We start from the raw sequence: 72,089 nt of genomic DNA on the forward strand, positions 1-72,089 counted from the left end.
TGCTCCAATGACCAGTTGGGAGGAAAACAATGAGAGAATTGATGGAGCCACGCTTGTGGATGAATGTCGTTGGCAGAATTCTTAAACGTTTTGAATTTACATGTAGTAATGAACAGCTTATAGTCAAAATCATCATGTCGACGAGTCGCATATCGGTCATTGTTAGGTCGTGTCGGCCGTTCCATCTCAAAATTCGGTGCACATTGCCAATTTCTTTCATAACTTCCGAAATGCCCTGTGTTATTATTTTGCGGCTTTTCCGTATTTCTAAGTCCCTCATCCCGTATTGGGGCGCGAGTGTCCTCTGAAATACGTAATTCTTGTATTACCTGTGTCAGCTGATCTTGTACTTCCCGGATTTCTCTTTGGTGTTGATTCAGATTTTGTTTCAGTTTCCTAATTTGTTCGCTCTCTTCTGTGTCATTAAAGACTACCGGTTTTGTGTCATTCAGATTATCATCTACCTTCGTAGATAAATTAGTGAACTGATCCGAAAGTTCGGCTACTTTCTCCGATAGTGTACTTATTTCCTCAGTGTGTTTTTCTGAACCAAGTTTCAGAGTATCTACTGTGTCCTTTAAGTATTCCTGAGATTTTGCAAGTTGCGTAACCGAATCGGTAGATGCAACTGAGTCAAATTTAGCTTGCAAGGTCTTATGATTTTCGTGAACAATAATTTGCAGTTCTTTTATGGCTGCTTCGTGATTCTGTAATGCATTTTCATGCCGCGAAAAAATAGGTTGAAAATGCTCACAAATTTGTGGTTTTACGTCGTTACAGACTTTTTGACATTTCGATTCGATTTTATGTAACTCAGTAGTTAAATCTTCACGTGTTTGTTCAAGTGTGGTGTGAAGATTTTGTTCCATTGCGTCTAACTGTTGCTGTATTTGTTTCTGGTGTTGTTCCATTGTGTCTAACTTTTGAAGATTTTGTTCCACTGTGTCTAACTTTTGTAGCTTTTGCTGTGTTTGACTCTGATTTTGTTCCATTTGTTTCTGATTTTGTTCAAGCGTTGTGTCTAACTTTTGTAGCCTTTGTCCCATTTGTTGCATTAACTGTAATAACAATGCACTGGTGTCTGAAACACGTTCCTCAGTGCTTTTCGGCAGTGAAGTTGCACCGGCAACATTCACATATTGACAAGCAGAAAATGTGTCTTGACTTATTTGAGAAAACGGCGAGTACGCAAAACATGAATCTACAGTATTTGCAAGATTATGTCCTGTCATTTCGGAATCCTGAGGCGAGCTGTTGCCGACCGATCGATCGATAATGCTTCCCTCTTCACTAATTGTTTCACTGTCCACGCCATTGTTCGCCGCCCGCTCCATTTCCCTATGCACAGTTACCAAATTACTACTTTGAACATCAGTTAATTCATTACTCGGTGGCGCTAACAGACTGCTTTCATTTTCACTGTCATTTCTCAGTTTACTTTGGAGCCTAGTATTACGTTTTTCACACGCCATTATTGTCACAGTATTTCACGCGACAACACAGAAAAACACAATTTGAACATCAAAAAATAAGAGAACACATTAACATAACACTGAAAATAATAGCTAGTTAATTGCAGCTGCGAAATACTTGGTGCAAATCTACATGCATGCCACAACTGTTTTACTGTACAACAATGAAAAACTACAACTACAAAGGAAATTCTCTCTATAATTACGCGCTAGCAATAAACAAAAACTACACTAATTACACAAACTACAAGAAAAAATCAGAAGATTCCAGTGAGGTATCCTAGGCTAAGGGTCGACATATGAAACGTCCCCTTTGAACAATTTATACAAGACTGTGCTTAACCTGATACACAATATTTTTTAGCGCAACGCAATCTGATTTTCAAAATACCCTACAAAAGAATGGCCCTGACTAACATTAAACTATACCTTTCACAAATCACTTACCTCACAAAAATCTTCGCTACTCAAGCTACTGCAATACAGCGAGCGCCACTACTGCCAGCTAAATAAAAGATTCAAACTACTGAAGGCACTAACTACTGATAGGGATGGTTAGCAAATGAAAGATATTAATAGAGAACAAACAAGGTATTTACCTTGATATCATCATATATAAATATAGCAGTTCATGACAAATTTCAAAACTCCGCCATCTCTCTCCCCACATCCACCACTGCTGGCGGCTCACCTCCAACTGCGCAACACTACGCGCTGTTCACTGCCAGCTGCCTAACACTACAATGGCGAGTATTACAACAATGCAAAGCAGCCACAGACTGCACACAGCACAGCCAGTGATTTTCATACAGAGGTGGCGTTACCAATAAAAAAACCTAAACAGCCTACTTACACCTGGCTTCAACGCCATTATCAACCCGGGGCATGGAACGGAAATGGGCACAACTCTGCTCACAAAGGAGGGCATAGTAGTCCAAGATGTGGTAAAACTACCAAACAGTAAAGGCATAGCGGCCACAATAAACAAAATACTTAACGTATATGCCACTTCAGTATCCAGCAACAGGCATCGCAGAGCGGAGTTCTTTAAAGAAGAAGTTGTCCCAATATTTGGAACTCGATATGAACACCTTATCCTGGGAGGAGATTTTAACTGTGTTTTGCGCGCCAAAGACCAAACTCCCAATTTCAACAAGTGTACTCAACTGGAACGTATAGTTAATGACTTAAGACTAATAGACTCATGGGAGCATATGCACGGTGCAGCCCCTGGCTTCACCCACACCACAAGTTACTCGGCCAGCCGTCTAGACAGGATATATGTAACTCACAATTTGAAACACCACATTTTGCAGTCCGATGTATGGCCTACCGTTTTCTCGGAACATGCTGCGTACATATGCACAATCAATCTGATAAAACAAGGGACCTACCGGGGTAGAGGCACATGGAAGCTCAACGTGTCACACCTGGAAGACCAAGCTTGACAGGAGGCATTTTACAAGGTATGGAGAGAGTGTGAAAGCAAATTTAGCTCGTACAACTCTGGCACTGGCTGGTGCCTGGAACATGCCAAACCTCAAATACGGAGGCTTTTCGTAAATTACTCAAAAGACAAAAACTTTTGGTACAAATCAACTATAGAATTCTACTTTCAGTGTCTAAGGGATTTGTACAAGTCCGGTGCAACAGTTGTGGACAACTACGAAAAAAGTAACAAAATTAAAGCAAAAATTTTGGCACTTCGGCCCAGAATATAGCAGAACACGAGGTCACTTCCATTTGTCATGTCATTCGTGAAAGCAAAAGGGCGTCTCGCAAGATATTCTCTGAAATAACAACTGATAATGGAAGGAAGCTGACGAAGGAAAGAGTGATTAAAGAGGCAATCGTACAGCATTTTGAATCCTTAATGTCTAGTCAACCAGTTGACGAACAGCTTCAAGACGAGTTAATGATCAACCTCCAGGGCAAAGTATGCCACGCGGAAGCACAAACTCTCATCTCGCAAGTGACTGAAGAAGACGTCGAAGAAGCTATATATGGAAGCACGAAAAATGAGGCTCCAGGGGCAGATAGAATTCCGGCGGAATTTTATCGCAGATTTAGTGGCCTCGTAAAGGGCAAGTTTACTCTCGTCTGCAACGAACTACTAAACCCTGAAAATGACATCCCGAAAGAATTTCGTGGGGGACTCGTATTGTTAGTGCCAAAAACTACCAATACGAAATCTGTAAGCGCTCTGAGGCCAATTACGCTTTTAAACAGCGATTACAAAATCTTTGGCCGCATCCTCGCTCGCAGGCTGAAAACCACAATGACCAGTGTCACTGGCCCTTATCAAACAAGTGTGGGCAAAGACAGAAGAATTCTCCAGACCCCCTGTGATTACAGGGACCTAATCTCAACGGTCGACGTCTGCAAAATAAAATGTGCACTCATCTCACTCGACTTTGATAAAGCCTTCGACAGGGTTAATCATAGTTTTCTCCTTCGGACCATGTGCGCAATGGGCTTCCCACCTAGATTCATTGCAGTAGTAAGAAATACATTAACAAACAACTCAGCCAGATTTGTCGTCAGTGGACACATTAGCCGCCCGATTGACGTCACCAGCTCCATTAGGCAAGGATGTCCAATGCCAATGGCACTCTTCGCCATCGCCATCGAACCCCTGCTTGCCTCCCTTATGAAACATCTACAAGGACTACAAATACATGGAGAAAAGATCGTGTGCAAGGCGTAGGCTGATGATGTTGGCTTCCTAGTCATGAATGGCACTGAAGTAGAGTCCGTCTCTAATGACCTCGTTGTCGACGGGACGTTAAACACTAATATATCCCCCCCCCTCCTGAAGTAGAGAGCGCCCTACAAACAATAACAAAATGTGAACAGGCATCTGGTGCAAAACTTAATAGAACAAAGTCGGGGATTTTCAACATCGGCCGTGGAATTGGGACGCAAACGTAGGGTCTGTTACGCGAGCTTGTAACCATGAAACGTCGCGGCATAGATTTTAAAAGAAGTATCAAGCACAATATTGCTGCGAATTATCGAAAATTACTTAATAGCATATGCGCCTCTGTACAAGCACATAGTATTAGGAAACTCGATGAACTTCAGAAAGTAATAATGGCAAATGTATGTATCACATCCATAGTTAATTACGTAGCAAAAGTTCTGCCACCACCTGCGACTTTGTCGAAAAGTATCGCATCTGCACTAGGACATTTTGTCAGCTGCGGACGTATTTTCAAAGCCAAATGTGACGTTCTGATGCTCCCTACGAAATGTGGTCGGTTAAATCTCACCGATATCAGCAAAGAAGCGCAAGCCTTATACCTTTCTACTACATACAAACAATGGAAAGAACCAAGTGGCACCCTTGCTGCAAATTTGTTAAATGAAATAGCTCCTGCTGACATCAGTGCACCTATAAATGTCCAACACATACCCAACGGACTAAACCACTTGAAATACTTTTTAGTGGAATACAGCTGCATACAGGCAAGGATCCCTGGAAAAGACATCATGAAAGTGAAAGAACTTTACAATAATTTGATGAAAGACAAACCCAGAAATGACAAGGAACAAAAGTATCCTTGTTATAACTGGGAAACATTGTGACAAAATATTCACTGCTGGATCCTGCCAACGTATGTCAGATCGACCTGGTACTTTGCTGTAAACAGGAAAATTACGACGAACTGTAAACTTCACTGTATTCGATTGTCCGACTCACCGCTGTGTACTACATTAGTAATACACCAGATACCACAGAGCATAGATTGCTGTGTGACGGGGTAAAAGACATATGGCTCTACGAAAGACAAAAGATAGCGAGCGTCAGCAGAACTACGCCCAACGCCGTTACGCCTGCTGAATTTTTAAACCCTGACGGTATACCTTACCCTAAAACAAAACGAAACGCAATCAACTGGTTGAAAGGCCAAACGATGCATTACATCCTAACAAACGAATCAAGCATTAGGGAGGACTTCTGGGCATACCTTACAACTAGCACCACAAGTTGTGTACTAAAAAATACAAAGAAAACTATGCAAATCTTTTTAACTAAAACAATACTGTAACCAATAGAAGTAAGTGATTTACATTATCCATCCAAGCATTTCGTATATTAGACGAATGTTTTGTGGTACAAGGTTGTACTTCATGCAGCAGGAGGAGGATTTTCAACAGCAAGTAATCAGAGAAGATCATCTATAAAGACCAGTTAAGCCTATATGTATATATTACTTTCTTTTGAGGGAAGCATACGACACAGTGATGAAACTGGTATCTGCCCTTTATTTAGTTTCTTTCTTTCCTTCCTTCTTTTCACAGGAAGACATATTTATGTTATTTATGTGTAAAATCAAGCAGCAGAAGCCTACTTTAATTCATTACCTCTCTGAAGAAGCGAATTTTACCTATCAGCAATAATGAGTTTGCTTCTTTCCGTGTTTCCACACACTGAGAAAGAAAGTTATAGATGCAGTTACGTTTCCATAACAATTATGTGAATGCCTTCTCAACGGAATTTACATTTATTTTTATTCAAGCCATGTTGCAAAGGCAACAGAAGGGGCATACTTAGTTTGTCGGTCAGAAGAAGCGCGTTTCCACATCATCAAGTTACATTCTCTCTTTAAAGGCGGAGAAGCCGGGCCGAGAAGGCAAAAATTGGCGAGCGCAAAGGACGGATTGTAGGGGAGGAAGGAGACCCAAAAAAAAGAAAAAAAAAGAAAAATGGTCAGCGTGGCGACTGCCGTCTTAAGGGGCCCGGGTTCGATTCCCGGGTGCGTCGGGGATTTTCTCCGTTGAGGGGCTGGGTGCTGTGTTGGCATCATCATTATTTCATCCCCATCCGGCACGCAGGTCGCCGGCGAATGTAATAAGACCTGCACCAAGGCGGCCGGACCTGCCCCGTAGGGGCCTCCGGGCCAATGACGGCAAACGCTCATTTCCATTTACCTGTCGCTTACACCTGTTTCTGTCAAAATATCATACATCTTGCACCATTTTACGTTACCGAACGCTTTTCTAGGCCGGCATCCTATGAAAGTGTCTTCATTTTTCCTTTGTCTTGACACAATGTCCAATGGCCATATCAGAACTGCCCCTCCGAGGCTTTTACCCTCCCTAAAGACAAAATGATCTTCATCTAACAGATCATAAATTTTCTTCTCCATTCTTTCGTGCAACGTTCTGGTCAGCAACTGGGATTCAGGAACTGTTAAGCTGACTGTCCTCACACCTGTCCGTCCTTCCTGTGTTCGGGATTCAGTGGATGTCATGTACTCTACATACGCGTCAGTCGTTTTGTTGGCACTTGCTGCAATGGTTTTGGAAATTCATAAGAAATAGTGCTAGTTGATCACAAGTCTTCCAAGGCTCTGCGAAGCTTTGTCTCTAATAACGGATCTCCTCTATCTTCCAGACGGATATCCATATCTATATCTATCACGTTCGTTGTAACCCTCCCTTCCCCCCTCTCGCACAAACCCTCTAAGCACTGATTCCTCCTATACGCTCTCTCTTCTGCGTTGCACAAAAAATATTCACGTTTTGTTTTTAATCATCCTGAACGTTATTTTCATTAGTTGTCTATTTGGCGAATCTGTCGTTTCGACGACCGTGACTTTCTCTTTTTCATTACATTTTTTTTCCGCTGGCCATTTGCTTGAGCTTCCCCTCAATTCTAATTGATTTCATTCGTAAGTGGTTTGTAGTGTCGTACTTCTTTTGTTAAAATTTTTGCAATTCTCTTTTTCGTTTCCATTTGTGTTAAATTTCAGTTGTGACAGTATTCATGTATTTTGTGCAACGTTTATTGCAACATTCTTTATTCTCAGATTTTTCTGATACAAACACCAACCTCTCTTCAGAATCCTTTCTATATTGTGCATGAGTTATGTGAATTTGCGACCTTCTGCACTCCATCTACTTCTTATTTAAGTCCTAACAATTTACGATTCGCTTAGAAACCTTTTAGGTAATGTATATGTTGAGAAATCTGTGTGCAACTGTGTGTTTCCTTTCGACTACGACCAGTGTTAATTATGTGAAAACTCATACTGCTGAATCTTGCTCGGAGGTGCTTCAGCAGAAAGAGAATTATTCGTACACTCTCTCAGGCACCGAGTCAATATTTTTCTACAAGTCTGCAGATTATTTAATGTGTTGTTTCTGTGTGATAGTTTAAGGTGCTACACCGAAGCCTGAGACCTGCCACTGGCGTTCACTGCGCTTCCAATAACGCCAGTCGATTTGCAGTTCTGCCTCCTCACACACGATGACCACAGTACATACGGCGCAATGACGCAGAACATTTCCTCCCCAGAAACAACTATGACGCTGTAGAGGACAGATCGCCGAGGGCACTTATCCCACGGATTGGTTCATGCGTTACATAATACACTGCTGGCCACCGTAAATGCAACACCCTGAAGGAAGCATCCGAATCAAGTGAAATTTACACCATGAGTTTGCAGCGATGAGATATGCAACTGATTAGAATTTCAGCGCAGACGCACATCACGCTCGCCTGTGGCGCCACCTCATAGCGCCATTTAAGGCTTGGCGATTTCGACGAGTGTACGTTCGGCACGAGTGTTTACCTTGTGGTTGTTTCACAAGGCGATCAGTAATGCCTCGTAGACAACAGCGAACATCGTTTGATCAAGTATCCGAGTTCGACAGAGGAAGGATAGTGGCTTACCGAGATTGTGGATTATCATACAGAGAAATCGCTAGTCGTGTTGGACGAAACCAAACAACTGTAATGCGGATATGTGACCTTTGGATGCAGGAGGGTACGACGGACCGACGTGGTCGATCGCATTCACCTCGGTGCACCACTGCACGTGCTGATAGGCAAATTGTGCGCATGGCAGTGACGGATCGCTCAGTGACATCCCGAACCATAGCACAGCACATTGCGTCTGTAACGCATCATCCAGTGTCTGCGCGTACCATTCGACGCCGTTTACAGCAGAGTGGTCTGTCGGCAAGACGTCCATTGCTTCGTCTACCATTGACGCAGAACCACAGACGTCTCCGTCGCCAACGGTGTGATGATAGACGGATGTGGACGGCAGAATGGAATGACGTTGTCTTTACTGACGAGGACCGCTTCTGTCTGCAGCACCACGATGGTCGGATTCGAGTGTGGAGACACTGTGGAGAGAGGATGCTGGACAGCTGCATTATGCACCGCCACACTGGTCTTGCACCAGGTATTATGGTATGGGGCGGTATTGGATATTACTCTCGCACGCCTCTAGTACGCATTGCCGGTACTTTAAATAGCCGGCGCTACATATCCGAGGTGCTGGAGCCAGTTGTCCTTCCTTACCTTCAGGGCTCGGCCACAGCCATATTTGGTTCAAATGGTTCAAATGGCTCTGAGCACTATGGGACTCAACTGCTGAGGTCATTAGTCCCCTAGAACTTAGAACTAGTTAAACCTAACTAACCTAAGGACATCACAAACATCCATGCCCGAGGCAGGATTCGAACCTGCGACCGTAGCGGTCTTGCGGTTCCAGACTGCAGCGCCTTTAACCGCACGGCCACTTCGGCCGGCCAGCCATATTTCAACAGGATAATGCGCGACCACACGTGGCACGCATTGTCCAAAGGTTCTTCGTCAATAACCAAATTGAATTGCTTCCCTGGCCGGCTCGCTCTCCGGATCTTTCGCCGATAGAAAACATGTGGTCCATGGTTGCTCAACGAGTGACCCAGATTACATCCCCAGCTGCCACACCAGATGATCTTTGGCAACGTGTGGAAGCTGCTTGGGCTGCTGTACCCCAGGAACACATCCAACGTCTCTTTGACTCAATGCCGAGACGTGTGGCAGCGGTGATCTCCAACAATGGCGGCTACTCTGGCTACTGATTCTGGCAGGAACCACATGTCACAGACGTCTGTAAACGTAATCATTTGATACTTGGTCAACAAGTTATCTACAAAATAAATTTTTTGTGCTACCTCTTGTCTTTCTTGGTGTTGCATTTACGGTGGCCAGCAGTGTATGTAACTTTTCTTATACTTTCCGACAGTTGTGCATGCAAATTCGCTCGTTAAGCATCAAAGCTACCGAAGGAAGTTGGTACTTTCAAGTTTCTCGTCATTCATATTCTTTTGGAACAAAGTTTTTCCTCCAGATGGAAGACACATTTTTTTTAAAATCGAGCCGGCCGTTGTGACCGAACGGTTCTAGGCGCTTCAGTGCGGCAACGCGCTGCTGCTACGGTCGCAGGTTCGAATGCGGCCTCGAGCATGGATATGTGTGATGGCCTTAGGTTAGTTAGGTTTAAGTAGTTCTAAGTCTAGGGCACTGATGACCTCAGTTGTTAAGCCCCCTAGCGCTTAGAGCCATTTGAACCATTTTTAAAATCTTTAACAGGTGTTACGATACAGTTTCTAAATAAATACATTTTTGTTAAGGACAGAAGCTGACCTATTGAATTAAAATTTGTGCCAATGCTGGAACTTGTACCAGGGTTTCTGCTTACTGAGCAGATGCGCCATCTACAGCACCTCATTTGAATAAGAAAATCACGATGGGCTGACACGAGAACTGAAGTGCGTGTAAGGGAGGGCTTTTGAATAGCGTATTCTGTGCAGCTGTGTAAGCCACAATGCCGTGATGGTGTACTGGACAGAACATCTGAAGCGTCAAAAAGAGGCCTGTGTTCAAGTCTCAGCTTCCGCACAATTTTTAATCCATTACTTTAGCTTCTATCCTTATCGAAGATCCAGTTTCTAAGTATTTACTGAAATTCAGAATGAACCTACGACACCTACCGCGATAAAATACTTTTTCAATCCAATCTATTTGTCGAAAGAGAAGTTTAGCAAGTACAAAAATATTTTAACCTTATGTTTGTAACAAATTATACGACGTATTTTCGGAAGTCGTAGCCGCGAACATACATAATTCCTGAGAAAATAAAAAAAATCCTGGTAACGACCAGCCAGATGAATCTGATTACATAATTAAAATAATTCACCGTGATTGCTGCTGGTAGCTAAACACCGTTTTCAATAATTTCCTTGTGATTAATTCATTGTGGTAGTGGAGAATGAAACGTAGACGCATGAAAGAGCTATCACGTGGGCTCGAAGTATGAGGCTCAAAGGATGTGTCCGTTTATAAGCTCTCAGGTAAATGATATTACGTCCATGAAGTGTTCTTTTTGAGGTCTTCCGTCCAGAGACTGGTTTGATGCAGCTTTCCATGTTAATCTATCCTGTGCAAGCTTCTTTATCTCACAGTACCTACTGCAGCCTACATCCTTCTGAATCTGCTTCGTGTATTCGTCTCTTGGTCTCTCTCTACGACTTTCACCCCCCACGCTGCCCTCCACTATTAAATTGGTGATCCCTTGATGCCTCAGAACATGTCCTACCAACCGATCCCTTCTTCTAGTCAAGTTGTGCCACAAATTCCTCTTCTCCCCTATTCTGTTCATTACCTCCTCATTAGTTATGTGATCTATCCATCTAATCTTCAGCATTGTTCTGTAGCACCACATTTCGAAAGCCTCTGTTCTCTTCTTGTCCAAAATATTTATTGTCAATGTTTCACTTACATACATGGCTACACTCCATACAAACACTTTCAGAAATGCCTTCCTGACACATAAATCTATACTCGATGTTAACAAATTTCTCTTCTTCAAAAACGCTTTCCTTGCCATAGGCAGTCTACATTTTATATCCTCTCTGCTTCGACCATCATCAGTTTATTGCTCCCCAAATAGCAAAACTCCTTTACTACTTTAAGTGCCTCATTTCCTAATCTAATTCCCTCAGCATCACCTGATTTAATTTTACTACATTCTATTATCCTCGTTTTGCTTTTGTTAATGATCATCTTATATCCTCCTTTCAAGACCCTGTCCATTCCGTTCAACTGCTCTTCCAGGTCCTTTACTGTCTCTGGCAGAATTACAATGTCATTGGCAAACCGCAAAGTTTTTATTTCTACTCCATGGATTTTAATTCCTACTGCACATTTGTCTTCTGTAACGTCGGGGATAGGCTACAACCCTGTCTCACTCCCGTCCCAACCACTGCTTACCTTTCATGACCCTCGACTCTCATAACTGCCGTACGGTTTGTTTACAAATTGTAAATAGCCTTTTGTTCCTGAGTTTGAAAGAGAGTATTCCAGTCAACATTGTTAAATGCCTTCTCTTGTAAGGTAAGTCGTAGGGGCAGTAATGCCTCACGTGTTCGAACATTTCTACGGAATCCAAACTGATCCTCCCCCAGGTCGGCTTCTGTCAGTTTTTCCATTCGCCGGTAAAGAATTCGTGTTAGTATTTTGCAGCCGTGACTTATTTCGCTGATAGTTCGATAATTTTCACACCTGTCAACACCTGCTACCACATCTTCTTTCATGTTTTTTAAACCAAGTGTTAGCTATGATTAAGTTATGCTGTGTGCAAAATTCTACCAGGCGGCTTCCTCTTACATTCCTTACCCCCACTCCATGTTCACCTACAACTTTTCCTTCCCTTCCTTTTCCTACTATCGAATTTCAGTCCCTCATGACAATTTAATTTTCGTCTCCCTTCACTATCTGAATAATTTTTTATTTCATCATATGTTTCTTCAATCGTCTGCGGAGATAGTTAGCATTTAAACTTGTACTACTGTGGTAGATGTGGGCTTCATGTCTATCTTGGCTACAATAATGCGTTCACTATGCTGTTCGTAGTAGTTTACCCGCGCTCCTATTTTTTTATTTATTACTAAACCTACTCCTGGATTACACCTGTTTCATTTTGTGTTTATAAACCTGAGTTGAGCTGACGAGAAGTCTTCTTCCTCCTCCCACCGAACTTCACTAACTTCCACTATATCTAACTTCAACCTATCCATTTCCCTTTTTTAAATTTTCTAGCCTACCTACCCGATTAAGGAATCTGACATTCCATGCTCCTATCCGTAGAACGCCAGAATTTTTCTCCTTATAACGACGTCCTCCTGAGTAGCCCCCGCCCGGAGATCTGAATGGGGAGTATTTTAACTCCGGAATATTTTACCCAAGAGGACGTTATCATCATTTAACCATACAGTAAAGCTGCATGCCCTCGTGAAAAATTACGGCTGTAGTCTCCCCTTGCTTTCAGCCGTTCGCAGTACCAGCACAGAAAGGCCATTTTGGTTAGTGTTACAAGGCCAGATCAGTCAATCATCCAGAACGTTGCCCCTGCAGCTATTGAAAAGGATGCTGCCCCTCTTCAGGAACCACACGTTTGTCTGGTCTTTCAACAGATACTGCTCCGTTGTGGTTGCACATAGGTACAGCTATCTGTATCGCCGAGGCAGCGGCAAGGTCCATGGTTCCAGGAGGGGGAGGGGGGGGGGGGATAGATGAAGTAACAGTTGCAAATCTGATTAATCCACCGTAGGCTGTTTCACTTAGTGGAACAAGTTGATACAATCTTTTAATATTTATTGTACATAATTTGTCATCTCCAGGAAAATAAATGTTGAAACGAAAGTTATACCTGATTTAATGAATTAATCATTATGTGGTGAAAAGAGACTTTCTGACTTTCTCAAAATACACTAATGTTATTGATCCAGTATGAGCAAAATAATTGAAGATTATAATAAATTAGTAGACGGATACCGAATAATTGAACCCCTTCGACCATTCTTTGTTAGTTGACTGCATAAGCGGGGAGACACCAGTTAATAGCTTGGACATAGAGAGATGCAAGCACCAATTTGTTACGAAAGAAGGATATTAAGTGAGCACAGGAATGAATTGCTGCTTCGTGATGAACACAACTAGCATCGCTCGCAAAAAGATAAAAAGAATGTGTCTAATAATTCCATTGTCAAAGGAATAGAGAGTCGTTCTTTTTTTCCGAACCGCTCTTATTTCTTTCCGAGGAATTGTTTCAAGCCTGAAAAAAATTGAAATAAAGAAAAGTAACGACATAGACATTCCGCGTGCTTCGGCCTGCCACTCTGTCGCCTCATCATTTCGACGCCTCTTCGGTGGTGAAAATTGTGTTTGGGGGGAGCGGCTCCGGCTCTGCGCGACGCGAACGAAATAACGAAAAAGGAAAAGGTAAGGACGCCACCGGCAACGACGACGTGACAAATGACGTCAAAAATAAGAGAAAAGCGGAGAGATGAGGGGCAGGGACGGGAGGGGGGAGTCGTTGAGGAGATCGCGGCGTTCGCACCGGCTGCGCTTATTGAGCCACTAGTGCACAGTAGTTTGTCAGCGTAGGGCGGGGGCGGCTGCAGGCCCCACGAATCACGGACGCCGGCAGGAGGCTTTAAGCCGGCACGGTTCTTTATATTACTCCGGCGGAAGCTGTTGTCACTGGCGAGCGCGGGGGTTGGCAGCCCTGCGCTCCGCCGTTCCCGACGGTTTTATTCCCGGCAGTAATTTTTGCTCCGGTGGCATCGTGGCAGTTTGTTATCTCTGGAGCTGCCCGGCCAGTGGCGCAGGGTACAGCCAGTGTGGGGGGGGGGGGGGGGGGGGGAAGGGTTGGGGGAGATCTGCTGCTGTAAGGGGATTAACGACGGCATGCTTCGGAATAACCTTGTTTCTTGGCTTGTTACTGGCATCGTAAACAACTTCCAGCTCCCGTGATGAATAATGTCGTTTATGTTGCGAATTAATATTTCCACACTGTTAGACATGTTGTCAGTACTCGTAATGCCGGAGGAAGACTAGCGGAACCGAGCACTAATACACAGTCTACAAGGACGACAATGTACTGTGGCGCAGTACTGTCTAGTCTTAGCGTTAAAGTGGGTCCTGAAACTCTTGGTGGACAGTCTAGCTAATAGTGTATTTTGTGACGGAACATTCTGACGATTATTTACAAGAAAAATTGGTTCAAATGGTTCAAATGGCTCTGAGCACTATGGGACTCAACTGCTGTGGTTATCAGTCCCCTAGAACTTAGAACTACTTAAACCTAACTAACCTAATGACATCACACACATCCATGCCCGAGGCATGATTCGAACCTGCGACCGTAGCAGTCGCACGGTTCCGGACTGCGCGCCTAGAACCGCGAGACCACCGCGGCCGGCAGAAAAAATTGGAGTGTAATGTGTTATGGGACTAGTCTCAAATATTAAATTTTATGTTTTCTTCGTGGAAAATTTTCACCACAATAGGCAAGTTGCCTATCTTACAGCATTACCACTAACTCCTTGAAAACGAATTGTAGAAAACCAAGGCGAAAGACAGGGATGGCAGTTACACAAAAACAGCCTTATAACAGTATCAAACACAATACGAAAATAATAAATGAGGATTCATGGCTCTACTTGTATTCAAATTTCTTAATTATATTAGAGAAACTAGGGCAAGAAGCAAGGAATGTCAAGTAAGAGAGTGTATTGAAAAGTGTTACTAAAAATCAATGGAATGGAAGTCTTACCAAGTATACATTTGTTACCGAGTAAATATAAGTTAGCTACTTCTTTCTAAAATAATATCTCGTACAACATTGAGGAACGTTTTTTCGTGAGTAACATGTGCACTTCGTCTGTATCCCACGTTATTTGGCAAGAAAGACTAAAATAGAAGAATAAACGTTTGTTTTTACCAAACTGTTGAATCTCTGGTCTCACAATAGAATATTGTTCCACCTTGACGATGACAGTACACTTAACGGACATTTTGGATGCTATATGGGTTGTGCAACTGGGAATACAGTTAACACGTTCATCTGTTCGATTTAAAAGGTGTTAGATGACAAAATAACTTCCTTTGCTATATCAATAACCTCAGTAATGCATTGAACTACGTAATCTGTAGTTTGACCTAGCGAAAGCTGAGCTTTATTCCGCGTATGGTTCAGAAAATGACAGGTTGACATCACGTTTAATCAGAATATAGTCGAAACTTGTGCTAAATACTGGCTAGGGAAACGTCATTAATAGTTTTCTACAAAGTTCAGTACTGGATCAATAACTGATATTCATATATGTGAATAATACACTGCTGGCCACCGTAAATGCAACACCAAGAAAGACAAGAGGTAGCACAACAAAATTTTTTTTGTAGATAACGTGTTGACCAAGTATCAACTGATTACGTTTACAGACGTCTGTGACATGTGGTTCCTGCCAGAATCAGTAGCCAGAGTAGCCGCCATTGTTGGAGATCACCACTGCCACACGTCTCGGCATTGAGCCAAAGAGACGTTGGATGTGTTCCTGGGGTACAGCAGCCCAAGCAGCTTCCACACGTTGCCAAAGATCATCTGGTGTGGCAGCTGGGGATGTAATCTGGGTCACTCGTTGAGCAACCATGGACCACATGTTTTCTATCGGCGAAAGATCCGGAGAGCGAGCCGGCCAGGGAAGCAATTCAATCTGGTTATTGACGAAGAACCTTTGGACAACGCGTGCCACGTGTGGTCGCGCATTATCCTGTTGAAATATGGCTGTGGCCGAGCCCTGAAGGTAAGGAAGGACAACTGGCTCCAGCACCTCGGATATGTAGCGCCGGCTATTTAAAGTACCGGCAATGCGTACTAGAGGCGTGCGAGAGTAATATCCAATACCGCGCCATACCATAATACCCGGTGCAAGACCAGTGTGGCGGTGCATAATGCAGCTGTCCAGCATGCTCTCTCCACGGTGTCTCCACACTCGAATCCGACCATCGTGGTGCTGCAGACAGAAGCGGTCCTCGTCAGTAAAGACAACGTCATTCCATTCTGCCGTCCACATCCGTCTGTCATCACACCATTGGCGACGGAGACGTCTGTGGTTCTGCGTCAATGGTAGAAGAAGCAATGGACGTCTTGCGGACAGACCACTCTGCTGTAAACGGCGTCGAATGGTACGCGCAGACACTGGATGATGCGTTACAGACGCAATGTGCTGTGCTATGGTTCGGGATGTCACTGAGCGATCTGTCACTGCCATGCGCACAATTTGCCTATCAGCACGTGCGGTGGTGCACCGAGGTGAATGCGATCGACCACGTCGGTCCGTCGTACCCTCCTGCATCCAACGGTCACATATCCGCATTACAGATGTTTGGTTTCGTCCAACACGACTAGCGATTTCTCTGTATGATAATCCACAATCTCGGTAAGTCACTATCCTTCCTCTGTCGAACTCGGATACTTGATCAAACGATGTTCGCTGTTATCTACGAGGCATAACTGATCGTCTTGTGAAACAACCACAAGGTAAACACACGTGCCGAACGTACACTCGTCGAAATCGCCAAGCCTTAAATGGCGTTATGAGGTAGCGCCACAGGCGCGCGTGATGTGCGTCTGCGCTGAAATTCTAATCAGTTGCATATCTCATCGCTGCAAACCCATGGTGTAAATTTCACTTGATTCCGATGCATCCTTCAGGGTGTTGCATTTACGGTGGCCAGCAGTGTACTTCATTTAATAGAAGGACAATGTTTTTTTGCAGAAATCTCAGATATCAGAACCATAAAGAATCAACACACAGCAACAGTGGGAATATCAAATACAAAAGGATTGTCAACCCGAGCTTGTTAAACTGCTACATTCAGAAAAAAATTGTATTTCGAGACAACTGTCTCTTGGAGACAAACAAATCAACAGTTACGTTGTTAACTTTTATTTGCTAATACCTTATAGACGAACATTTGGCGTAACTTACTTCTTAGAGGAATAAGGCTTTCTTTGAGCTTCAGTTTAACTTGATAATGATAAGGATGCTCATTCACATTCATTCAAGTCCGTAAATAGATAAGCATTTCGAAAGGCGTCAGTCAGTCAATCCGCTTCTCATATAAGATGCGGTGACAAATGTCATGGCGTACCTACTCAAGTCGAGTCTGTTCTCCAGGCGTAGTGCCTCAACTCGTAGTGGCATGGACCTAACAATTCGCTGAACGTTCCCTGTAGAAATACTGAACCATGCCGCTGCCTCTATAGCCATCCATAATTGCGAAAGTATTGCTGGTGCTGGATGTTGTGCACGAGCTCACCTCTCGATTACGTTCCATAAACGATCGACAGGATTCATATCGGACGCTCTAGGTGGCAAAATCTTTCGCTTGAATTCTACAGAATGTTCTTCAAATGACAGCTCTGCAAACGCATTACCCATTTATACCTTGTGTATGCGACTCTACCGCCATGGGTATGTGTGTGCATCACTTTACCATGACTTTCTGCACCTCAGCGTATGTAATTTTGTGCCGGCCGGGGTGGCCGAGCGGTTCTAGGCGCTACAGTCTGGAACCGCGACACCGCTACGGTCGCAGGTTAGAATCCTGCCTCGGGCGTGGATGTGTGTCATGTCCTTAGGTTAGTTAGGTTTAAGTAGTTCTAAGTTCTAGGCGACTGATGACCTTAGACATTAAGTCCCATAGTGTTCAGAGCCATCTGAACCATTTGTAATTTTTTCGGTTAGTCCTTATCAGAAAGAGAGTATTTTTCTCTGCCTGCACTGGCTCACGTTTTCCAAACCAGGGTGGCACATCATGCTGGGAAACATACTTTGTACTTCTTTATTCTCACCTTAATTTCAACTGGTAGCATAACATGTAATTGTCCCAATCATGGATGAGCGCTTATTCTGAATGCATTAACAAACGGATGAAACTACGCAAACTGAGGTGAAAACTGTTAGTTTAGCTTCGCAGCAATAGCCTGGGAAGGCAGTTCTATGCTATTTTCAAAGACAGCTCCGGCGACGACAAGTTGTTGCCACAAGATGTCTGCAGGCGCAGGGCTGCGCGGTTGGCCTTTTCGAATACGAGCCTTGGGAATTCTTCTACAGAATTTCAGCGGTTCAGCTAATTGGAAAATTTTAGACTGAATAACAGGAGCGCTCCTCTTCTGTCCTCTGACTGAAGGAAACGCCTGCCCTTTCCGAGAGAAGCTGGTTGGTGACTGGTCAGTAAGCAGCCATCTGTGTACGCAGAGGTTAGGCAGTTTAAGATTTGAAGAGAACGTACCGGGACGCGGGAAAGGTATCACCTACAGAACAATTGCTGCTTCGTGACAAAGTAGGTGGTGATTTACTGATGGCAGTCAGTTTGGGATTCGAGTTAGGTCTCTTTCTATAGTTACGAAACTCCATCGTTAGGAGCAGTGCGAACAGCTTGCCAGCTATGATTTCAGTATCGGTTCACGTAAACTCCGATGTTACTGAACTCGTTGCTTAATCGGTCACGATGTATTTCATTTACGGTGATCCCAGCCGAATCTCATAATTATTTCCGCTGTGAGTCAGGACTGGCTGTGATAATTCATTTATTAACGGAAAGTTGTGAATGTTGCTTTCGAATCTTTGTCTATGAGTAATTTTGCATCCATGCTGCATTCGTTAGTTCACAAATAGTTTCGAAATATTTGAGATGTGGTGCTACAGACAACAGTTGAAAATTAGTGGACTGATAGGATAAGGAAAGAGGAGGTTATGCGCAAAATCGGAGAGGAAAGGAATAAGTGGGAAACACTGACAAGGAGAAGGGACAGGATAGTAGCACATCTGTTTAGACATCAGGGAATGACTTGCACGCTACTAGAGAGAACCGTAGAGGGAAAAAATTGTAGAGGAAGACAAAGATTGGAATACATCCAGCAAATAATTGAGGACGTTGATTGAAGATGCTACTCTGAGATCAAGAGGTTGACACAGGAGAGTAAATCATGGCGGGCCGCATCAAACCAGACACAAGACTGATAACTCAAAAATAAAAAAACGTTGGTATTTTACTAACGTTTGTTCGTATAAAAACGTAGGATTAGTATTTTTCTGCGTGTTCTGTGTAAATGCAATCTCAATAGTATGCTCCCTCTGTTAAATAAATGTCGGCAGTACATCTAATTAGTTCGTTAACCTTCATCCCAACGTATGCATCGGTACATTTTCCCCTGTCCTGTAATCTCAGTCCACAAGTACACTCTGAGAAAAAATTACTTAATATCCTTCGAAAAGTATAAAACCTGGTCTGTCGTTCTCGATTTCCTAACTGAAATTCTGTTGCGCTGTTTTCTCTTTACCAGGACGATTTAGCGCTCTGGGCCAAGAATGCAATATTAAGCATGGTGACTGAGCGACCCAAAGTGCTTGTTATAAAGTGAAGTGAACTTCCCAAATTCCTCGTTATGAGATAAGATGAAGTTGTTTTGAACAATCATTCGAAGATTTGGAAAGGAGAATAAATATGATGTGATTCAGTTAACTTTGCGAATAACCTTACGCGGTTAGGGGCGAAGATTTCTAAAATTGTGTAATTGTTATAGGTGATAATGAAAAGTAAAAAGTTTGGAGAAAACCTGCGAAGGTCAGTAAAGCCTTTTTTACACACTGGTGTGTAAATTTGAAAATGAATGAAGTGAAAAATGTGTAAGAAATCTTAAATTATTTTGTGGCCAACCTATGTTCAAGAATAATGTAAGTAATGAAGGGTCTGGTGTGTCTGTTAATCTATTAAAAACCGAGAATGAAAATTTTCGTGAATAAGATAAGGCAAAATAAATAATTTCAAGAAAACTGAAAATGATATGTTATATGGAGATTTTGTAGGAAATTAAGAAAGTAATGAGCTAGGTTGTCCATACACTAAAGTCAGAACAGTGATACTATCAATAACTCTCAAAATAATAATTTCCTCGCAGTCGTCGAAACAAATGGCAGAGTTGAATTCTTAAATAGACTAGGAAGTGTGGTACAACTGAATTCTTTGTGTGTAAAGCGTAAAAGAATGTGGTTAAGTCATATATATGCTTTCCTCTTTGCTGGTCAGGAATTAGAAACAACTTTGTCTCAAGATAAAGGACAAGTCTGCATTATCCGGCATCGTTCGTGTAATGAAAGCCACATTCAAAATGAACCAGTTCCAAAACCATTTGGTTTGTCAGCGTAAGAGCTGTGACTCAGATTTGAAGCTGTATCTGGTTATGTTCTCCGCTCACAGTGCTTGCGGGATTACTTAGAACCCATTCCTGTTCGACTAATTGACAAGTCGCTTAGTTAAATATACGTCCATGTTCACTTTATGATTTTCCATAGATTTCGTTGGTGTTACGGTTGTTTCGCGAAATATACGATGGGGTTAGGTGAATCGTTCACGGTCTCACTTTATTGTTAGCTCTGTAAACACCTTTCTTCCAGACAGCTACAACAAGCATTCTAAGTAACACTGAAGTATCGGTACTGGTACAACAGGCCTTCGTTATATCTCTTTAACCCGTTGAAGTCAGAATCCTATATATAAAAGTAGCACTCATAGATAGGTTGCAGATGTCTTGTACCTTTTCATCTTTACAACTGCATGACGTTTACCAGATTTCTGCCAATATATATCTAAATCTTTGCTCCGTCTGCAGCTAGAAGTCTTTCTGGCATTCAGCCTGATGGGCGAGTCGTTGTAAAACGAACTTTGAACGGTGCAGCGTGTTAGCATCAGAACCTGACACGCCAATGACAATTCGTTCCACAACGACCAATCCAACGGATTGCATACCCGAGAAATTCAAGTAGCAGATATTCCGGGAAAACTCACGAATATTCTTAAGCCCTGCAGCTGGCATTTTCTCGCAGCAGCATTGTTGTAATAACAAAACGTTATTCTCACTTTCTTCGAGTAACTGACGCTAAGGTATTGTTTGACATGACGATCATTAATTCACTCACACCTATACTTGTGTGTGAGTTTGTGTGTGTGTGCTGTGTGTGTGTGTGTGTGTGTGTGTGTGTGTGTGTGTGTATGTGTGGAGGGGGAGCGGAAGAATTTAATGCAACTTAAAGGGAGGGAGAGAGAGATATGGCGGGAGAGATTTATGTGTGTATGATAAATCACTTCTCTCGAAAATTTCCTCCCTTTCATATATCCTCTGTGTTACTATAGATGACGTGTCACTGATCGCATTTATGCAAAGATTGCAGTAGACGCGAGATGCCTAATTGTTTCCACCGCCCTTTGTGGAATGCATAAATTCTGAATAATTCTCACGAGTATATGGTTGTTGTCACTTGCGCAGAAAACAGCACATAAGTCGAGAGTCTGTTATCTCGAGGTTGTAATACACCGTTAGTGAAGAACTGGTGTTGTATAAAGACTTAAATTTTTAAGTATTTTTGAAAGGGATGATACTCACTTTTCTCTGAGTAGGAGAAGACTGCATAACTATAGTCCACTTTATGAATTACAAATAATATCCATTCTTTATACTTTCACAGAAAATAAACAAAATAATGAATTGCTTGTCTGCGTAATTAATATCACACCAGTTCTCAACTGCATGTCCAAAAAGCTAAAACTTGTTAATTAAGTTCTTTGGCAGCACCTACAGAGGTAGATAACATGGCTGTCCTCCATTACTGTCGAAACAGTTCTGATGTAACAGCCGAAACATTTCGCCCGCCACCCAAGTTAGGCGCGATCTGAGAACCTACAAGTGCTTCGTCTTTATTTTTTTTAGAAGTTGTTTATTACTCTATTTTTGAAATAACAGAATGATATCCTTCTACTGAGACATGATTTTATACGAAAGGCACATAAATTCATTGCTTAAATTTTCTAATATTAATAACAGAAATGAATCATTTTGGCGGGCAACTTTCGAGCACAGCAGCCAGTCGCGGAGGAGGATTACAATTTAGTCGGTCTTTCTCAAGATAGCCGTACCGAATAAACCATCTGTCACCGTTACGTCACACCAAATTACGTCATTCTCCTACCGCTGCCTTATCAGCTGCTCTAAGAAGCACTTCTTGTAGGTGAATATGATGGCTGTAAAGCCAGAAATATTACTCCTACACCCAACCCCCCCTCCTTCCGTATTTACAGAAATTGCGATGTTCTCGCAGACAACAATTAATTTTGGAAATAAGTAAATTTGTAGTTACCGCTTTTATAAATTTCTTGAGTTATCGTCTCTCAAGAGTTATACCATTCAACTATACTTGTAATTCATTGTTATTGTTCAAGACTTGAATCTACTATATATTTTTTTCATTCTCAAATTATTAAATAATTTATATAATCATAGACTCAGTTATTTTGTACTTAGAAAAAACTAATTTTTACTCTCAGTAAATTCATGTATAATCTTATATCACAGAATTATTACTCTTTAGTTACACTTTCTATACCAATTATATTATTTTTTAAGTGCAAAGATGTTCAAAGGTGCATTATTCGGCGCCTTTATGTTGTTGGTAGTCTTTTGTTAATTGGTAGTCTTTTGTTAACGTTTAATCTAACATTTCCGCTAAAATTTTCTATAGAAGTCCACTGTCTCCGAACCAAGTTTCGATCACCAAATTTAATTCTGCTGTTAAGTTACTATCGGCGCATTGCCGGTCTTTAAATTCAACAAAATATTTGTATTGAGAGATTAAATTGCTATTCACTTTTGGCACATCGCCGTTCTTTGAACTGACCAACTATTTGTCATAAGACATTACACTGCCTTCATCTTGCCATTCTTTACAATCTTTGTCACTATTATCTCGGCACCATACCGTTCTGCACTTAAATGTATTTGAATGCGTCATAAAGACGTCCACTTTACATAATTACAAATAAATCAAGCACAGCACCTATATATTTCACAAACACTTGGAGACAGGTCATTACACTCGTACCTTTTACTAGAGCATGCTCAAGCAACCCACAACAGTAGCCCATATAAGTGATTCTGTTGTCAGTGATGTGGTCTTGTTTTATGAAACTCATGACTTTTCCAACTGGTGTTGGATTCAACAACTATTAGTCCATTCTCCTGTCTCCAACCCCAGCGTACAGCTCCAGTTCCATATAAAGTGCCTTAAATTATTTTCCTAATAAGGTTAAGCAAATTTTAAATGAACATACTGTCATACATTATTACAATGGAAATAAATAACATGTGTTGTATTGTTTTGATTTTTGCTGTTTATGAAGAATGCCGTTGTTTACATTCTAGCACGAGAGTGGTTTATCACTGTTTTTGTTTTGAACACACCTGTATCCACTGTTTACATGCAGATGGGACATTGTCTTTCGCATTCTTAAGAGCTCGCACCATCTGTTGTTACTACAGACTCGCAGCGGTAATGACTCACGCCGCTACCCGGAGTCACCTGCCATGCTCTTCAAATCTTACTTAAGGAGGTTTACAATTTCGATTCACAGATACACTGAGAGAACCTTTAAGAATCTTGCTTCAAGCATAATGCAGAAACATTCATTTATCAAATCGTTGCTTCATTCCAGGTTACGTGGCCTCATTCCTTCTACATTTGAGTGTTATTGTTGCTACAAACCGTACTAGTGAACTATATTCATGTAATGATTGTGTCTTTTCTACTGACTTTCATATACAACCATTATGTGACTTTGTAATAGGTAGGGGCTAATTATTCTATTCTTAGGTACACTTTTATACCACATACCTATCATATTTAAAACCAGTGTGTGTCATTAGACTATATGCTTCACATTGCGAGGCCTTCCATTTCAATCTCATTTACTACATTTATGTCTTTTATGAGATATCCATGTCAAAGTTATGTCTTATGTCGACAATGTGTCTGTTCCCTAGTACTTCATAAAATACTTGGCGGAAGTCACTTCGCCCATAAATACTACTTAATGACTAAAGTACAAGTCACCTTTTTCCTGTCCTCCCTCACTCTTCGTAAGTGGTCAGCGACTTTCCTGCCGCCTTATAACCATGTTTCTCCTTCCCCTGCATATCCAGATAATTGGCCGACTTTTCTGTCGCCTAATAACCGTAACGCTTCATTTATCACAAACCTCTTTGACAGGGCTATTCCTCTCCTATCAGTGTATCATAAGTCATTACGGCGAAAACCATTTCGCCGTTTCAGTTCATGCTAAAGAGTAACGTTATCTCTATTTTGACACAACCTATACATCATCCCAAGACAACCTTTATTTATTTCCATTACTGTTGCCAGCAGAATTTCTTCTATTGTACATTTTCATATTCACTTACCTGGTTCAGCATCGTCCTCTTCTGGAGCCTTCAGCTTATTTTTAAGCGTTACTTCATCTGAGTTATATACAACAGCCCTCGACTTTCTTTCCTATTCTTAAATTATTTTCAAACATAAAGGTTTGCTCATCGTTGTAAATATTTAAAAAATTGCTTCACTACAAATTTTATAACATGTTTTTTGTTATGTGTCTTAATATGGTACTGGTGACTTGTTGTGCTATATAATGTTCTTTTGCCGAAGTATCTGCAATCCTATACTTTGTATATTCTGGTCTGGTCACATGTATTCCGGCAAATGTCTGTTTTTTCACCCGTACTATGCAGATGTTTTATTTGGTGGGTTACTTTGTCTTTGTCATTGTTTGTTTGTTGTCATATTCCATGCAAACTACTTATCTAAACTTTGATAGTGAATAATGTTAAAGAAGGCAGATATAGTTCTGAATTAGAGACGCGCAATGACTGACAGCAGGAAATGAAAATGAAGCATGCTGCTAGTTAACTCGGGCACCTCGTAACCAACAATTACCCAGCAATGGTTCAAATGGCTCTGAGCACTATGGGACTTAACTTCTACTGTCATCAGTCCCCTAGAACTTAGAACTAATTAAACCTAACTAACCTAAGGACATCACATACATCCATGCCCGAGGCAGGATTCGAACCTGCGACCGTAGCGGTCACGCGGTTCCAGACTGTAGCGCCTAGAACCGCTCGGCCACGCCGGCCGGCTACCCAGCAATACAAAGAACGTTATTGTCCTCTGAGATTTAATTGCCATTAATTAATATTTCATCTAATAATTGTTATTGCGGTATTTTCGTGGTAGAATAAGGCACTTCATTCACTACTTTCTCAAATTCAACACATAATCTACCGTCATCTGACGATTCTTGAAACTCCCACAGACGAATACAGTATACATGTGGCCATTTTTTGCAAGTGGCCTCTAGCAGGAGCGGGTTGTCAACTCTATGTTTATTGATATCCTGACGCCATCAAGCTTCTGCACCATAAAACCTTCTGTTCACAAATACTTCATCTCTCGCTCAGTTTTGTATGTGGGAGACCAGTGTTGGTTCAAGAATGCTTGCACAAATTCTTTATATGTTTTACATGTCTTGCTGCCCCTGTTACACATGATATTGCTTCTCCTTCTAATCTCATGGCCACGAATTTGGCATTTTGTTGTTCCGTCATGTTTTGAGAAATGATGCTCTCGAACTAATGAGGGCTACTGGGCGTATAGTTCCCTTGCCGGAGAAATGTTCAAATGGCTCTAAGCGCTATGGGACTTAACATCTGATGTCATCAGTCCCCTAGACATAGAACTACTTAAACCTAACTAACCTGAGGACATCACACACATCCATGCCCGAGGCAAGATTCGAACCTGCGACCGTGGCAGCCGCGTGGTTCCAGACTGAAGCGCCTAGAACCGCTCGGCCACAGCGGCCGGCGCCGGAGAAATGTTAGAGTCTATATGCATCAGCGTGATTTGCTACATCACTTACAGGAACTATACCTTTCTTTATTTCTTGTTCGCACCAAATTTCGACTTATTGTTTAACTTCATTTTCTACTTTGTCTTGCATTCCAAGAAGTACTTTTTGCTCTATTTCTCTCATTTTACCCTAAATCGGAATTGCGTTGCCTTTGCGAGAACGTTCTACATGTGTTATATTACGACTAAGTATTTCATGGGCATTTTTGATACTATTTATATTTCTTCACTATATTCTGTGTTTATCATTACACGCTTTGATAGCTTGGCGTTGCCCTTACTTTCCATTACTAATGTCATTCATTCATTGCCGTTCATCACAAACTGTCTGATTTCTTGGTCAACAATTTGATTTACTTCTGACTTTTGTAACTTCTAACTTTTTACCCCATTCTTTTGTTTCATAATCTATTTTCTGGCAACATCCCCCAGTTTTAGCTTGGAGATTTGTAACCTTTTGTTCCAGAGCACTGAACTTAGCGTTAACTTGAATTGTTGGCACGTTAACTTCTTTTAACATCTTATCTATTTTCTTTTGGGTTTCCTTCTTTTATTGTTTCCATTGTTTCTATTCTTTCAAAATTAATTTGAATATATATCTCATACGCTGATCATCGTCCTGAGCTCGTAAAGTGTTAGCTGACGGTGTACTTTGACTTAATGTACCTAACTCATATGTTGGCTGGTTAGTAACGTCGACGTCAGAGTCACTTCCTCTGGCATCGTCATTCCAATCAGTCACTTCATTTTGGCAAGGGTTTACATTGTCATTGTTTGCCATTAATCTACATTTCCACTGTCTTCAGTACTACTTAACTCTACATTCACAGCGAAATCATTCACGTTTTTTTTTTCCAGAATACTCAATGAGATCATTAGTTACTGAATTTTCTGTTTCGGAGTCATCACCAAGGTCTGAATCTATGATTTCACTTGAATTATTTTCGACTATTTTTGACATACCATTAAACCAATATCTGACTTCACGATTATTTATTTGTATCTTATCAACTGATTCGTCACTACTACTATGAGATTGAACTCCTATACTCCCGAGAGCGTATCTTACTTCCTCTTCCCCAGACCTTTTACTAATACTAATGTTCCAATTAGAAATCACAGATTGCTATACGCAAGCACAGCACTTACACAACTTTCCGTCCTTGACTTACTGCCGCTGATTCTCGTAGCCGTGTGCTGCGCCGCTGCCTGCAACTCCGCTGTCTTGCTGTGCTGAAGCAGGCACATATAACGTGCTCTGTACTGCTAACTGCGCCGTCCGCTGCTTGCTGCCGCTGCACCTGCTGCCTGTGGCTGCCTCGTGCTGCTCTGCAAGCTGCACTTCTCGTAGCAAGAAGAATCTTGACAGATGATTTATAACGTAATCCCATGGACCGTGTGCTAAACGTAAAGTCTTATTCTCGCATCACATCAGCACTCCCTATTCCTCATTTACAGCGACCCTATTTTCATGGCAACAAAAATTTAATTTTGCGACATCATTTACTCAACTAAAGTTCAGAAGCAATTCAAACCCTCCTTATCACATTTCTTATGCAGTTCTCTGGTCGCTTACAGTTCACATGTATCACAGCCCTTACTAGCTCACTGTTCGGTTACAGTTTTCAGTTCTCAAAAATGGTTCAAATGGCTCTGAGCACTAAGGGACTTAACATCTTAGGTCTTCAGTCCCCTAGAACTTAGAACTACTTAAACCTAACTAACCTAAGGACATCACACACATCTATACCCGAGGCAGGATTCGAACCTGCGACCGTAGCAGTCCCGCGGTTCCGGACTGCAGCGCCTAGAACCGCACGGCCACCGCGGCCGGCTTTCAGTTCTTGCTAATAAAATCTAGCCTCCTGATTCCAAAGCACTTCAACTTCGAAGACATCCACACAAGGGGTGCCATTAACTTCAGCGTAAACAGAGGTAGAGATAGAGATAAATGGCTCTGAGCACTATGGGACTCAACTGCTGTGGTTATCAGTCCCCTAGAACTTAGAACTACTTAAACCTAACTAACCTAAGGACATCACACACATCCATGCCCGAAGCAGGATTCGAACCTGCGACCGTAGCAGTCGCACGGTTCCGGACTGCACGCCTAGAACCGCGAGACCACCGCGGCCGGCTAGAGACAGAGAGAAATGGTGAGAGGGATTTACCTTACCCTCGAAAATTTCATCCTTATGTACCTCCTCTGTGTTACCGCAAATGACGTGTTGGTTGGTTGGTTGATCTGGGGGAGGGGACCAAACAAATGACGTGTCACTGATCTCATTTGTCATAACACTGGAGTACGCGAGAGGTGCCAAATTGCTTCTGTCGCTCTGAGTGGAATTCATAAGTTCTGAGTGACGTTCACCAACCTCCAGTCTTCTATAGTCTTTGTCCCTTGCGCAGGAAACAGCACAGAGGTAGTGAATCAAATGGTTCAAATGCCTCTGAGCACTATGGGACTCAACTTCTGAGGTCATTAGTCCCCTAGACCTTAGAACTAGTTAAACCTATCCAACCTAAGGACATCACACACATCCATGCCTGAGGCCGGATTCGAACCTGGGACCGTAGCGGTCTCGCGGTTTCAGACTGCAGCGCCTAGAACCGCACGGCAACTTCGGCCGGCTGTAGTGAATCCTTTATCTTGAGGCATAAACTGTTAGCGAAAACTTGTGTTGTATAAAGAATTAAATTCTGAATTGTTTCGTTTAAATAGGGTGCGACTCGTTCTTTTTATCAGCTCTATACGAGAAAATGCATAATTATAGTCCACGTTATGAGTCACAAATAATTTCGATCCTTCACATTTTGACATAAAATAAACGAAATTATTACGTGCTTATTTGTGTCATTATTATCACACCAGAACTCAATTATATATCAGAAAAGCTAGAGTCTGATAATTAAGTTCTTATCCGATACCGACCGCTGCAGATTACATGTTAGTCCTCCGGAGCTGTCGAACTAGCTGTGTTGGTATGGCCGAACCATTTCTTCAGCTATCCAAGTTAGGCAGTATCCGAAGATCTCCGAAGTGCTCCGTCTGCATCTTTGTTCAGCAATCATTTATTAATCTGCTGGTAGTTAAAACTTTTGAAGTAATATAATGATACCCTGCTATTGGGAGATGCTTTTATATGAAAGGCAAGTAAATTCACTGTTTGGTTTTTCTAATATTAATACAGAAGTGAATCATTCTGGAGTGCTATTTCCAAACACAGGAGCCAATCTCCGGGTTGGACCACGATTTAGACGGTCTTTCCTCTCGTCACACGTACCGAATAAATCATCTGTCACCGGTACCTCACACCACATTACGTCATCTCTCCACTGTTGGCTTGTTCGAAGAAGAGCTTCTTGTACCTGAATATAATGACTGTAAAGCCAGAAATATTACAAAGTTATGTTCCCCGAATCCATAGCATTCGTAGCGTCCGTGGATAGTACTAAATCAAAAGTTCTTATTCTTCCTTTCTCCTGCGTCCTGAAACGCTTCTGCCTACCTAAGTCGTTCACAGAGCATCGTCCAAGCTTCCCTTTTTCTCTCACAGTCTATTTTTCAACATTTTATCCATATGCAATCAACTTCGATTCACCGATTTTGCAATCACCTTCGATTCACCAATTTTGGCTGGGTGCAGGCTTGGTGAACTCAGTTTCCGAGCTGTAAACTGAGGAAAACCGCCTATCTGTTAACTCCGGACATGTTTCAGGAAGAGCAGCTATACTGATCTAACCATTCGGTTCAGAAGGATTCTACACATCAATGTATTAGATCATCTGCAGGCTACAGTGCGTCTTTACATAAACAACTAAGTAGTGCTTATAGTAGTCAATTTTCCTGGCCTCTCAGATCCGTTATATGTCATAACCCGGTAATAATGGAGCATTTTTATGGTGAGCATTGGAAGAGCTCGGCCTTGCCGGTTCATGTTATATATATATATATATATATATATATATATATATATATATATATATATATCGTTTAGGCAGCTTATACCGTCTGCGTAAACGGTATAAGCTGCGAAAATTAACAAGACGGTACATCTCGGAGTGCCTTATAAAAAAATCTGATGAAATGTAGTTATATCATGTTCTCTATTATTGTGTAAGACAAATGTTTGTTGGTTTGATAGTAGACGAATTTCTGTTTACATTGTAAGCTGACGGGACACGACCTTGGTTGTGTATTACCGACGCCGACGCGCCGGTCAGAGAAAGGTAACGGCCGAACCAGAGCAATGGAAACATTTGACTGTACAACGACGCGTCGCGGCGGCCAGGTACTGCCGAAACAAGCGATGTAAACAGTCACCGGGCTGTCTAAGGAACGTGAACTTCGTTTCACGTAAACAATGAATTAAGTGCAAGCAGACGTTATTCTTTTACAGCACTGCTATAACGAAGGTCGTTGTGGTAAAGGATAGCTAACATGAAATGAAATATGTTTCCCTTCGTACAAAATTAACCAATGACCACGTAATTTGTTGTGGGTTAGTTACAAGCAACTGTTCCGTCTCTTTACAACAAGATCATAATGAAAGTTAAATTCACTTTATTTCCTGTTACAGAAATACTATAAAAAATGTTCAAAACGCCCACCATCCGATTCGACATATGACTCATTACGGCGAACCCAGTTTCGCCGCACTCGTTCACTTGAGTGGATATTTAGTTTTATGGCACTGCAGCATCGAAAATCCTCTCATAATTTCGTCCACATTATTTATTTGCTGGCCATAAATAAGTTCCTTCATATGGCCCCAAAAGTAAGAATCCTGTGGATTTAAATCAGGACTGCGTGCTCGCCATCGACGTAGACCAAAAAGTCCTATCCATCGTCTTAGAAGTCGTCTATTCAAACATCTTCGTACTCTGTGACCAATGTGGAGGAATCACATGTTATGACATACAGTTAATGGAATATTTTCTAATGAAGTTGGTAGCAATGTTTCCCCTGGAAACATTCAGTAACTGTTACCAGCTAATCCTGCAGGTAAAACATAAGGGCCAGTACTCTAATCATCGATTATACCCGCTCATACATTTACGGAAGGAGGCAATGAAAATATGTTGCTACTACTTGGGGCGGATTGCGTACACTGCACTTGTGCATGTTACCGAAATTGGTTATTCCTCTCATCTGTGACGAGTATTTTGTTTACAAAATCATGCTGCGAACTTTGCAATAAAAACCATTCTGAGAATTCTCATCGCGGAGGGAATGCTTGCTCTGCCAACGCTTGTACGTGTTGAATGTAGCATGGCTGCACATGTTCCTCTTTCAAAGCGTAATGTACGACAGTGTGCGGTACATCCAAGTGGCGGCGCGATGCTTCTAGTACTCTGAGTAAGAGCTTCGTGTTTGTTCGTCAGCTTCCAACGCACGTTCTTCGCGTTGTTGGCCTCTGTCTTCCTCGTGGGGTAGTAAAGAGCCAGTATCTCTCAATCTAAGCAAACTAAATATTTACTCCTAAGCTGTATTCTGTCGTGTTGTAGCATACCAGAACAGAAAATACGCTTCGCATATAGAATTAAAGGTAAAGGTAGCTATCGAACTTTGTTACGAGTGATTCGCAAAATAATCGAGTGAAAGGAGAGAATTATAATGAAGTAAAACTTTGGCGAACAACTCCTTCTAGTACCATAGAAGTTATTCCCTGACGTCTTAGTAGACATCATATCATTCTATTCCATCTCGTTGTCTGTGTTTTCTACTTATTCCTTCCCCTGCCTATTTTACAGAGAACCTCTTCATTCCTGACCTTAGCAGTCGACCTAATTTTCAACATTCTCCTGCAGCACCATATCTGAAATACTAAGATTCTCTTTTTTTCCGGTCTTCCCACAGTCCTTACCTCACTGCCATACAATGCTGTGCTCCAAACGAACATTCTCAGAAATTTACTTCTCAAATTAAGACTTATGTTTCGTACTAGTAGACTTCTCTTGGCCTGGAATGCCCTCTTTGCCAGCATTAGTGAACTTTTAACGTCCTCCTGGCTCCGATTATCATGGATTATTTTACTGCCTAGGTAGTACGTCATCTGCTTCGTGATCCTCAAGTCTACGTCAAACTGTTCTCTGTTCTCAGTAACGCTACGTCTCATTACTGTCGTCTTTCTTATATTTGTTCTCAATCCGTTTTTTGTACTCATTAGACTGTTCGTTCCACTGAAGACATCTTGTAATTCTTCCTCATTTCCAGTGACGATAGTCATGTCATCAGCGAATCTTATCACTGACATCGTATCACCCAGCACTTTAGTTCCACTATTAATCCTCCCATTTGTTCCCGTCACTGCTTCTGCGATGTAGAGATATAACAGAAGAAGCGAAAGAGTACATGCCTGTCTTACAACCTTTTTAATACGAGCTCTTCAATTCTTATTGATCCCCCTTGCTTTTTTTACATATTATGTATTACCCGTCTTCTCCTATAGCTTACTCCTACTTTTCTCAGAATTCCAAACATCTTGCACTATTTTACATTGTCGAAGGGTTTTTCTAGGTTGTCTTAAATTTTCTTCAATCTTACTTTTATTATCAACCGCAACGTCCGAATTGCCTCTCTAGTCCCTTTACTCTTCCAAACTGATCCTCATCTAATAGAACCGCACTTTTCTTTTCCATTCTTCTGTATATTGTTCTTGTCAGAAACTTAAATGCATGAGCTGTTAAGCTGGTTGTGCAATAAGTCTCGCGCTTGCCGGATCTTGCAATCTTCGAAATTGTGTGGATGATGGTTTTTCTAATGTCAGATATCGTCAGATTTACACGTTCTACACACCAACATGAATCGTCGGTTTGTTACCACTTCCCCCAATGTTTGTAGGAATTTCAATGGCCGAGCGGTTCTAGGCGCTTCAGTCTGGAATCGCGCGACCGCTAAGGTTGCAGGTTCGAATCCTGCCTCGGGCATGGATGTGCGTGATGTCCTTAGGTTAGTTAGGTTTAAGTAGTTCTAAGTTCTAGGGGACTGATGACCTCAGCTGTTAAGTCCCATAGTGCTCAGAGCCATTTGAACCAATTCCAATGGAATTTTACCTATCCTTGCTGCCTTATTTGATGTTAAGTCTTCCAAAACTCTTTTAAATTCCGTCTCTAATACTGGATCCCATATCTGTCCCCTGTCGACTCCTGTTTTTTCATCTATCACGTGCTAGATTAATCCTCTTAACAGTTGTAGTATTGGTATAACAGGAAACAAAGTAATATGTTTAGTGATAATGTTTGGCAGCTCTTGGAAGTGAGTATTGTGTCTGTCACTAAAGGTTCGGCAATGTCTATGCACACCGGTGCCCACATGGTGCTTAGTCAGCACTCTGGGTTGGGGGCTGGGGGGGGGGGGGGCGATGATGACCATGTTGTGGAGAACGACAGGCGGCGAAGCAGGATACGAGAGTGGAAGCTGGCGCAGCTGCAATCTGGCGGGCGCCAATTAGCGGCGGGCCGGCACCTGGCGCTTGTCTGTGTGGGCAGCTGCGCTCCGGCGGGCACGCGCCACCACCGCCTCGCCGCCGTGCCTCCGCAGGTGCAGTCGCAGCTGTAGCTGGCCGCCCTGCGCCAGTCAACAGGTAGTCGCAGGCAGCGGGCCCACTGCCCCATTACCAGTTATAAGGACAACCAATTATACCGCTTTCCTCGGGCGTAATGAGCGCGCTGTACCTCCTTCTCTCTTCCCCTCTCTTTTTCCTCGCTGTTAAGCCTACCATTCACAACGACTCTACGGAATGAAACTAGGCAATGGGAGCGCTCAACACAGCACAGGAAAATAAGTGAAACACCTCTGTAGAGGTAAGGACTGTAAATGCATGAGGTCCCTTAAGAAAGCTTTAAAGATAATAATACGTAAGACCGTGATCTGAATGGACTGGGATATAAGCAGTGGACATAAAATCACTAAACAAGTTACAGCTGTGATAGATTTGCACATAATGCTCCACAGCTATAATGCATTCGGTAAGACGTCGGCTACATACACCAGCAGTGTGCCTTTACAATTAGGTGACAGAAGATATGGAACAGAGATGTGTACATATACAGATTGCTATATCATCGCGTACACGAGGTATAAAACGGCAGTTCATAGTTGGAGTTGCCATTTGTACTTAGGTGATTTATATGAAACGGCTTACAACGTGATTATGGCCGCACGACGGAAGTTAAAGACACTGAATGGTACTTGAGCGAGGCGCATGAGACAATCCACTCCGTAAAACGTTAGGGAATTGAATATTGCACGATCAACAGTATCAAGAGTGTGCAGCGGATATCAAATTTTAGGCATTATCTGTCACAACGGACAAAGCAATGGCCAACGGTCTTCACTTAACGAACGAGAGCAGCAGCGTATGTGTAGATTTGTCAGTGCTAAGAAATAAGTAACCGAACCAATCAGTGTGGGACGTACGACGAACGTATCCTTTCGGACAGTGTGGCTAAGTTCGGCGTTAATGGGCTGTGTCAGCAGACGACCGATGCGTATGCCTTTGCTAACAGCAGCGCGTCGCCTGCTGCGCGTCTCCTGGGCTCGTGACCATCCCAATGTGACCCTAGACGACTGAAAAACGGTCGTCTTGTCTGACGAGCACCGGTTTCAGTTTGTAAGAGCTGATGGTAAAGTTCGAGTTTGGCGTAGATCCCACGAAGCAATGGACCCAAGCTGTCACTGTGCAAGCTGTTTGTGTCTCCATAATGAACTTGGTCCTCTGGTCCAACTGAACCGATTACTGGCTGAAAATGGTTTCCAAACAACGATGGAATTTTTATGGATGACAACGTGGCATGTCAGTGAGCCAAAGTTTTTCGCGATTGGTTTGAAGATCATTTTGCACGGTTCGAGAGAATGATTTGGCCACCCAGATCGCCCGACATGAATCCCATCGAACAGTTGTGGGACATAATCGAGAGGTCAGTTTCCAAAATCTTTTGCAGTTTTGGACGCCTCCAGACGCAGAATTGCTCAGTACATCTGCGGGGATTTCCAGCGAGTTGTTGAGTACATGCCACGTCGAGTTGCTCCGCGATGCTGGGTAAAAGAAGTTCCTACACGGTATTCGGAGGTATCCCATGGCTCTTGTCGCCTCACAGTATGTGCACATGATAGCATGCAACTTTCAAGTATTTGGTAAAACGATAGTGCCTTGAAGGTTCAAATGGTTGGTTGGTTGGTTTGGGGAAGGAGACCAGACAGCGTGGTCATCGGTCTCATCTTTAGGGAAGGATGGGGAAGGAAGTCGGCCGTGCCCTTTCAGAGGAACCATCCCGGCATTTGCCTGGAGTGATTTAGGGAAATCACGGAAAACCTAAATCAGGATGGCCGGACGCGGGATTGAACCGTCGTCCTTCCGAATGCGAGTCCAGTGTCTAACCACTGCGCCACCTCGCTCGGTGGTTCAAATGGCTCTAAGTACTATGGAACTTAACATATGAGGTCATCAGTCCCATAGACTTAGAACTACTTAAACCTAACTAACCTAAGGACATCACACACAACCATGCCCATGGCAGGACTCGTACCTGCGAGCGTGGCAGCAGCGCGGTTCCGGTCTGAAGCGCCTAGAACCACTCGGCCGCAACGGCCGGCATAGTGCCTTGAATCTGCTTTATGACTACATTTGTCCATGAGAAGCTTTTTTGTTTTCCAGGCTTTATTTTCTTTACGGAAATAGTTGTAATGATGCTATTTGCTAGGCCCCACTCTGAGCACCAATTGATGTAGTTATCGATTTTGCTAGGCCGCAGTCTGGATGCCAGTTTTTATTTCAGACTGACCAGCTCAGGGTTTCTGCCTATAAATCGAAGTATTTTACAGCCTTCATAGTTGCTGTGTCCTGCTCTATTTCCACAGCAGAAAGACCACACGCACTCACCAATAAAGGCATTGTTTCATCCGGCAAGTTACGCATTCCCCGATAACTGCAAATGGGTCGGATACTCTGTGTGCATCCTTTTGTCATCTCTGACTTCGGACTGCGCTTTCACATCCGCAGACACGTTTACTTCAGCCTGACAAAATGCGGTGGTTCAAGTCCGCCGGCCACTGTTCGGGGACAGTGTAGAGGCTCGGAGGTGGCGCCCCGTGGCATTTGTCTCGGCCCCTGACTCCAAGTGGCCATGGTCCCCAGGTCTCATTCATCCTACTCAGTGGTTTAATCTAGTTAATAATAACAGAAACTTAGTCCCTTCACCAATTACTCTGCACCAGACACGACACTAATTGAATAAACGCAGGCTAACATTTCACTACTTTTCCCAAGTTCTGTAACATCCACCTTTAAAATACAAAAATCACACCATGAACCAAAGTATGAACAACATAGTCACGAATCTTCTGACTAAAACCTTCTCCGACAGACGATTCCGCCCTCATACTATAACTCACTATACTATAGCTAGAAAACACTGCCAGCGGGCTGAGAGTGCACAAAAGCAAAAGGCACTCTCGAATAGTTCTCAAAAAGCAATAATAAACACACAACGCTGCATGCAAAGATCATTATCGGGGGCAACTTCGTAAAATGTTTCAGTGGTCTTCTGACGCCTTCCTCCTAATGTCGGAAATAGGTACTGTGCACAGGTCGGCCGGCTGGAGTGGCCGTGCGGTTCTATGCGCTACAGTCTGGAACCGCGGGACCGCTACGGTCGCAGGTTCAAATCCTGCCTCGGGCATGGATGTGTGTGATGTCCTTAGGTTAGTTAGGTTTAACTAGTTCTAAGTTGTAAGGGACTGATGACCGCAGAAGTTGAGCCCCATAGTGCTCAGAGCCATTTGAACCATTTTTGTGGGCAGGTCGAACGAGTCACCGATTTCGTGCATTCACGAAGTCTACTTTATTCGTTGTCGATATTCAGCTGGACGTCTCGATTGTTACAGTGCGGCCCGTTGTTTTGAGCATTGTGTTCTGGGTGTGTTGCAGACGTGCCAAGATGAGTTTGACGTTAATAGTTCCTCCAATTAATGTTAACGAGGTGGATCTGTGGGTTTGCGAAAGGTCATGTGGGTCTTTGGTAAAATGGTTTCACCAACACGTCGGATATAGTACGTAAGCTGCATATAAGTGCTGTTGTTGGTTCTCCAAGGAACTTCCAATTTCTATACGGCCTGTCACCAGTGTGAAAGTGACCGTCATAGTCAGTCGCATAGGATGAATATCTACGACTGATCGTGGATTGTTGAGAACAAACATTAGTATGAACGTTGCACAAGAGTACATGTCTTGCTACCTATCCACCATACAGGCCAGAGACTTACAATTAGGAACAGAACGAGCACACTTTTCTTCGAGGTAAGGTACTTTCCACAGTCTGATGGGCATTTCTTACTGGCTTAGTGTAATGAATACAACACAGACTGACATTTTTGCAATATCCTGCTTGTAAGGTGTCAGTGTAAACGATATTATTACTGCCTACCATCTTATGGACTCCTAACAACACGTGTATTAAAATTCATGATGAGTTAAACTATTCTGTTGAAGCAATCGACAAGTGAATTATCCGATATAGGATATCACGACATTCCATATACTTAAGAGAGACTAGTTTGTGTTTGAACCCTCTTTTTGAACCTGAATGACTGCTCTGATTTCCATGGATATTCGTGGGAGTACTAGGATAAAGCGGGTTCTGGCAAATTTAGTTTGTGCCTGTTGCACGAATTCAGGGGCAACCTATTGTTCTGTTAATTGATTTATGTCCTCCTGGGATTGATTTATGACTCTCTAGGGATAATCCATCCTTTTGAGAAAGCCTCATCCTTCTCTTCTCTGGGAAATCCCCAATTTTCCCCTCACTGGTATAAACTCAATTTGATATCAAATTAATTGACCAATTAGTTAAATCAATCAATTAATCACCCCTCCCTGTCCTGCGAAATCCCCCAGTCCTTCCCTCTCCCAATTTCCCCATCTCTCAAGAACCTGGAAATTGGCGGAAAAAAGACACAGTGTGTGCTGGAGAGGGAGGATCTCAAGACACAAAATTCAAATCAGTGTCAATAATATTCATTTCATTTGCATATTCTGTATTTAATTAGTTTGCAGGAGACAGGACTCTCACCCACCACTGGGGTGGAACTCATGCCTGCATTCCCCGTCCATGCTTCCCATAATGTAATAACTGAGGAATGAAATGAAGTGCGGTATATTAGCCACCATGTTGGGTTGCCTGAGCATGTGTCTGTTATCCGGGCACCAAGCGGGCGGTAGGGGCATGCATGTGCATACAGCACTGGTGAAGCCGCATGTGCCTGGCAGGTGCCGCCAGGCATTGGGCAGAGTGCCGAGCGCTGACATCTCTGTTCGCTGCGGGAGTCCACAGGCTAATGGTACGTACGCGCCAGTGAGCATGTCGAGCGTCACGATGTGGCAGCCAGTGGAACTACCACGAGATGCCTTTCCTCGACGCCGCATCTAGACACCACCGTTTGTGGGTGCAGGGAAACCATTGTCGTCGGCCTCACAGCCAGCAGCCGCATGCACTGACACCGGTCCAGGTGGACGCACCTACCTACCTGCCTGAGGGGTCGCCCATTGCTTGCCTCACAAAGCATCAGATGACAGCATCCCTTTGAAATTTGGTACCTAGGAATTCACGCTCTTGTGTGGTCTCAGAACAACTGCACTATCTCAAGTGGTTACTTCCTATTGGCATCCCTTTGCTCGAGAAATTCCTGCTGAAACACATGCTTTCTCTCTCTCTCACACACACACACACTCACGCATGTGGTTATTTCCTGTTTATGTAAACACCTTGAGCCGGAACGCTGATCGCCGTCGCCGATCGGCTAGCTTATCTTTCCTATTTACGGCTAGTGATCTTTGCCAGAGAAGTTAGTGAGCGCAGGGGGAGGGGGAGAGTCTTTGGACGGGTGTGCAGTAGGGGGAGTGGCGCCTCGGCTGTCAATGCGAAGGGTTATGCAGTGAGTTCTGGATTGGCGTGGCACGTGATAGCGGGTAGTTTGCACGGTGTGTGCTTTTAGCGGGGAGTGGTGGCCTGTATGAGAAAGTAAACAAGCCCGGCCTTGTTGGAGAGGAATAAATGCGCCGTACGCCCCTGCTTGTGGAGCTTTAAGCGCGAGCTGTTGGCACGGTGCAACGTGCTAGGTGCAACCCGTAAGGAACTATGGAATGACGGCCTCAGTGTTTGTGTGAGACGCAGAGGCGGGATTCGTTAGAGACTACCCATTCCGGTTTCGCTAGCTAAGCACTGAAACCAGCAGCCTGCTGCTACGTTGAACATAGTTATTATTTGCTTCTGCAGACCACTACGAAAGTGTGTGCCACCTCATCAAGATTCTTCCGCTGTCTCCAGCCGTTCTAGTTAGTCGTCACGCAATTTGAATTGCCTGACTGTACTTATTGATCAGATCTCTGTGTCGGCTCAATCTGCCCCTCCCTATATTAAGATATTTTATCCTTTGTTTCTTTAACAACTTCACGGAGAGAGTGTTTGCTGTGTACGATTTGTCTGGCGTGTTGGCATCTCACGTATGTTTGTTTCATTGGCGGCTGGGGCCGCGAACTTGTATTTCAGTAACAAAATGTTTCCTTGCAGTGCCAACGTATTAACGTGTGGCCATCATAATTCAGTTTAGGTTCTCATTTCTGTTATTATTGTGTTTGATTGTCAGTACTGGCTAGTAATTGAATGTTTTAGTCTGTTGTAGACTTGTGGACATTCCCATGCTGAACTGGTGGATGGCGAGCCGGCTGTAGTGTACCGACCAGGTCGTGTATGAGCGAAATGTAAAGCAGCTCGCACTAATGTAGAGTTGAGAACCAAATCTTCAGTTATTTTATTGCCAATTGTAATTATCATCTGTGGAATTTTTAAAGTCTACCTATTACTGTGATTCCTTTGTTAAACCGTTTGCTTCTGTTTAAAGTGTCTTGTTAATTATTCAGTCAAAACCTTGTTGTCAAATAGCGTGTGTTTAAGATAGCACTTCAAGGCTGCTTCAAAATCAACTTTTCCAGGTACTAGTTTATTAATGAATTTATAATTGAATTTCTTTAATTAGCTGTAGTTGCGATTTCTTAAAATCAACCCTTCAGGCATTATTTGTTGTGGTAATGGCAATTTCTTTAAATTGTTGTTTTCTGATCCTTAAAAACAGCCCTTCTGGAGATTTGCTTAGTTTTTTTTTTATATTAGCCCTTCAAGCGGTGTTTGAAAAATTTTATCTAGCTAGGTTGTTTTAAAATAACTCATAAATTGTTAAAGATCACCAGCATGTATTGTCAAGGATAACTTAATGCTAAATAATGTATGTGTTACCTACCCATCAACTGTATGCAAAAGAACAAAAGCTGGCCCAGTCGAACCTTTCGTTATTTGGTCACGTGGAACCGGGTTGGATACCCGTTCGTATCTATCAACCTGCATGAACTAACATGTCCAAACATGTAGACAGAGGTTTTCATCCCTTCTCAGAATGCTGTGTTCCTGTAGGCTGGCACGAAATCAGTGACAAATCCCACCTCCCACCCCCTCTCAGTCGTCCTCATTCAGCTACTGTCTGTGGCTGCACCAGGTTTTCTGTCTTATCGGTGTTCCCAGTCTTTGTTTGTTCGCTTGTGTGCTAACCATTTACATTACCAGATGAAATTTTCAGCGAGAAACAGCAGCGGTGCTGGTGGCAAACGCCCTAAGCAAGGAGAATTACCTGGTAAGTACATGTTCAAATCGACAACCTTTTTTCTCGCAATTCCTTCACTAAGAATTCCGTAGTACTGAACACTTGTCTTCTTCTCATTGTTTCAGCGTACATCCACGAAACTGTGGAAGAACTGGAAGCTGAGAGGCAACAGGGGCAGCAGCAGCAGCATCAGCATCATAATTACATATTTTCTACATTGTTGTGCTATGTGTATGTATGCATTATGTTGCTGAGACATGCTCTTTTCGTTAAAAATATTTCACCATAGTGCTGTCTGTATAAATAATATGTTGTTGTCTGAGGCGTACTCTTTGTTCTTGTACATGATTTCGAAAAGCCGCGCTTGGTGTCCGTGGGGTTTAAGGCGCCATGTCACGGATTGTGCGGCCCCTCCCGCCGCAGATTCGAGTCCTCCCTCGGGCATGGGTGTGTGTGTTGTTCTTAGCGTAAGTAAGTTTAAGTAGTGTGTAAGTCTAGGGACCGATGACCTCAGCAGTTTGGTCCCTTAGGAATTCACACACATTTGAACGTTTGATTTCGAGGAGCAAGAGCAGGGAGGGACAGAGGTTGTGATACCTTTCCTGCCACAGATATTGGGTAAATGTATATTTTAAAACAATTTTTCTTGGTTTTGTGCATGTATACTTTTCTTATTAAATCAGTATGTTGTTGTTGTGGGTGATTACGGTGAGCTGGTTCAGGTGAGAATGATGATCTGCTGTTATGCGTGGAGGGGACGGAAAGTGATCTGTGTCGGCATGAGGAGATGCCAGAAGTGCTTACATGTAATCAGTGTTCTTTCCTTCCTTGCATCAAAAACGGCTGGCAACGTCTGGAATTTTGTACTTTTTCGTTATTCTCCTTCCAGCAGGTGTCTCACGGCAATTCACTGTGGCGCAGGTACAGGGAGTGAGGGTGGGTGAAGAAACAACCAACGAGATGTGGCCCTGTGAGGCACGCAAAGCAGCGCAAGACGCCACTTGTCACTATCAGGGAAGCTGCGGCAGCGGCAGCCGCTCCACCATTGCCGCCACGGCTACAGCACTGCTCTGGCGTCCATGGGCCACTCTTCCTAAGGCAGCTGGCTCAGGATTCTGGCCACAGCTATCTCTGCAACCGTGTTGCTCACACTGGGGCAATACACCACCACCTCCCCCACGATCTCACACAAACCGCAAGGTGTATGCACTTGCATACCTTCCATACTTCTCCACGCAGCCGTCATCTTCATCCCAGCCAGCAGCAGCAGCTGCTCTTGTCATATAGTTGTAGATATAGTAATAGTAATAATCCTGTGGCTAGCGGCAGTTCCGTCACCCACCTTTTTAGTGAAGGACATCCGATCAGTAACAGCATACCACAATTAGAACACTTGGTGACTGCGGATGCCTTTGAGGAGAGAACCTCATTCACTAGGATCGAGAACCTAGGAGGAGAGTACCGTGACCCTGCAAGGTTTCTGAAAGTATATCTTCCTGTTTTCATAATTCAAGCGGGTATGACTCTCACTTTCTTGTTTAGCAGTTTGATAACTTCCGTTTGGAGAAGGATCAGGCCACCGTCCTGCCTGAGAGTGTCGAGAAATATATTTCATTCTCCAAACGAATGACGCCAAGAATTACGATCCAGTTCCTTGACACGCTAGGTTTTATGCAGGCGTCACTCCACAAACTTGCAGAAAATCTGCTTCAGAAGGATATGCACATCACCTGAGCTGCATTCACCAACGAGGAAATGTTTCAACTTGTGACTAGGAAGGAGGTTCTCCATACGAGTACCTGAATGAACGGCAAAACTCAACAGAACCAGGCTACCAGACATAACTGCATTCTCCAGCAACCTCACAGACGATGCCATATTGGATGCAAAGTATGAGCATGCCATGAATGTCTGACGGGAAATCAACATCTCCGTTTTAGGAGAGTATGCACAGCTGTACATGGACACAGAAAAACGTTTGCTTACGGATGTTTTCAAGAAATTCCGGAGTCTATGCATGACCACACATTCTCTGCATCCCACCTTTTATTACGCAGCACCTGGGTTCTCTTGGGAGGCTATGCTCAAGAAAATGAAGTGCAGTATGAAATTAACTTCGAGCGAGGGATCCATGGGGGACTTTTGTCAGTGTGTCGTGTCCATAGGCACGCCACGGAAAATAATCCACGTATGGGTGAGAGGTTCAACACATCCCTTGATTCAGCTGCATCATATACTTCGATGTCACTAAACTATCCAGGCGCATCAAGCAACAGTCACTGCTGAATGGCGTGTTTCGATGGGTACCCTAACAAGAATGCAAGGGACTTGGGGGGGGGGGGGGAGGGGGGAACCGAGGGTATGGTGGCTCATTCTGATGTGAGATGTGTGGTGGAGGCAGAACTCGATTATGTTATTAGTTTGCATGATGTGCACACCGATTTGCCACTGTGTCCAGAGCAACTAGTTCCGAAAGGAGGCTCCATCCCAAAGCTGATGACAATGCTGGGAAACAATATCCAGCAGTGTCTCACATTGCGTTTGAGGCTGGCTAGAATCACCTGTCCTATATCCTTCTAGCAACTTCCTGATTTCAGAAGTATATTGATGTGAATACCACAGTGAGGGCTTCTGCGATGTGACTTTGAGAAAGATATTTGTAAATTAGTGAATTATTTTCGATAAAACAATGGAGACTCTGAGCTAACATCAAAAGCTTTGATTAGAAGCGAATGGGAGGGGCGGTGCGGCATAAGAAATGTATCACCAGACCTAATTTTAAACGGGTCACAGTTTTCATTGAGACCTTGGTTCTGTGGCGATGGAGAAGGTTGCAGTAGACTTCACGAAGCTTTTCTACGTGGGTATGTGCATACTAGACCGATCCTGACTCCACATGTACCACTATGAGTTTGGCTTCTCAGCGTGGCGTGGCGTGCGGACCCGCTCGGTGAGTGCTCCACTTGTGAAAGTTTCTACCGAGAATAGTTAAAGGTGTAATCTCTAACGTTACGCGATAAAGACTAATTCGGGAACTGTAGTTTGGCCGTGAGAGGTTTTTCCGAGATTGTGAATACATCCTTGCTTGCCGTGTGGGAAGTTGTGTCGGCAGAGCGGGAGACCAATGTCTTCCCTTGTGGCGGTGACGAGTTGCGCCTTTGCTGACGGCGCGGCGTGCAGCGGGCTGCGGTGACGTCGGACGCGGACGTTGGTGACAGCGCGGCTTGAGGCGGAGTGACTGCGCCAGCTACAGCTGTCCGTTGCGTCAGGCGTCCCAGACAACAGCGGCCGACTCAGTAGACGCAGTCTACGGAAAACTGGTCGCAGGTATTTTCAAACGGCGCGTGGCTCACATTTCCTGGTGCTTCCTTGACACTGGCGCTACCCAGCAACAGCGCGGAAAACTGTGGAGCGAATCACAGAGCATACTGAGCTTATCACAACCGGTTCCACTCGGTTTAGAGACGAACTAAACGCTTAACGGATCCAGAATTTGCGAATTGGCAGCCGTACAGCAAATTCCGTCCGGCGCGAGCTCGCTTTGCTTCACTTTGTGAAGCATTTGGGACGTGTACGTTGGGCTTTTGACGAAGTTAAGCTCCACGTCCGCGTGTATATGCGGACACTGGAGCATACAACCTGGTCCACGCTGGTGGCAGCCGCTGCTGCTTCTTCACTTTGTGAAGCATTTGGGACGTGTACGTTGGGCTTTTGACGAAGTTAAGCTCCACGTCCGCGTGTATATGCGGACACTGGAGCATACAACCTGGTCCACGCTGGCGGCAGCCGCTGCTGCTTCTTTCGAAAAATACCCTAATTCCCCCCGGAATCAATGTAAGCTGCACATCAGTCAGAGGACGCCGAAACAGAGGGGCAACTAAGACGGGCGGAGTACGGCGGCAGTAAGACGATTGGTATCCAGTGAAGACTTAGATCCCAAAAGAAAGAATGGAAACCAAAATAATAACTGATGTAGATGAGGTCTTAGTGGAGTTCCAGAATGAACTAAAACAAAAACGGGCGTCAACCACAATTACATAGTAGGTTAAAGACAAAATCTGGGCACTCGCACTATGTCAAGCAAGGCTTTGTGGGCAAAGTGAAGAGATAAGAACTGAGAACGCCAGACTGATAAGGAAACTAGCGGTTGCAAGCGTAACAGATCGCCAGGAACGCATTCAGTGACTGGAAGTGAAATCCGAAAACCAGAGACTATATTAGAGAATACAGGCCTCTCACTTTCATTAGCAACGGCTGCGGCTCCCGGCCCGATTGCAAAACCTGAAAGCAAAGTGCAAGAAACCATTCAACAAACAAAGATAAATGGTTCAGCACACTTTGACTTATATCAGAAACAAACCAAGATGTCGGAACTATTAGAGAAATCACCAGCAAAAAGATTAACCAGCAGCGAGACAAATTAAAAATAAAATAAATGAAGTCAACAGCAAACATTGTAATAATTGAAACACAATCACAGGTAGACAAGAAAAAAATAAAAGCAACACAGCTTAAGGACATTAAGTGTGAAGAACCCAAGAAGTTTACACCCCTGCTGACAGTGCACCATGTCTCAACATATTTAACTGACCAGCAATTCGTAGAAAGGTAGACGAAATAAATCTGAATGAACACTCTACTACCGACTATATTGACGATATGTGCATGCAGGGTGCAGCCAAATACGAAGTGGCCAGGGACCTAAAACATGAAGTGTTTGATTGGGTCATCTGCCAGGGTGGTTTCCTTTTACAGGTTGACGAACTGGAAGACGAAATACAACGAAGTAGTATAGGGAATTGCAACGACGTCCTTGAACTTCGTGAGGATTGAGCTGTCACAAATTTCACAAGACGTGCAACACCACACGCAAACACAGAGACAGTTGCACACGACCTATACAACAAGTAGAATATGATACAACCAAATATAGACCCTATATTACACCAGTTCGTTTTTTCTATGGGGTTAACACTATGAAAAACAAAACACAGAAGTAACTGAACAAAAAGACACATGAAGCACCGGCACAACAACACCAGACACAACTGCCTCAGAATTAACATACAACAGTCAGCTTTCATGAAGAAGTCCTCGATGGAGATCAAAAACAACAATTCACTATCAGGAGAAATGCTTAGCGAAAATACATCAAACTCCACACTATCAGAAGTCATAAAGCAGGGTAAAGATGAGACGCTACAAAATTACTCGAAATCGGAGCAAAAACGAACAGTCAAGAACACCAACCAGACACAACCAAAGATCTCAAGCTGAACACTGTTAACTACGTTAACTATGAAAACTTAGAAGCTAGTTAACGGCTTAGCAGACTGGAAAACATGGATGTATTTCAAACAGCTCTTCGCTGTGTAACACAAATTAAGGATGAAAACTGGGATAAAATCTGCTTCCCAGCTACAGAACAAACTGACAGGATGATCCTAAGAGTCGAAAATCTCCAAACGAACCCAAAAGAACTATATAAACTTTTAGGGGAGACATGTGCGTGGAGGAGAGGGAGCCTAAACCTAGGGAAGTTATACAAGGACTTAGTGAGGGCACACTGAAGTGTATTTCTGGATTTTAAAGGAACCACATCACAGTGTTTTTCCTTCACTAGATACCCTTTCTGAAGATAATATAACTGAAGTGCCAGGGTGGTACCCTAGTAAACATGGAACTAGGCAGGTTCTAGGTTCTAGATTCTTAGATGAAAAACAACCTGACATCGCCTGCGTTCAGGAACCTTTACTGCGAGGCGGGAAGATTCCAGGGCTCCCCTTGTATTAGATTACACCAAGTGCGAGAGCCGCGCTAATAGTAGTTAACAAAAACCTTATACTAACGCAGATCACCCGATTTGCTTTGAACACATCACTACAGCAGATATAACGGACGGGATGTCTGGCTCATGTCGTCTATACGCGCTCAGTACTCCTACGATACAGAAATTTTTTAGACAAAATTAAAGGCGTTGCACGACACTCGGAAAGAAAAGGTCTCCTCATTCCAATCGATATCAAGACAAAATCTCCCTTGTGGAACTAATATAGAAGTGAGCACAGAGGGCAACTAGTGCTTGACGTGGTAAATGAAAGCAAGCTCTTCATAATGAGTAGGAAGGACAGCCCCTACCTACCTCGGAGACGCCGGTGGCGCAAGTAACATAGATCTTTCTCTAGGGAACGTAAAATTTCTTCCACTAGTCAACATTGGAGGGTATTAGATAGAGCCACACGCAGCGACCACAATACAACAGTCATAACCAGAGACAAATACGCCAATACACATAACATGGACCATGAACAGCAGCACCTACTCATAGGGCCAACTGGCAAAAAGTTCGGACATTGTTAAGACGTCGTTACTACACACTGTTCAAGGTACTATAGATCACAAGCCACGCGGGGTAGCCGCGCGGTCTTGGGCACCTTGCCACGGTTCGCGCGGTTCACCCGACGGAGGTTCGAGTCCTCCCTCGGGCGTGGGCGTGGGTGTGTGTGTTGTGCTTAGCATAAGTTAGAGTAAGTTAGATTAAGTAGTGTCTAAGCCTAGGGACCGATGACTTCAGCAGTTTGGTCCTATAGGAACTTACCACCACAACCATGGATTACAAAACGCAAGTTCTAGAGGTCCTACAAAGAGCGCAGGAAGCAGCTATACCATGACCAAAAACTGGGTAGGGACAGAAACAACCTTGGTCGACAGTACTACCAACAAGCAAAGGTAGCTCCTGAAAGAGAGATAAGACTCAACCTGTATCGTGACTCTGAACACAAATGCTAAAAAAAACTGAAGACAACAAGGCAAGACTATTGGAGCGATTTCGTCAAAATCCAATTACAAAACGATATCTGTGGACAGCTATTCAAGATAGAAACAGAAGGAGTTCAGACACCGACAATACTGTCAACACTAAAACAAACTAATAGACTGATGACCAAAACATGTAGACACACAGCAGAATATCTCCTGAGCAGGCTCCTCCCACATTACGACCCCACACAAGATGATCGAAACTACACTGACTTAAAAGACGGGATGAGGCAACCATACGTCAATGACAGTGTAACCATAACATTCTCACAAGAAGAGGTAGCGAGCGACAATCAGGTGTCTTAAAAGTCAAAGAGTACCCGGTCCAGGCAAAATACTTTCAGAAACATTAAAATAAACCATGGCACAAATAATACCTTTTCTTACGAACGTGTACAACGAGGCACTACTAACAGGTACAACTCCAGACCTCTGGGACATTGCTAATGTAGTGATAATCAGGTAATCAAAAGAAGAAGTGCCAACAGATCCCAAAACGTACCGACCGATCAGCCTTACACACTCTCGCCAGGGTACGGCTTCTGTGTGACCGCCTACAATAGCACAATCGCCTCCTCGGCCTAATACACCGTCAATTCGGCTTTAGGGAAGATAATATAAGACGTCATCAACCAAACACTGAGAGTAACAAAGAGCATTAATGACATATACGTGGCTGCCATACCAATCGACATAACCGGGGCTTTTGACAACCTGTGGTGGCCGTCCCTCTTCGCCAGGTTAAGAGAGATACGACTATCAGCTTTCCCTGCCGGGCGGAGTGGCCGAGCGGTTCTAGGTGCTTCAGTCTAGAACCGCGCGACCGCAGGTTCGAATCCTGCCTGGGGCATGGGTGTGTGTGATGTGCTTAGGTTAGTTAGGTTTAAGAAGTTCTAAGTTCTAGTTGACTGATGACCTCAGATGTTAAGTCCCATAGTGCTCAGAGCCATTTGAAACATTTGAATCAGCTTTCCCCTACAATAGCCTCCTCGACTACGGAAAAGGCAGAGCGGTGAAGTGGGGGGCCGGTACACGCAAGGTTGTCAATGGAATAACAAAAGGGTGTCCTCGGGGCTCCATCTACGGCCAATATTTGGAGATATCGAAATCGAGCCCTTGCTGAATACCCTGTATGGGGACGACAGGGTAAGATGTGTGACGATGCTCGTAGTAGTTTTAGCCAACTCGAGTCTAGCACTAGAGACAAGACACGCAGCTGCTTCAGAAAATGAACAAGTGGTGCAAAGAAAATACACTAAATCTAGTGTCCAACAAAACTGTATATTTACTGCTCGGAGGGACACTACAGAGGACCCCAATTCTAGAATTAGACAATACTACCATTCAGAGGAAGCAGGCCACGCGCTATCTAAGACTGTGTCTTGACGAAAAACAGACCTTCAACGAACGTATAAAACTGACAATTGACAAAAGCTCCAAAATTATGCACAAACTAGCAAGAGTCAGTGCAAACAAGTACAAATAAGACGCTAAGGACCTATCACATAGCGACTTTTGAACCCATTGCATGCTTCGCCACAAGTGCTTGGGTCTACAGGCTGAACATGCAGACTAACAAGACAATGGCAAGACGAGCTCCGCTTAGTGTACGCCTGAGAATGAGATCACTAAAGGTACTTTGCGTTGTGATGGGGACTTGCCCAATAGATATAACAATTCATTCTAGAGCTGCACTTTTCCGGCTTTAAAGGGTCAGACTCGATAAAGTCACCGAGAGTACAGGAACCAATATTGTAAAAAAAACACACACACACACAAATAAAACAATGGCGGATTTGAGCATGGCAGAGAGAGTGGAAGGCATCCGACACGGGTCACCGAGTACATTCTTTCTTTCCTGACGTTCGCGAAAGATTACAACTAAACCAAGTCGATCCAAGCCGGGTATTGTCCATTTCCCATCTGGCCATGGGCCGTATCAGGTACACTTAAACTGCATGGGAGTAAGTAACAATGGAATATGGATTTGTGGAGAAACTGGGACACCAGAATGAAACGCCCGTTAAACCCGCTGGGCAGAACAGGTGATAAGGATTGTGGAAAGGTCCAAAAAGGTTGGGGTCAGTGTCACCTTAAAATTGTAATTTATTGTAATTTAATAACACATTTACAACCAAAGCGGCGCGTAGCCGAACTTTTGCAACTACGAGTTTAAGACTCCAAATCTTTCACGGCTGAAGGCATCCAAACCAGAAATCTTAAAAAGAACTGAAAACACGCAGTTACAATTACAAATTAAATATTTAAAAAATATATATGTGACAGCTAGGCTGAAAGCCTCAAGGCAAGGGTGGATAGACAAACATACACAACATGCAATACGAAATAAAATAAAATTACCATAACCTTTCAAAGGCAGAAAACCGCAATGTTTAACCTCGAAAGGTAATTTTGAGAATAAGGTTCCAGGCTGAAGGACCACAGTTAATTTTTCAAAATTTTAAAAAATATAACTGTAAGCCTTAAGTCTTAATTAGCTGAAACCGGACTGAAAGAAAAGGCAACACAACGACAATAACCTTTCAGGAAGTATCTACTTGCCGGAATCCAAACTTACTTACATAAAACACAGTAGAACAATGAATTTTTTTAATCATTGGCTATGATAGATTACAAACAGAACTAAACACCGGTTAGAAAGACAGTAAAGACAAAAGCAGTCGGAAGCCTCCAGGGCGTCGGTCTGCCCTCGTTCACTTAGGTGAGACATGTGGTGAGCCCAAATACACTTCATCCGTCGGAACCTAAGGGACAGCCACCGACCGACCGACAAACGACTTGCTTGCCACTAATCGGTACATAAAAATTAAGCTGTCAAAGCTACATACTGTGTTGGACAGAGACAACAGGCGAGGAAAGGACACTGCCTGAAATTACGTTAGTGGCCAGGGCAGGTAACCGGAACACTAACGGCCACAAGGCAGAAAATTCCGCTGGTGCACTTGAATTGCAGTCAACGTAATATAGTTAATTCCACCGCATGGCGGCTAAATTTCAGCAATACAAAACTCTGTTTTGCTCACAGGAAAACCTCCCCAACAGCGAACGACCAAAACGAACCACACAACATGAATCGACATGGCTTGGGTACTTCAAACCACTACTCAACCTTGACGTCCTGGGTCGATGAATCACGCAGTTCGTAGCAATCGGACAGCTCCACACACGCTCCAACACTGCGCAGAGACCTCCAACGGACCCAGACGACTGCACCGTGCGGATATAACTTCCCTGGCCCGCAGCAACCGACCGACTCCCGCAGAATGCCGATAACATCTAAAACAGTCGTCAGTGGAAATAACGCCAACTACACACACAACCTGACAAACACCTGCACAAAGACCTGAACGATACCCAACAGTAACTAAGCACGCACGAAGAGAAATCGGGAGTCGATGCACACACACACACAGCCGACTCATGAACTATGGGCGAGTTATTTTATTATTGTGTAAAAAAAGCATCTCTGCATTGAATATTACAATCAAATTGTATCCCAAGAACCAAACTGTATATCAAGAATCAAATTACACCTGTGAGAATTCAGTAAACAATAAAATTGGTTAACATATGCCTTTGCCGGCCGGAGTGGCCGAGCGGTTCTAGGCGCTACAGTCTGGAACCGCGCAACCGCTACGGTCGCAGGTTAGAATCCTACCTCGGGCATGGATGTTTGTTAGTTAGGTTTAAGTAGCTCTAAGTTCTAGGGGACTGAAGACCTCAGTATTTAAGTCCCATAGTGCTCAGAGCGATTGGAGCCATATGCCTTTGTTGTTGTTATTTACAGAAAAACTATCCCAACTCTATATGTAAAGGATGTGCAAGACATCAATGACACTGATTTTGAACATGAAGTCGTAGCTAACATGGAAGATAACACAATATATAGAATGGATGCATGGGATTATGCCTATAATGCAGCACAATCTGATTTGTGTGAGCAAGAGGCACGTGACCACATCTGGTTCCAAAGACATATACCAAATACATCTAAAATTGTATCACCAGTACTTGAAGAAAACCACAGACGTAGTATCAGAACAAAGCCGTACAGTGTCAAGTTGGCAAGTTTGTAACAGCGGAGTGCTGCTGCTAACTGGATCAACCTCCACATCTCACAATGAGCGCCACCCCTCCGTACAGTGATGTTATAAACAGTGTCAGCCCGGCACAGTAAATGTCCAGAGATGCACAATACTTAGACTTCATCTGTTGATTGATGTAGGTTTCTGCATTACACAGTTAATACCACTCCAACTCCATAAACAGCACTTCAGCACTTCTCGATGCATTTTCAATCTTTTACGTAACACCTCAGTCACTGTCCACTGATGCTTCTATACCAAGATGTAAGTGCTTGAATTCTAAGTTGAAGTGAACAGCAGTAGAGCACTCGAAGAAATTAGCAGCTTCTCATCCACCGCATCAACACTCTGTCCTTGCAGTAATACTGGAATGTTTTGCGATGAAGCGTGTGTTTGAGACCAGTATTGAATTAAACTGTGTGGTGCAGGCCCCCAGCAGAGTTCTTATAAGCCTTGGGGTTTGGCTGGCTGTCTTGTTCGGCAAGTTGGATGAGTCTGGTCTGAAAATACTGATGGTCGCTGAAGAAAGAAGAAGAAACAGTAAGAATCCCCAAACTAAGACATGAAGTTGAACAAAGACATCGAGCTGATCACAGACATGGAACTGAACAACATGTACTTACCTTTACACTGTTCCTGCAAAGCAGACGTGAAAGATAGTTTCAGCTGATGTTAGTGCATCATGCTTCCCCCACTGACTTTCTGTGACTGAGAGTGCATCCATCTTCTATCTCTCAAAGTCACAATCTGAGGAGATGCAGCGTTTCTATCGGTCCTCTGCCAATTTTCAGGTGGAGGATGGAGGAATGCCATGTTCCTATTGGTTCCTGGGGGAAAATACACATTTCAGACACCCTCTGCAGCACTTTTGTGAACTATTACTCCATATATATGGAGTTGCATTCACAATTGCATGTGTTGCATGGGTTATCGGCAGCACATGGCAGAGGAAGAGTCACTGTCCACTGCCAGCACTCCCAATGTAGTGCAGTAATTGCATCAGCACTTGGCACTCCTCACAGTGCCCAGTGACCTCCACCCAGCAGATGCAACCTGACCTCTGTGGCATGAAGATGCATGTGCTCAGTGCCTGCCTGGTACCCATATGACAGAGACACATACACACAACCCAGAACAGTGGATAATACACCGGGAAGCTGGAGCAGTGGGTGCAAATTTAATCTCTACACTAGTGGCAGGGGGAGCTCTGTCTCCTGCAATATGCCAATTGCATTGAACAACACATTGTTGACACTGTTTTGAATTTCATATCATGAGATCTTTCCTCGCTACTGCAGACTGAGTCTTTTGCCACCAATTGCCAGGTAGGGGAGGGGAAAGGGCAAGTCGGGAAAGGAAGGGAGCTGGGGGATTTTCCAGGATGGTATGGGGTAATTAACTGAACAATTTAATTAATTTATAAATTAATTTGATGGAAGGAGGGGGGAGGGTTGGGATTTTCCAGAGTGGTTGGGGAGGAGTGGGAGGGGGGGGGGAGAGTTCTCAGAAGTATGCATTATCCACAGGGAGTCATAAATTAATTGCAGGGATCATAAATCAATTAACAGAGCAATAAATTTGACCTTGAATGTATGCTTGCCCCTCAATGTATGCAATGCACACAAACAAAATATAGAGGAATTGCTGTACAAAATATAGAGGAATTGCTGTACTTAGAGCACATACAAAAATCCTGAGATAGGGTGTGCACCTTTTCTGAAACTAAACTCTCAGGTATGTTCCTGTTGCTTGTGAACAACCAAACAAGATAGTGCTGTAATTAAGAGAACTGGAATACAAGTGTCCATCCCGGCCTTCAGTTTGAAGGTATGTAGTATTCCCAAGAGATGGACTCTTGGAAAGGTCCCTTAGCAGGAATATAGGTGATTTTGTCCTCCTTAGTTTTCCAGCAAAGCTTCCACTCTTTCTCCATTGATCTCAACGTCGATGGGCACTTGAGTAATTCCTTTATTTCTCGTATGGTGTGTTGTTAGTGGTATGGTTGATTATGTAGATGAGAGGGAGAAGTGCGAATACGGTGCCATTAAATAGCCAACATTTTTCTAATGGCACCACGGATGGAGCCATACCTCAGTGTTTCCAGATGAAGGAAAGATAGCCATCAGTACTTATCTGCCATGATTGAATTTAAACACAGTGCAAAGTTTTAAACTGTAGGTTTCTGACACACACTGATGTTCGGGAACTATACAGTATCACCTTTCTTAACTTTGTCTCCCATGACCTTGGCACACCAGCAACTAGGATATCTTGAGATCACTGTATGGACTACGACATTAGCGGATTCAGCTCTGACGGTTGATAATTACAGTATTAAAATAAGTACTCTCTGATGACGACTGATATGTGTGTAGTCACAATGAAGCATACGGATTTGTAAGTTTACTCGCACAGTTTTCGTAATTCCGGATACAACAAAGCATCATCTCAGTTTCAGGTAACATATGTCCAGATTGGTCAATTAAAATATCAGTCGTGTTCCACGTGAGAAATAGACCACTTTGAGCATCAGGGTACTCTTTCGTTAATATAGCTCTGGGTGAACTTCCCTATGGCATTATTGATAGCATCTTCAAATATTTACGAGTAATATGAGAAAAAATATTCTCATTAGCAAACAGTTTCGGTTTATAAAATTAAGTGGGTAATGCAACTGATTCTTTTTGGTTGGGGCAGGGTTCAAATTCCCATCCGATCATTAGTGTTTAGGTGTTTCCCTAAATCGAGTAATGAAAATTGCTTGAACTTTAATTTGTGATAGGATACTGGCGGTAACATATTATATGCAAATTGAAGGTGGAGAGGGGAAGAATCGAAAGGAAAGGGGAACGTTGCTGTCAGCTGCATCGGCGTACTGTATTTCTTCCCGAACCACCTCGTTGTCGACGGTGTGTTGAAACGTAATCTTCCAAGCTGATATACCATTATCCGTCGACGACAAAGCTATTACAAGCGAAACACAATCTCTGTTAGGGCAAGTGTGAAGAATGAAATTCACCGTTCCCACTATTTGAGCATTATCTTAACCGATTTATGGATTTGAGGAAAACCAAATCCACAAGGCGGGAAGGGGAAAGGGGGAAGAGGGGGGGGGGGTGGTTAACAGCGAGTTGATGCGTCCACTTCCATAATGTAAGTCCAGTGTTTGTTAATGCTCTTCAAGTTAGCATTGAAACAGTTCTCGTTCACTGTGTGACAAGAAAGCTCCTATTTGCTCCTATGGCTGATTATTCGGCTTCACTACTTTTAAATGAAACATAACTCCTTGTATTTCGCAAAGAAGCGGTAGCAACTTCGATTGTACACTGGACCGAGGACGAGGAAAAGAAATGAACTTCTGGGGTAGAGAGGGTACCTGATATTAGTTCAACGATTTCGAAGAACTTGGCAGTATGACGTTACACATCCTCTGTCCTGGATGCATGTATTGATTCGATTGGGACGGGCTCATAACGCTGTACTCTTTCCTGAAGGAAGTTGGCCTACAACCATGTTAAGTGGTCCTTGCGATCCTGGATGCTCCCATGGGACAGATTTGACGCCCTCGCTAGTCCTACGCATGTTCTATCGGGGACAGTTCTGGGTATCTTACTGGCTTTGGGAGTGCAGTAACATCACGCACAGTTCATAGAGACATGTTTCATGTGTGGACTTGTACTGTCCTACTGAAAAGTGGCAGCACAAGCCGGCCGCGGTGGTCTAGCGGTTCTGGCGCTCAGTCCGGAACCGCGGGACTGCTACGGTCGCATGCCTCGGGCATGGATGTGTGTGATGTCCTTAGGTTAGTTAGGTTTAAGTAGTTCTAAGTTCTAGGGGACTGATGACCACAGATGTTAAGTCCCATAGTGCTCAGAGCCATTTGAACCATTTTTTTTTGGCAGCACAATTCTGTCTCATGCGAGGGAATACACTAGGAAGCAGAATGTGCATGCCGTAACGTTGTGCTGTTAGAATTCCCTCAGGGCTACCAGCCCTGACATGGAGTCACATCCGATGGCTCTCGACAGCGTGACACTAAGAGTAACACCACTGTATGCCTCCAAAATATTGGAAGAACAGCTACTTTCCCTAAGGCACTGTCTTTTGGGGTAATGCGGAACCACGATTCATCGGTGTGCACAGTGCGACGCCATTCACCAGGATCCCTGCTGCCCGGTCACGCACCATTCTAAACGCCACCGTTTTTGATGTGTTAACGGCATCATTTGCATGAATTACTAGTTCCGGCTAACAATCTAGCCATCTTCAAACCTTACGTAGCTGACAGGAGAATTCAAAGAGCTACATAAAATGTGGCTGGCTAGATTGTTATAAAAAAGAAGCAACCCATCCATATAAAGAAGAGTTCATGTGTGATAGTGACTTCATCGGTTTACAATCCCTAACATAAATAAAATAATGATAATAGTAGATGACCTTGTTGACATGCATGTTTGCTGACACTATACCCTTCTAGACACCTGTATTTCACTTTTGTATTTAGACATGGACAGACGCAACACATACATAGACATGAATAGTATCTTTTAATCTTGCTTCTCAGAAGGCAGTTCGCTATACAACAGATTCTCCTATATAAGTGCTTGTGCTTCTGGTCTATCCATATAACGATTCGAATCAGATTCCCGTACAGTCAAATGGCCATGTATATCAATGACGGAATCGTTTAGTCCGTTCCGATGTCAACCTCAGATAAAGGCCAAATAAATAGAAAAAGGTGAACACCGAATAAATAAATAAATGGGGAACCTGTCTCATACAGTGATTAAATACCAATTGTCTACTATCCTGTATCTTTGAAAATGGGTCTCTGGACATAGAAAGAAGTTTGATTAGTATTAGTGTTGATGTTACAGTGCCCGTAAAGGCTACACGAATCACATTTGGTATTCATGTAGATTTTCAAAGTAACTCAACATAGAGAATTCCCTATGTAATGTAAATAGTTTCTGGTAAATGCATGAAGACAGCAAAAGTCACTTACGACTAATTATACTTACACTGAATTATAGTGTCCATATACATTCGTTCGTCCTACGTCCTAAGTCGTTGTCCAACATAACACTGTGGCATAATAAACTCCACAACGTACCCATCTTAGTATCTGAGAATAAAATTAATGACACATGCAATTATTTAATAGTGTACGTGTTGATTTACAGACAACTGTCCTGCAGGCATAACGACGGTATTACACAGCGCTGTAGGAAGTTGTGTAATTACCTTGTGTACCTATCTGAATTGCTATACGTACATAAAGTGCAATATATATTGGAAATATTTACATTTTTCTCTTTTTATAATACTGAGCAATAATTAGGAAAATGTGTTGGTATATTTACTTATTTGAGTTTGGTCAGTCTAAATTGCCTTGTTTTTGCTGGCAAGGTGAGTATCAAATGAAGTATCTCGTACGATACTTCAGGGGGCACAGGTGAAAACTGTTTCTCTTCTTTTTTTTGTATGCTATATGTAAGCCAAGGTGTTTTTCCTCATATCGCTCGAATGGTGGAAGTGCTTTGAAATGATGATGGGTCTAGCTAGCTACGACCAAGTCCCACATGGAATCAACGGAAAACTGAGGAAGGATGCCCTCATCCGCATCCACCCATCAAATTGCTGAAAGAATCACGGTGGTCCAGAGACATATCAACTCCGTTCATTGACAGAGTAGCTGGAGTGATGCCAGATTAACATGAGTACAGTTAAGTGGCCCATGTGTGGGCAGCATTTCAGGAATGGTCCGCACACGGAGTGTATGAACAAACGAATGACAAAGATTAGGTGTAAAAAGCAAGTGTTCTTCCTGAAGAGGAAGTTCATTTTGTTAAAAGACGATCTCTTATAATCAGAGGAGCGCAAATAAAATTGGAAAACACAGTACACACACACACACACACACACACACACACACACACACACACACACACAAACCACATGACAGTCAGTAAACAAACAAAGTTATTGGTTATTAGTTTCTATATTCAGTTTAGTTTACTGGTCTCGGACGCTCGGGATGCCGTTTAACATTCCAAGAGTGACACACAATTTTTACGCATCTGACTCATGTGACATTTAAAGTTGGCATTCAGACACAGCAAAGCACACAGCAGCTCCACCTCTGTGCAACTGCAAAGCCGTACATATTTTTCATTCTGCCCACACGGTGCTGGCGTTAGTTGCAGAGGTGAGTTGTGACATCAATTTGTTTATACTCTCGCTCAAGTAGCAGTCAGATTTCACACTAAACTGTGAAGCTTTTGCGTAGCTGTCGTGCCAAGATTTGAATCCCGCAATAATGCGAGTAACAGTTAATCTGTACTGTACTGGTATGTGGCATCCACTGCGTATGTTCGTGTGATTCCTCGACACTTCAAAACTTGGACAGTTTTCCACGGGAAACCATCAGTCACACGTTGAGACAGTGTCTGAGTGGTGAGTGTTTTCATACACTCCTGGAAATTGAAATAAGAACACCGTGAATTCATTGTCCCAGGAAGGGGAAACTTTATTGACACATTCCTGGGGTCAGATACATCACATGATCACACTGACAGAACCACAGGCACATAGACACAGGCAACAGAGCATGCACAATGTCGGCACTAGTACAGTGTATATCCACCTTTCGCAGCAATGCAGGCTGCTATTCTCCCATGGAGACGATCGTAGAGATGCTGGATGTAGTCCTGTGGAACGGCTTGCCATGCCATTTCCGCCTGGCGCCTCAGTTGGACCAGCGTTCGTGCTGGACGTGCAGACCGCGTGAGACGACGCTTCATCCAGTCCCAAACATGCTCAATGGGGGACAGATCCGGAGATCTTGCTGGCCAAGGTAGTTGACTTACACCTTCTAGAGCACGTTGGGTGGCACGGGATACATGCGGACGTGCATTGTCCTGTTGGAACAGCAAGTTCCCTTGCCGGTCTAGGAATGGTAGAACGATGGGTTCGATGACGGTTTGGATGTACCGTGCACTATTCAGTGTCCCCTCGACGATCACCAGTGGTGTACGGCCAGTGTAGGAGATCGCTCCCCACACCATGATGCCGGGTGTTGGCCCTGTGTGCCTCGGTCGTATGCAGTCCTGATTGTGGCGCTCACCTGCACGGCGCCAAACACGCATACGACCATCATTGGCACCAAGGCAGAAGCGACTCTCATCGCTGAAGACGACACGTCTCCATTCGTCCCTCCATTCACGCCTGTCGCGACACCACTGGAGGCGGGCTGCACGATGTTGGGGCGTGAGCGGAAGACGGCCTAACGGTGTGCGGGACCGTAGCCCAGCTTCATGGAGACGGTTGCGAATGGTCCTCGCCGATACCCCAGGAGCAACGGTGTCCCTAATTTGCTGGGAAGTGGCGGTGCGGTCCCCTACGGCACTGCGTAGGATCCTACGGTCTTGGCGTGCATCCGTGCGTCGCTGCGGTCCGGTCCCAGGTCGACGGGCACGTGCACCTTCCGCCGACCACTGGCGACAACATCGATGTACTGTGGAGACCTCACGCCCCACGTGTTGAGCAATTCGGCGGTACGTCCACCCGGCCTCCCGCATGCCCACTATACGCCCTCGCTCAAAGTCCGTCAACTGCACATACGGTTCACGTCCACGCTGTCGCGGCATACTACCAGTGTTAAAGACTGCGATGGAGCTCCGTATGCCACGGCAAACTGGCTGACACTGACGGCGGCGGTGCACAAATGCTGCGCAGCTAGCGCCATTCGACGGCCAACACCGCGGTTCCTGGTGTGTCCGCTGTGCCGTGCGTGTGATCATTGCTTGTACAGCCCTCTCGCAGTGTCCGGAGCAAGTATGGTGGGTCTGACACACCGGTGTCAATGTGTTCTTTTTTCCATTTCCAGGAGTGTATGTTTCACTTGCAGCAGCATGATGCTTACACCTAACATTTCGTTAAAGAAAAGTTTACTTCTTGTTCCTGCACAATTCGTAATTTAGTTTGAGAAAGACATCGATACATGGGCCATAGCTGCATAAAGCACTAGTTTCCACTAGTTTCTCCAACAACGCACTGTTATTCGTGTGCACGCACACATTACCATTAAACATTGTGAGAAAATTCAGTGCACTGAAAGTTAGGCGTTAATGTCATTGACTTTAAGAGATGGGATAGTAAGATTTCTGAACAAACAATAATAGTTGCGACTGCACTCAAGTTAGATAGTAATGCTTAACTCTGCACCTCTGTGGTTATCTACTCGTTAGCTGCATATAATGACGAATAAATCCCCATTTCCTCATCACTGCCGACTGATAAATGCATTGAACATGCACATCACCTGAACCGAAAATAGAACATTCTCTGCACACAGCTAATACCCTGTCTGAGACCTAGCGAGGTGGCGCAGTAGCTAGCACACTGGACTCGTATTCGGGAGGACGACGGTTCAATCCAGCGTTCGGCCTTCCTGATTTAGGTTTTCCGTGACTTCCCTAAATCGCTCCAGTCCAATGCCGGGATGGTTTCTTTGAAAGGGCACGGCTGACTTCCTTCCCCGTCCTTCCCTAATCCGATGAGACCGATGACCTCGCTGTCTGGTCTCCTCCCTCAAACAACCCAACCCATCTCTCAGGAGAAAACCGCATCAAAGAGACGAAAAAGTTCATCGTATTTGGAAGCAGGTGAGTGTTCATGGACTTCTATCTCATTGGATCAATTATCCTCTTTCTAGCGACGCCGGTTGTAATTTCGCATTTATAGACATGACTGCTCTGATTACATTGTGTGTGTGTGTGTGCTACATATATAGTAATTACTTTTAAACCATCAGTATTATGTGCCACTGATGACTGCAGGACTAGTCTATTACAAGCGAAATAGGTCGTATTATACTGTACATATACAGCAAAAAATATTTACATATACATATACACATAAATATGGGGTACGTAGTTAAACTTGTCTCTATATACGACGCATACAAAATATATAGTGTTATTATATACATGTATACAACTTTTTTACATGATGTACAGGGCGTTTCAGAATTACACCGACATATTTCGCGGGGATATAGAAGGTGTCTTGAGGAATGAAATGCTGGCAGGACCCAGCGTCCGAAACGTCATCCAACGAGGCTACAGAGGGTTGCAGTTAGAGGCGCCGGAATCTGCCGTTGGATCTCCCATTCTGCAGCAGGCCTCATTTTGTACACGGAAAGACGTTAGGCAGAACGTTTCGCAATGTACGTGACAGCATTCTGGAAGTTAGAAGGCGCTGAACGAAGCCATGCCCGTCACACCAATACTGCAGACGCCGCTAGCGACGGTAGGGGCAAAGGAAAACAACAAACATAAGCAGTAGAAACATAGAGTCCAGTTGTAGTTTGTAGCCTGCCGGTGTGCCGCATCGAAGAGACGTTCACCTGCGCCGAGCAGCACGACGTGCGTGTTGCGTATGGTGAGGCACGCAGCCTTACGCATCTGTGGGCTACGATATCTCGATAGGGGTCAGCTGCACCACTCAATGATTGCGGCCATCCATCGGCGTCTAGTTTAAACGTGTGGTTTCTCAGGACATAGACACGTGAGAGTCGCGTGCGAAGAGTACGGACGCCATGATTTGCAAAGGAGAGAGGTTCGAAGCAGACCCATTCGCAAGCATCCACGCTGTGGCGGACGCGATGCAAAGCTCTCACTCAGCCGTTTGGTGCATGACAAGGGGAGACATCCTTTCCCTCTTCAGAAGATACGGGTGTTGTCGGCCTACGATTTTGCTCTGCGTGTGGAGATCGGACAGTGGCTCCTGCAGTGTTGCAGTGTTGCGTTAGGCAGCTGTCTTACACTGTGTGTGTTTTGTCCACAGACGAGGCACCCACAACTTCCGTGAGTGGATGGAGGCGGAACCTTACGACGCTAATGATCGAGGCTATCAGGAAAAGTTCACCATCAATGTATGGGATGGCGTGAGCCAAGATTACTTGATTGGTCTCTACATGCTTCCCCGTCGACTCACAGACGACAGCTATATAGCATACATCTGGGAACTGCTGCCGAAACTACTGGAGAAGATGCCGCTTGCAATCCGTCGACGTACATGGTTCCAGCACAGTAGGGTACAAACAAACTTCAGTCGAACTGGCAGAACCAGATCGGACGAATGTTTGGGGTTCAGTAGATTGTTCGAGGTAGCCCTGTAATCTGGCCGCCGCTGTCGCCTGGACTTCTCCTTACGGGACTATCTGCAGAATGTGGAATACGAAACTCCTTGAAGTCAGCGAGGCTACTTGCAGCGTGGAGCCGGCCGCGGTGGCGGTGCGGTTCTAGGCGCTACAGTCTGGAGCCGAGCGCCCGCTACGGTCGCAGGTTCGAATCCTGCATCAGGCATGGATGTGTGTGATGTCCTTAGGTTAGTTAGGTTTAAGTAGTTCTAAGTTCTAGGGGACTGATGACCTAAGATGTTAAGTCCCATAGTGCTCAGAGACATTTGAACCATTTTTTGCAGCGTGGAAGGTTGTTCGCATCACTCCCGGTGGCTTTGAGCGAATGTGGTAAACCAGTGATAACCAGATGTCAGGTATGCTGCGACACGGGACGCAGGCATTTTGAGCACGCTGCGACACGGGATGCAGGCATTTTGAGCACGTACTATAATTGCATATGATTTGTGATGAAAAAATTATTACGGGGAGTTTCAGTGATCTGATAAACCAATTTAAACAAGAAAAGAAAACAGTTTAGATTGCAACGGAACATTTAATTTTTAATGTTTGGTTCGCATGTTGTTTACTTTGTAGAATGTATTCAATATCCTATGCCAACCGAATACATGGTAATGTATAATTCTTGGACCCTGTTGTCTGGTTCCTGCCACAGAGTCTATACGTATTATTCCTCTCCTTTTCTCTGCGCTCATGTTTCCTGCCTTTAAATTCAATAAAGGGGCCAACTTCTCGGAATGTCTGCCGTTATTCATGTAACGTAGCCGACTGGAGCACACTCCAGCGGATCAGACTGCGATGGTTGCTGCGCAGGCCGACGTACGCTCCAATGAAATCGACGCTGTGCATCTCTGTCCGTTACCTCCTGTACTCTATACCGCAAAACATTGCAGATTATATAGAAGGTCGGGGAAGACAATACACTGCATATAGAAACCCGTGTCCGACACCATCAGCCACCACGGCAACGAGCATCTCATTTCTTAGGAAACATGGCCTGTCTATGCAGCAGCTACCTCCATCTACTCCACCGGCGGTCATGCCAGTCAGTGACGATTACTCAAGATCGAAAACTACAATTCTCGACCGGTCCGCGGTATATTCGTGTACAGTGTCACGCCTGCTGCCGAAGAGGAGGCCTAATGGCTACTGCCGACACCTCTGTAGCCTTGTTGGACGACGTTTCAGTTCTCGATTTGTTTCTGAAGAGACCTTGTACAACCCACAGTTTTGTTGCAAAATTTCAGGGGCATCCTCTAAATACAACCCCATGTTACTTACGGAATGGTTTTGGGATACAGCCACTTCACCCTTTCTGATTCAGGATCGACCAGCAATTGCGAGCCAGGTTTTGATATTCTGGTCTCGACAATAGACTTACCTATATTCTGGGCCCTGAACTGATGACTTTAATTTGCCGGCTGCGGTGGCCGAGCGGTTCTAAGCACTTCCGTCCAGAACCATGCGCCTGCTACGGTCGCAGGTTCGAATCCTGCCTCGGGCATGGATGTGTGTGATGTCCTTAAGTTAGTTACTTTTAAGTAGTTTAGGGGACTGATGACCTCAGCTGATAAGTCCCATAGTGCTTACAAGGGAACCTCCCCATCGCACCCCCCTCAGATTTAGTTATAAGTTGGCACAGTGGATAAGCCTTGAAAAACTGAACACAGATCAATCGAGAAAACAGGAAGAAGTTGTGTGGAACTATGAAAAAAATATGCAAAATATACAAACTGATTAGTCCATGGGCAAGATAGGCAACATTGAGGACCATGTTAGCACAGGAGCGCCGTGGTCCCGTGGTTAGAGTGAGCAGCTGCGGAACAAGGGGTCTTTGATTCAAGTCTTCCCTCATGTGAAAATTTTAATTTTTTTATTTTCGCGAAGTTATGATCTGTCCGTTCGTTCATTGACGTCTCTGTTCACTGTAATAAGTTTAGTGTCTGTGTTTTGCGACCGCACCGCAAAACCGTGCGATTAGTAGACGAAAGAACGTGCCTCTCCAATGGGAACCGAAAACATTTGATCGCAAGGTCATAGGTCAACCGATTCCTCCACAGGAAAACACGTCTGATATATTCTATACGACACTGGTGACGGCATGTGCATCACATGACAGGAATATGTTGTCGACCCACCTAGCTTGCACACTTGGCGAATGGGTAAAAAGATTCGTCTACCTTGCCTGATTTAGGTTTTCTTGTGTATGTGATAATCACTCCCAAAAAGTGATGAAAACATAAGAGTTTGTCAGATAATAATTGTCTGAAAATAAAAAATTAAACTTTTCTCTCGAGGGAAAACTTGAACCAAGGACCTCTCGCTTCGCAGCTGCTCACGCTAACCACGGGACCACGGCACTCCTGAGCTCATATTGTCGTTAAAGTTGCCTATCTTGCCATGGACTACTCAGTATGTATATTTTGCTTATTTTTTTCATAGTTCCACACAACTTCTTCCTTTTTTCTCGATTGATCTGTGTTCAGTTTTTCAAGGCCTATCCACTGTGCCAACTTATAACCAAATCTGAGGGGGGTGCGATGGGGAGGTTCCCTTGTTAGAGCCATTTGAATCATTTGTCTTTCATTTCCTTCCATTTTTCCGGCTACTGTGTCCAGAGAAATCTGTAAGAGGCGTGGTAGTATGATCAGGATGTCTAAACTTCAGGTTTCCAATTGGGACCTCAGGTAATTCAGGGATATTGATCAAAAACTGCGATACAGCGGTTAGTAGCTGCTTAGGTCCACTTGCTGGGTGCCGTGAAGGTAATCTGACTCTTGCATTTTCGAACAGATATCTTTCTGTACATGGGTGCACTGATTTTCGTTGCACAGCTGTCTAGGATCGGTGAGGTCGCTGACAAATCGTATTTCTGCTTCTTGGCAGAATTTGCCATGCCATCGTGCTTTATGACTGTAGGAACCAAATCCAAGGTTACTCTCTTCCAACCAAATTCGGCAGGTCAAAAAATTATTGCTTGCTATCCATTCAGCTGTCAGTCTGTACTCAACAAGGAACAAGTGTACGCCTTCATTTGCCCTTGCTTGATACGGCAAGACTTGGAGCTTAATACGTTTAAATTTTATACTAACAGCTCCTAGAATCTTGGACCTCCCTATTCTAAGCATCGCAACGTGTGTAAGCTCAATAAGTGTATGGTACAATCCAGCTAATATGGTACTAAACTTTGCTCCAGTATCTAACATGACGGCGGTAAATTATTTAATGTGAAGGGAATGGCGCATAGCTGTTGCAACCGTTTCTTTTGGCACAAGTCATTCCTCGTATACAGCCCATTATTAAATTTTAAAATATAAAAACTACAGTTCAGTAAGACTAGGCCAGCAGGGCTACTACCGGTCCCCTTTGGTTTGTTGATTTAGTGTGTCATAGGAGTGAAAAACTCAGTGATGTTCACTCCGCACTAACGGCTATATGACTGGCTTTCAGCCGGCCGGAGTGGCCGAGCGGTTCTAGGCGCTACAGTCTGGAACCGCGAGACCGCTACGGTCGCAGGTTCGAATCCTGCCTCGGGCATGGATGTGTGTGTTGTCCTTAGGTTAGTTAGGTTTAAGTAGTTCTAAGTTCTAGGGGACTTATGACCTCAGCAGTTGAGTCCCATTGTGCTCAGAGCCATTTTTGCTGTCGCATCATCGTGAATTAAATCGATATTGTCGACTATGGATAACGATAAACCTAGATCTGCATCCTGTGCATTCAGTAGTTTCTCATATACTTTTACTGGCAGCTTGGCTTTCGAAATTCGCATTATGTCCTGAGTTACGACTGTCTCATCCCAGTACTTTACTTTATTCACATAATTTGCGATGTACCGGCGGAGGCTCCCTTGCTGTTCGTTATAAGGTTCCATATTATATACTACCTTCTGCAACTTTTCTTGAACACCTCTTGACCAGTATTCGGTCAAGAACGACTGTTCAGATTCCTCATACATCTGACATGGATCTGTTTCTTCCTTGGCCCAGAGAACTGTCATTTTGCATAAATGCACTAAAGAATTTCACACTTGTGAATGACACTCCACGAGTCAGGTAACATGCCATTAAACGACAGCGTAAGTGCTGAGGGCTAAGTAGATTTGTTTTTTGGTGAAACCATTTTAAATCGCTATTGTCAAATCACGTTTCCCTTTCGAGTTGTCTGGAAATGAGTTGGTGATACCCAATCCATGCAATGTGTCAGGAGCAACGCTACGTTACTGGCCTGTGCTTGGCTCAACATGCAGCGTAGCAAAAACAGTGGGTGCAGATACATTGTCAACAGAAATAATAGGCAACGTTTCTACCTCTGTTATCTGATTAATTTTTTCTGTGTCTCTTTTATGGCAGTAACTTCGTTTACCACAGATTCGTCCCATTCGTTCATCTCCTTGGCGACAGAATCTTTCACATTATTCATTTCAGCTGCAAAGGATTGCACCCTTATCTCGTGCTCCCTTTCTGTGCGTTTCGTTTGATTACAAATAATTCTGCTGATGCACTTGTCGGTTTCTTGCATAATTTTACGGAGTAAGGATTCACTTCTTTCTTATTGACCTTGTTCATATTGGGAGAACTTATTTTCTTCTGTCTGTTGCTAATTTTCCTTCTTTCTCTTGTAGTCAGTTGGCTAGTTCTTCTTTCATCGATTTTTGGTGATGCTTACATAGCTCTGTTATTATTTACTCATGTTCAGTGGCAAAAATTTCTAATTTGCCTACTAGTTCAGCCTGCACCTTTCAGATTTCATGTTTGATCTGTTTTTGGGAATTACCAATTTAATTAATTTGCATGACTGTATTGGTTTTTACCGTGAACGATTCTTCCTTAGCCCTTGAAATTTCTCTAATTTGAGTATCTAAATTCGCTTGTGCCGTGGGTGAGGTCAGAGAAAGACAACAACAATCCGGGCTTCCCCCATCTGCCCCCACCGCAATTTCCCTGAGTGTATAACTGACTTTGACTGTCGAGACGAGAACAGAGTTCTAACGTTACTCCAATTTTTAAAAACACCATATTATTTTCCAAAACCAGTGACTTAGTCGTTTGTATCAAGGGAAAGCAGTCACTTCACGATTGTCATCATTGTTTTGTAATTACAATGTCCTTAGAAACAGTTCGCAAGCTTAAATGGAGGTTGATAAAGGAGGAAATAGGTCACAGTCCTTTAAAAAGAATTGTTCCAGAATTCCAAGAAATAATTGAGGCAGGCTGAGGAAGTTCAGATAGCCAGGAGTTGGTCTCAAACCACTTTGTTTCCAAATACGAGTACAGTTTTCTAACCACAGCGCCAGATCTCTTACTCAGTGTAAACGTTTATGTCAAACAGTACACCCAATGCCCTTGTCATCAAGTTTTTCATGTTTTGTGTCCCTAAAATTTCCTACCCCTTCAAATTTGCTCTTCCACTACTTTTTGTTTTATTTGTGTTTGTTTGGAGGTGGTCACAGCTGGAGTTGAGCTCCCTTTGTGTAAATGTTCAAGTACCTAGTGTACCTCTGTTTTATTTCTTCGAATAAAATCCGTTGATGTTGTTCTCCAGCGAAATGGCTTTCCATTTCAAGCTTTTCTAGGGCAAAAATGGCGCATTAGGGTCAAGGGATGTTTGGAGCCTTCAAAAGATTAGCGTTGCCTCAGGAGAGCGTAAAAGAAATTTTTAAGGATTGAAATCCAGCATCTGCACTATAGATGGTGCTGATTATCCGGTAAACAGGAAGAGAATGAAAATCACTTTGGGGAAGAATTATTGAGATGTTCAAAGGAAGAGAGGCAACAGTCGCCAGAAAGCATTCCATCCTAAATTATTGTAAGTAGCAGTTGATAACGAGCGTCATGAACATACGTATAATATAGGGAAACGGAATTTAAAGAGTGAATGACTTCTTAAGTATACACTAAGACGAAGAAGCGACAGACTCCAACAAGCTCCACTTCCAAATCCCTATCGATATAAGAAACTAACATATTGCCAAAAGACAAAAAGTGTCTTATCCACTGAATCAAGAATACAAACAATTAATAACTGGACAAGGGACTGGTGTAAGTGAGGGTATACATGAAAGAAACGATATAGCACTGACTTGCGAATACAGCCAGTGACTGCAAAAAAAGTTAGTGAATTAAAGAAAGTTCCCAGAAAAGTTTGAACTAACACCAGTACTGCCCAAGAGCGTGGCCGGTGCAATTAGCTTGCTGTGACAATTAGATCATCAAAACAGAGATGACTAATTTCGCATATCGCCTCGTCTTTCTGGATGCAAATACGGCCCATGCTTTCAACTCCAAAGATGTGTGAGAGCGGAAGACGGTTGCAGTAGTGGCTGAGAATTTTAAGTACAATCCAGCCTCTGATGTCTGCTCTAATTCGGAGACATCTTGTTGTGAAGCTCTCTGCAGTGATCTGGAGCAAGTGTTCTTATGGGATCCTCTCGAAAACTATTATCTGCAGTGACCTAAGTAGAAGCTTCCTCTCTCTTTCCTCCGTAAAACTTAGCTGGTTTCTGCCAGCATCAGAATTTCACCGACTAATTGCAGCAGACCTTGCAGATTGCTATGAATGATTACAAATTCCCTACTCTTACGGATTTTGTTGTGGTAAACAAGTGAGTTACATTTCTCCCTTGGCAGGGGAAGCCGGCAGAAAATCTGCCCTAATGTGTAACAGATTTCAAGTTGCAGCCAATCACTGAAGTTACTGCTACATTGTGAACAAACATTCCAGCTGGCCTCCTCTGGGACTATTGGCTGTTACCATGTTCTCTTCTGTCTTCCAGACATTTAGCGCTGCTATAAAGAAACCCTTTTGCTTCGTACACAATGAAGCTTTGCGGCATGCTAGCTGTGCCCTCTCTGCACTCCCTCTTCGTTGGGTCGGCGGACTGCTCTCTCCTGTGCTTTACCTGCCTAAGACTGGCTTCCAGCAGGAAACATCATTACAGCTAGTGTCTTTCCTCTAAGAGAATCTTCCCTTTCGCCAGCGAGCTAAAAGCTACAATGCTGCTGTAACTAAAATCTCCTTCATTGTACCAAGTGGAAGGATATGTATAATTAATTAGAATTGCAGTCATCGGCAGATGTTGTTATTGCTTGCAGTTTTCATGTAGCGTTAGTGATTTAATTTGCTGGTTGAATATGCATAATGGAATACTAGATAAGTTACACTACAGTTTTTGTAAAAAAGTTGCCATATAACAAATCCATATATGAAATGAGTTAATAAATGGATGAGAACACTGAAAAAATGAGGATCACGACTGGGCTAAGAAAATGGTACTGTTCCTGTTTCCAGTCAGATGGTCTATTCACAATGCTTAGCGTTTATAAAGACAGACTGCACAAGACAGTGAAAATACTCTTGAATTTCTTGCCTTAACTTAAAGAATTATTTTGCGTTTTCTTCAGACGTATACAAGGAGTCTCCGAACACTGGCGTAACTTTTCGATTCAACGACTAAAGAAGCCACGTAGTTTTAAGGCGAAGAACTCGTCGAGCCATGTTCGGAAAGAAATTTCCTTGAAGGTCGTTCGATAGAGACCGGAAGAGGTGAAAATTTGAGGGCGCATGATCAGGTGAATACGGACGGTGCGGAATGACTTTCCAACCCAACTCCTGTATACTGTTTCTTGTCAGTCTGGCGTAATGCAGTCGGGCGTTATCGTGGAGTAGCATCACTTCACGCGGTCTTCCTAGTCGTTGCTTTTGTATTACGTCGGCGAGACGTCACAGCTGTTGACAATAAATGTCAGCAGTGATGGTTACAATTGGTAGTTCATCACACCTCGCTGTTCCACCGGATGCATAACATTATCTTCTGCGGATGCGCTCAGGTCTTTTTACGGGTAATTGCTGCTTTGTCTGGGCTCAAACATTCTTTTCTTTTCCCTAGGTTAGCATAAAGACATCCTTACTCGTCACCAGTGACGATGCGGGACAGGAATGGTCGGTGTTGTTCACGAGCCAATTGATGATGAGCACTTATGGCTGGTTCTTGTGATTATGGCTTAGAGCGTGCCGTACCCATCCATCCGACTTTTTAACCTTCTCCACTGTATGCAAATGTCACATGATGGTGAAATGAACCCAGTCCATCCATCATATTTGCTCATTCTCGAGTACACTAAACCCTTTCCATTAAATCCTGAAGTTCTTTCCGAACATGGAGAGCCACTAATGTCAAAACGATTATCCTTAAAATGAGAAAAACATTTTCTAGCCATGCTCTGACCAATGAAATTATCGCCATACAAGGCGCTGCTGTCATCCTCTACTGAACTCAAACAGGAGAATATGTCTGAAATGTTCCGATTTCTCCACTTGGCACTTCATTTTCTAGCGTCAACAGCTCCAGTCCATAATTCCAAATGGAGAAGCGACAATATAGCGACAGTGAACCGCAAATTAAAAATTACGATCGATAAATAGACCCAGAGCAACCTGAGTATCAACACGCCAAAAAACAACGTTACGAACTTATGCATCAATCTAATACAATCTCTGTCTTCTACAGTTTTTACGTTGTACAGCTCGCTCTAACACCGTAGAACTTACTCCCTGATGTCTAACCACATTTTCTATCGTCATTTTCCTTCCCCTTGTCAGCATTTTTCCAATGTTTTTTCTTCGCTGATTCTGTGGAGAAACTCCTCACTCCTTGTCCTATTATTGTGCCCAATTTTCAACACACTACTGTAGCGCCAAATCTCAGACGCCTTGATTCTCTTTCTTTCAGGTGTTTCCTCAGTCCATGATTCACTGCCATGCAATCATGTGCTCCAAACGTGCATTTTCAGAATTTTATTCCTCCATTTGGTGGATTATGTATGCTACTAGTAGAATTCTTTTGACCAAGAAAACCTTTTTGCCTATGCTGACCTGCCATTCGTGTCCTCTGTACTCCGTCCACGGTGCGTTATTTCGCTTCCAAGCAGCAGGATGCCTTAACTTGGTCTATTTCTTGGTCACAGATACTTCTGTTCAATTTACCGCTAGTCTCATTGATGCTGCTTCTCATTACTTTGGTCTTTCTTTGGTTTCTCAATCCAAATATTATAGTCATCACACTGTTCATTGAATTCAGCAGAACCTGCAACTATTATTCGTTTTCACTGAGGATACCGATCACTTTAGCAAATTTTATCATTGATTCCCGTCTTGAAATTTCCTTATGTTTCCGTCACTGCATCTTCGACGTATAGGAATGAAAGAATGCGTCCCTGTCCCCCCCACCCCCACCCCCCCCCCCGTTCTTAATCCGAACACTTTTCTTTTTCCTTCCTTTCTAATTGTTTTATCTTGGTTATTGTATGTATTGTGTATCGAAACACACTGGATATCGCCGCTGACTTCTTTCACGAGCGTGCAAGGCCACTGCTCGCCAGTCTTCTGTTTCCTTCCAACGCATAATAATTCCAGCAGACTGCACTGCATGGCTGTGCGAGCCAACGAGATATCTCGTCGGTCACGTCTTGAATTGACTGTTGGAGTCAGATTGCTAAGTGTGATAATTTAAGTTAGAGTCAACGTGGTCGCAACAGGAAGTCACTCTGGTCTCGGCTTTTGTGTTGTGGGGACATTATTGTCGTATTTTTCGCATTGCTGATGCAGATCTGCGTGTCGACCTTCCTGTTTTATTTATAGCAGTGAGATTTGTGCGTCCTATTTTGTACATTTAATACGTATCACTTTCGTTTCTTGTAGATTGTATTGCTTTTCAGTCATGTTTATGCAGAAGAAATTCAAGCAGCACAAATTTGTACGTATTGTGATAAAAATAGTATTACCATGCCACCAAGTAGTTAGTGACATCTACAGTGACGGAAAAATAATAACAGTATCATGAAGGAGTTGTGCGACATAAACGAAAGTCCGTAGGCGTCTTTCTACATCTGATAGATGAAGTCTATTTAAGTTTGGCGCCGATCACAAAAGAGTGTTGTCGTGGCGCCACTATGAGGATGCAAATCAGGTTCGCTTTAAACACACGGTGTAACGGTCGTGAGCGTTAGTTACCTTTGGGACTGGCGTAGTGAGTTGATGTTAGTCAAGAATGCCTTTAAGACGACGAAGACGCCATAATCAACACCTCACTGAGTTTCGACGAGGTCGCATAATAGGGCTATGAGGAGCTACATGTTTCTTCTGAGATACTGCAAAAAAATGGTTCAAATGGCTCTAAGCACTATGGGACTTAACATCTGAGGTCATCAGTCCCCTAGACTTAGAACTACTTATACCTTGTAACCTCCCAGCAAAAAATGTAGGTCAATGACAATATAAATGAAATCTCAGTGATAATGAAAACGCAAATAGACCGAAATGTCGATCTTAGGCCCTAGTTAAACTCAAATTCTTACCTCAGTAAAACTGCATCTGCTCTTATTTTCACCATAGCTTGGAGGAAATGC

The sequence above is a fragment of the Schistocerca nitens genome, chromosome 2 (assembly GCF_023898315.1).
Source record: "Schistocerca nitens isolate TAMUIC-IGC-003100 chromosome 2, iqSchNite1.1, whole genome shotgun sequence".
NCBI classification, from domain to species: Eukaryota; Metazoa; Arthropoda; class Insecta; order Orthoptera; family Acrididae; genus Schistocerca; species Schistocerca nitens.